This window comes from Lycorma delicatula, chromosome 7, assembly GCF_047948215.1.
Source record: "Lycorma delicatula isolate Av1 chromosome 7, ASM4794821v1, whole genome shotgun sequence".
NCBI lineage: Eukaryota > Metazoa > Arthropoda > Insecta > Hemiptera > Fulgoridae > Lycorma > Lycorma delicatula.
The window spans coordinates 96,621,562-96,675,065 of NC_134461.1; the positions used below are offsets into that span (position 1 = coordinate 96,621,562).

Genomic DNA, 53,504 nt, shown 5'->3' on the forward strand with positions numbered 1-53,504 from the left:
TGGGAGATGCGTAAATGGCATTTCTCAGACTCATCTATAACAAAAAAAAAGTATTTTACGAAATGTAATCATAATATAATGATTTTTTAAATCAAAATTATAACAACTCATTACGTCAAACTCACTGTAGCAGACATGTTACTGCGTACATAATGAAAAAAAAAGGTAAAACGAGCTCATTAACAACATAAAAAAAATTAATATAGGATTCTGTGATTTAGATTCTGTATTTCATAAATTAGTTATATAATTTATATAACTAATTTATAGTTATATAAATTACCCTTGAATGGTAATTTATATAACTGCGTAACTGCAACTCAGTGGAAAATAAGTATGGGAAAATATTGGTAAGTTAATTTGTGCGGCTTACAAAAAGAAAATCACTTTATAATTGTATGGGATTCATTTAAGAGTATATAAAAGAAAATTAATAACCTTTGGCTGTATTTGTGTTTGCATACCATTAGTATAAAACCGTGTATTATTTCTACCGGTAAGTTAATTAATACGCTTATTTTCCTTAAATAATTATTTACTTTATAATTTTTAAAAGTATTAAAAATATATTTATTTCATTATAAATATGATAGTTATTGAAAAATGAAATCATATTTCCCCTTCACGACGGATTTAAAAAAAATTATTTGTAACATGTTTTAAAAAAAACAAGTTACAAATATTAAAAAACTCGTATATACACCTCATGACTTCTTTTACGCTTAATAATTACATAAACACATATTTTTAAAACGAAAATTACGTAAAATTTTATTTCATTAACTTCTGATATTTTTTCTTTTTTTTTGTTATTGAAATATTATTTATTTTAAAACGTTTTTTACAATCATAGATTAATAGTTATAAATAAATCAATAAATTAAAAAAAAGTTAAAAAAAGAAGATGAAACAGAATTCGAACCGATGAACCTTCCCCATGTAAGATCCAAAAATGTCATTAATTAAAATTTTATTTGGCTATAACTAAAACGAATAAGAATAAGTACCACTTATGATACATCGTTGAAAAGTTCTCAATGAGGGCTTATTACTGCAGTTAAGAAAAAAATCAAAAGTTTTTTTGTATTTTGGGTTTTTTGGACACTGTTGCTCCGGTTGATTACAGTCAAAATAGGAGGTGCACAAATAGATGTTACAACAGTCCTAAATCCAAAATTTGAACATTCTACGGCTAATCGTTTTTGAGTTATACGAGATACATACATACGTACAGACACCACCCCGAAACTAGTCAAAATGGTTTCAGGAATGGTCAAAATGCATATTTCCGTTGAAATCTGAAAACTGAAATTATTCGCGATCACAATACTTCCTTTACTTAGTACAAGGAAGTAATAACTCAGGCAAAGGTTCGATCTTCAAATAGTAAAACATTTCCGTGTTGACCCTTATGTTGAATAAAATTTTTAAATGGAAAGAATACAAGAAAATTAAGTTAACCTAAGTAAAATTTATTTAATTTAAATAATGTTAAATATTTTTGTTATTCGACTTTTACGAATACAAAATTCAAATAATATTTAATGCCATGAAGTTAATAATTTTGAATAAAATTGCGAATGTTATACAATAATGAAAACAATATTTGTAATTTTTTGGCTGACCAAATTCAGGAAACAGATTTGACCCACAATTTCAAAAATATCAAAATGTACATTTAAATTTTTGGGTGGATTTATCAAATGACGGTTTCACCTTAAAAATTATGCAGTATCATAAGTATTATTGAGAAAAGAGTATAAATTCATGGTTATAAAATTTGTATCCTAGATGACATCCTGACCAAATGATGTTTTTATTATTAAAATATTACAAAAATTTTTCAAAATTTAAAAAAAAATGCTTTATACTTTTTAATCATACTTTAATCAAATTATCATACGTTGCATGAGTTTAATTAGTAGGTTAATTTGGATTTCAACTTTATTGGTAATTTTCTTATAGAAAGAAGAGATAGGTAACTAAACCATGTACCAATCTCTTACTTTGAAAAAATATGATTAAATTGCTTTTGTTTCATCCTTCCAGGTCCAATAGTTTTTTAGTTATGATTTTTCCGTAAACCCTTATAATCATAAAAATCGCTATGCGCACCATAACAAAAATGACCGCGACAGATAAACTGCTTAAATAAAAAACTTAAAATATAATTTTAAGGCCTTGAAACATGTAGGAAACAAGTGGGTAAGTTTCAATTTTTTTGAATTGGTCAAGCATTCAGCTTGTTTTTTGGTACACTTCAAATGGATGGATGATCAGTTTTTACTTTTTTTTATTTTTGAAATTTTGCTTAGTGGTCATAGAAAAACTATGATTTAGGATGATGAAAGACTTATTAAGTTATATAAAAATTCCAAAGTTTTAAGTCAATCGGATTTAAAAGTGGATTAATTCTAACGTTTTTGCCTTATCTCGAAAACCCGTTGACAAAAATGTTGAAATTCTGCACAAATGTTTGGATCTACACGTTCCAGTTTTAGCTTATTTGAAGCAAAGGGAATTCATAACCTTTTACCAATATTTTTTTCAGAATATTACATTTTTAGCCTTGTTTAATAACATTGGAGCAACTACTAAAGTAAATAATAACGCCAGTAAATAAACTTTAAACGACAAATAACAAATGGGCTGAATCGTACCTGTACTTGAAATATCAATCTCTTTCTTTTAGACTTTAATTTTCAGAATTGAATATAAAACTGTATCTAGTATGAAGCAGCTAAAGGTAATCGAATAGCAGGCAAATTTTTAATAAAACTGATGATATTTTACCTTTTATTTTAATAATTTTCCTTTAAATACTATATAATTACTTGCTTTTCTTTAACTCCCAAGGTTTTTTTTATGTTTGCCCTCATTTCTTACATCCCTAATTTAACAAACTTCCTGACATTTGCAATTGATGAAATTTTGCATGGTTACTGTGGTCGGGTGACAATACAATATTCTGCAATTACTTTTACAAACATCCTTCCGTACGGGCGTAAATTAAGGGTGGATATTACGGAGGCAGGAGTAAAGAATTGCAAAGTATAAAGCAAGTTTTTAAAAAATTTGAAAAATTTTTATAATATTATTTTAATGTTAAAAACATCATTTAGTCAGGATGTCATCTGGGATACAAATTTTATAACTATGAATTTTTACCCTTTTCTTAATTATACTCGTGAAGGTGGAAACATCTGATTATTTAATATTAATCGAAAATTACAATTTAAATTGTATATTTTTTAGATTTTCTAGTTTAATTTTATTTAATTGTTCTGGAATCTCAGTTTAATCTTATCAACATTAAAGTTAATTTCAGAGTGATTAAAAAGTAGAGCCTGTAAAGAAAAACATATACACTGAGGCATACATACCCGATCTTTAATAAATTGCAAAAAAATCGTATCTTTTAGATCATTACTCCTCTAATATTGTCGGACAATATTCTTCCTTAGTCGGAGTTAATCATCATTTCGTTTATTTATATTTTGCTGCCAATAATTTAATTGTTTTTTGTTTGATATGATTCTTCTGATCTTAATTTGTGTACACGTTCTCTAGTTTTCAAATTTTCTCTCACTTTATATTCATCATCCTCTATTAATCTTTTTATTCTTTCCTTGTTCTTAAGGTTTCTTCCTGTTTATATTTATCATCTTCTCTTAATGTTTTTATTCTTTTATTTTTTGCAACATTTTCTTCCTGCTTATTTTTTTTCTGGTATACCCCACATTATTTAGCTGTTTGATGTTTCCATTTAATTTTTTAAGATGTTCATTGATACTTACTTACAAATTAAATGAAATCTGTTCAAAAATATAACTTGTAACACCTTAGTCTACAATATGGGTACCTCATTATGTGCCCCCAATGTCTATTCTGAATTTTTTTAATATCACTAATCCATAAACAATTTTAAGAATATTTTTTACGATTTCTTACTTAATTAAAACTTTAATTATACTATAAAAACAGTAATAATTTAATTTACTCTAACAATTTTAACAATTAATTAAGCTTTCTATGAAAAATAATAATACACATCCTTCAAACTTGGTATTGACCCCATGCAATAGTAGTTACTATTTCTTTTCCAGTGTCTTCTATGGTTTTTGTCTTCTACACATCCCTCCTTTACGAAATTAACTTACTCTGGATGATCTAATATTTGACACAAAACCTATCTCTTTACAAGATTCTGCCAAAAATATCTTTCCTTTCCTACTTGTGAGATATTTCATTTCAAATTTTATCAACCAACTAATTTACAGATCCTTCTGTAACACCTCCAAAAGCTTCTATTATTTTTCCTTATTTTTTTATTATTATCTGCACATCATCGCTATAATTTGCTACTCTCCACATAAATATTTTTCAGCTTAGAATCCACAAAGAAAAGACTATAACTTTTAAAAAACAAACCTTTAACATTAGAAAAACTATTTTTCAAACAACAAGTTCTACAGTTGCATGAAATTTTGTTGGTTCTTATTAAGTTAAGAAGCAATGTCTGATCTTTCCAATAAATTACACAGACTCGCCTTAACACAGATGTGTTTTGCCTTTTTAATCAGTACATACTTTGTGAGAGTTACACCATTTTGTACTCATTTCATTAAAGTAGAAATCATTAGTGTGGAATCGGTCTCCAGTGATATTATGTTCTATCAAATGATGACGAAGCAAAAAGTCTCCCTCAGTTTCATAATCTTTCATCTTATTTCCAATAATGAGCAAGACTTGCAATTACATTATCTAGAAAAGAAAAGAGCTTACAGTTTTTTATTCTATCTATATTTTATTCTTTTATTGGTTTAACTTCATCAGATTTATTATGAATTATAAAAAAAATGGTACTGTTTGGAAAAGGAATTAGGTTCATTTTTTAAGATCACTACTGTCTGAGAAGCATGTTTAATTTAAGGATAAATTAAAATCTTCTGAAACAGTGAGGTTTTTTACGATCTTATGAACTACATTTTCAATATCTTTCTATACAGGAAAAGTTACAATTTATTATTTTGATATTTGGTATACTCCGGAAAAAAAGAGAATTTCTTTCTTCATTTTTACATGTAGTGATTAGCAAGTAAAGATTGTTTCATTCTACTATTTGATACCATTTTCCCATACACACTACATAGGAGCTGTAGGATAGAGGTCATCATACACAAAAAACCCATTTCATTCACTCATCTCAATATTTCTTTTTATTATTTATTTTTAATATTTGATGACTTTCAGCATATATATAAAAGCTTTTTCAATCATAACAGTGGGTGTGAAGAATTCAGGGTCAGGTCAGAGTATCCTAAGTAGAACTGGATATTCTGGAAGATGAGGGGTGAGTAAAATTAAGAAAGGAAAGTCGAAAGAAGAGCATTAAATGTAATCTAATATAGAAGATTTGATGTAAGTCATAGATAGGATTAATGAATTACATTAACTCTCTTAAACCTACTTTCTTTAACTCAGGCCTAAACTTTTTTATCCACCATTAATAATATTTTCTAGTGTATCCCTAGGTTATGTATATAAAAATTACTATTAATATTTTTTTTTTCTGCTAAGATCGGCATAATTTTTTGTATAGAGTATAATTATTAATTATGTATAGAGTACTATATAATTTTTTATAGAGTACAATTTATTAGAGTATAATTATTATATATTGATTCCATTTTCAAAACTTACTGGACTTTCTGTACTGCAGTCCAGTGAGTTTTGAAAATGGAGTATCCCAGAAACACGTCAACATATGATTTAATTATGATGAAGCTAAGAAAGGTAGATAATTGTACTCTATACAAAACATTATGTACACCAAACATTGGAAACTGCTGATCTAAAGGAATCTGGTTATTAAGTACTGTTATGAAACATTAATATTCATTTCCCAATATGCTATTCTCTGATTTAATCTAAGGGTTGTGGAACCTTCAGGTTGTAAAAAATGTTGCTTTCCATTCCAACAAAAATTTCTGCAACTGTTAATAAATTAAGTTTTTAATGATATATATATATAAAATATATATATATATATATATTTATATATATATATATATATAAATTATATATACATATAAAATAATTTTTTGTGTAGAAACATGAATTTTATTTTATTTTTTACAGACAATAGTGTGTAATAATTTATTAATAAAATGATGTTATTTACAATCGTAATGATATTTATATCATTTTGTTTACTGTTATACAATTATCTAATGAGATCTTCAAGAATGGAACAATTAACTACAAATATACCATCACTTAAAAGGTGGCCTATTATAGGAAGTGTTTTGGAGTTTATGGCTATCAGTGATTGTAAGTGAATGCCTTTATTTTTTAATCATTTTATTTCCTTCCTGCTCTTTATGATTCTTTTCGTATATGATATAAGAATGTGGCAGTGTACCATATTTTCACTGCATCAGTTTGAAGGTGCCATTTGTATATTATTGTTCTTCACATGACAAGTTATAATTTTTAAGGTTCCCCATCCCATTTTACAAAAATGGGTGTGAGTTACCTTCAATTATTTCTAAGGTTAACACAAATAACTTTGTGTATGATTTTGTTTTGTAAAGCACATTTCACTAAATTGTTTAGTAATAGAAAAGAGTAATGAAAAGAAGCAAAACAAATTTTGTGCATACAAATCGTTTATACACAATAATTCACACTACTAGTGTACTAGTATACAATAGTGCATACTACTTTATACACAATAATTCTGAAAAATAAAAAATATCTTGTGGCAGTTATATTGGCAAAAGTAAAAAGTTTCTTACGTATTATCGGAACTATATAGAAAACATCAATGCTTTTGCAGAAAACAAACTCTGATGGTGAACTAAAAAATATCAATTCATTGAGCTGCAGCTTCAGGAAAAGCTTCTCTTAAGAAAACTATTCTTACCTATAAGAAAACTGAGGAACGTCAACATGACATGTAGGAGAACAGAACACTATTACAGGAATCGACTGAGACCATGTGTCTGAGACAAAATGTGGAGTAAATGATCTGGAGACAAAATCTGCAGTAAAAAATCCTAAATATATTACTTAGTAACAATAAAGAAAAGATAAATGTAGTAATAAGTATTCATATTAGAAGTGAAATGAGAAAGCACAATTTTTATACATTTTTTTAGTATATCCAAAATTCTAACCTCTATACTTTGAAAAGACATGTTAATAAAATATTTACTCATTATATCTAAAAATATGAACTTTTATCTTTACTATAATGAAATATTAACATTTAACCAATTCTGAAAGAATAAAAATAAAATTTTAAAAAGAATACCAGTCACTAGTTGTCGTATTGAAATGATTTTTAATGATGTTAAATTATTTTTTTAGTGTAAATTAAAGGATTTCATAATTTATAAATCTGAACGTACATTGAAATAAGAATGGCTTTAATGAAAATAGAATTACAGTTCTCACTTCACAATACACAATGTATATTTCTTATGCTGAAGGTAGTCCCTGAGGTGTGATGGAAATAATATAAGGATCTGCTTTTAAGATGAGAAATATCATACTCTTCATGTATTAATGTCATTATCTTTATAGAATGTTAGAGAGATGTAGTCTTATGAAGTATTACAATTGGTTTTACTAGGTGTAGACAATTAAATTATCTATTAATCATTTTTATTCATCATATACTACCAAAAACTCAATTAAAAAACATTATTTATCTTAATAAAATTTTGATTATTGTTAAATATTCAAATAAATAACATTTATGTTTATTTATTATAATAAATAAATTTTGTACTAAACAAAATCATTGTTTATAATGACAAGTCGATGAATGTGCTAGGCTGTTATATTATTTTAAACTCAAGCTCACTAATACTTAGTAATAATACTAGTTCTTATGTAAATTAGAATGATTTAAACAATGCAGTAAAAATCTGTTAAAACAGATTAATGTAATCTGTTTTAACATAACTCATCTGTTTAAGGTAAGAGATATGTTAATCTATTTTAGTGATCTTAACATTACTAAACTTATTTCACTAAATTATCATCAATAGAATATATAAATATATTTTTTTGAAAATTCAAATAATTCGTTAACATATTGTCCACTGTGCTAATAAAATTTATTACTAAATGAAATTTAAAGCACTAAAACCTGAATGTGTATGTACATGAAATAAGAATGACTATAATGAAAATAGAAATACAGTTCTCACTTAACAACAGAAGTTAAACTTACCATATTAATTCCAAGCATTGATTTTTACAAAATCACGCATCTTCTGTTGGCATCTAATTCTATAATTACATTAAAATAAATTGTTTTTATAGTTTTTGAATTTGTCAAATTTGTTATTGATTAATAAATTTTGAAATTATTGTGGAGAAATATGCAAATTCTGCTGTCAATACTGGAATGATGTGAACATTATACAAACACACCAATAAAAGAAGTAAATCAGTATGGAATTTTTTCACTTTATGATAACTCAAGAACTAATAATGTTAGAAGTAATTGTTTTTCACTTAAATTTAGGTGTATCATTGTGAACACATCTACACCTTGATTTTCAGATTATAACTACAGCAGCTAAATAACAATGGGAGATATTAGTATGAGTGTATGCTCAATATTACAAACCAATTCTTACCAGTTTTTTTATTTCCATAATTAAATGATAATATTATTCAAAGACACTCAAGAAGTTGATGCTACTCAAATACCATTAAATCATTTTTCACTTGCCTAAAAATCTCATCACAATATAAATTATTTAATTATTACTATTGAAAAGAACTTTATTAGATGTTTTCTGAATAACCAACCTTAGAGTTAGAGGTTAAATAAGGTTGTAGGTTAATTTAAACCTAAATGTTAAATCAAATACTACTTTAGCATTATGTATTTTTATATTTTTTTCTAACAAGCTTTCATTTTTCAGACATATATTTCTTTTTTTCTTCCATTTTGGTGTACTTTTTTACTTTTATTTCTCCTAGAATCTTTATTTTTCATTTTTCCCATAATTTCTTTTCATTAGTTTGTTTTTATGTTTAAATAACAAGTTGGTTGATATTGCTTTTGTTATGCTTAGTTCTGCTAAATCTTCTTAAACCAGTCTGAAACATTTGCGATCTGTTTTTCTAGAATTGAGAAATCCAAAGATCAATTTGTGTAGTGAATCTACAAGTATTACTATTCACTCTGGAGACAACTGTAGAAATTCTTATTTTTCTCATTGTGTCAGAAAGTAATTCTATTTTATTATACATATCTTCAATGGAAGTTAGTTTAAGTTAATTTTTTTTTTTTAACTTCAAATTTAATAATTTTCTAAAGATTTTTCTTTCCTTCTTTGTTAGATAATACATTATTGCTTTGTTATTCATGATAAAGTTTTCTCTGTCTAGGATTCTGTTTTTACTACTATGTTGAAAAGTTTAATTTAGTGTTGAAAAAGAGAAATGTTTTATTGTATGTATCTTAAAAATCGGGAATGAAAATTTACATCTGTGTTCTCGATTTTATTGTGCTCTTTTCCATTGCATTCCAACAGATTCTGCTAGATTCTTAAAATGTTCTATTTTCTCAATATCATAATTATTGATTTTTAGATTTTCCAGTGCACTGTTAATATTGTTGATAATTGTACATCAATTACAAATCAAGACAATTATACATCAGTCATTTATTCCTATTTTAAATCTGGAGTATTTTGTTTAAGTTCTTGCTCCATTTCCTGACAATGTTCTCAAATGTATGGTTGAACAATAGAGGTGAAAGTCCATCACCATTCCTGATTTCAGTATTAATAAGAAAAGGATCTGTTAATTTTCCCATGAATTTTACCTTTGAGTAAGTGTCAGTTAGAGTGGCTTTTATGATGTTTGTCTGTCACCTACAACAAGTTTATCAAAGATATGATTAAAGAAAATCTGATTATGGAGTTATATGTTTTTGGGGAACAGATAAAAGTTATTACATGTGTTTTGTTCGAAAGTTTGAGATAATTCATAATTTTTTCTGCACATGATCTCCTTTTTCTAAAACCATCTTGATTTTCTTCTAATTGTGGTTGAGGTTGGTTTAAGATAGCTTTTATATTTTTTTGTAAGTTACTTTCAAGAAAGAAATGCCTCTATAGTAGTTTGGCTCTGTCTTTGATCTCTTATTGTAAAGATGTTGAATAATCTCTGATTTCCATTTATCAGTAACTTTTCTTTATCCTAAATATCCTTAAGATATAAACAATGTATTAATTAAAGAAGATATAGCATTAATGTTTTCTTTTTCTTTCTAGAGTTCTGCCATAATTAAATTTTCACCCAACGCTTTGTTAGTTTTAAGGTCTGAGGTTAGTTCTTGCACTTTTCTTTTGTTGTCTTCATTTATTGGGACATGAACGTTCACAAGAAAGTAAGTTTTACTTGTACTATTGAAAGTTAAAGTTGACAGTCTTTCAGTTGGGTTGTTAAAATCACTTATTTGAATCATGGATATTTTTATTTATTATGAAATGTGTGCTGAGGGATGGGAATGATTTCATTACCCTTTTACCAACTTTACTTTTGTAGATTCTAAAAGCTTCAGAATCAAAGATATTTTCATCTGTGAATCTGGTCCCTTGAAGTGCAAGACCATAAAGTTATGTTTTAACGGTGACGATAAGGTGATTTAGTTTGCCAGTTTTCTAAGAATGGAATTTTCCTTCAAAGTTGCTCAAGATATTGGTTTTCTGTATTTAATTTTTCTAAGAAATTCCAGATCCAACCTTGAGTAATGTCACATGCTCCACAGAATCCGATAGTCTGTATATGGACATTTGTGTGGTGGATTGTCCACCTGGTCTAATTTTCATTTTAACATCAAGCTCAATCGTAGTTGATGAAGTTTTGAGTATATCCAAAAAGATCTTCAAAATATACAAGGAAACATGTGAGGCCTGGGGGTTTTATCCTTTTTAGTTCAGAAAAACAATTGAATTTCTGATTGAGCGACACCTTGTAAGGGCCTGAACCTCCAGACAAAGTCCTCATGAAAATGAAAAGAATTTCCACTCCACCATTTCAGAGAGTAGTCGCTCATTAACTGGTTACATAAAACTAAAAGTATTAAATGTTAAAGATTTAAAATATTAATTTGTATAAACTTCTGAAACAGTATAAACTAAATGATTATTGAAAAACAAATATTATTTAGTTAAAAATACATAATAACTATTAAATGGAGATATTTTAAACTTTACCTTTCTTATTTAAACAAATGAATCATTACATTAATGGAGGCATAGAATAATTAATGGAGACTTCAATTGCCCCCACTTACATCAATAAAGAATTCAGCTCGTCTGACCATTGATACCCGAACACATTCAATTATTCTACTTATTATTCTAATTTATTGACAACAATAACAAGTGGGACATGAACATTTAACATAAAATAATACCAAGAATTCCTTGAAGACCTTTAATTACATAGTTCTCAATTCAAGTGAAGTGTTTATTGATGTGACTTGCATCAAGCTCTCATGGTCTTCAAATGCCATTTTAAGTATCAATAGTAATAATAATAATAGTTGTATGTTTAAAAAAATAGTTTGTTATTAAAAATGACTTAAGATTATTATCAAACTCGTTTAAATAAAAACGAATTCTTATTAGTCTTTATGTAAATCGTTAATACTAAATTAATTCACATAATTTTATTTATTTTTCATAACAGGTCTGCAAACATTATGTAGATTTACAGACGAACATGGGCCGATATTTTCTTTTTGGGCTGGTAACAAACTGCTGATTGTATTATCTGGTTTGAATGAAATTCAAGTATGACTTTTTTTCTTATGCAAGTGTAATTAGTATTAAGGAAATAATGAAATGGGAGCATATTAATCTGAAAATGTCAAAAAGTTTGTTTTTTGACAAGTGATGCAGCTAATTACAATCAAAATTAATAAATCTGTATTAGTTATACACGTGTACCGCTGTCAGGATTATCACATGAATGACTTATTTACCTACAGCGTTCTGAAATTCATGTAGAAACTATATTTATTTATTTGTATATTTTTTTTTGTTATATTTTTATTTATTTTGTATAGTTTTCATAAAATATTAAAATTCCATTATTAGACATTTACTCAATAATTACAACTGGCTGATACCTAATTACATTAATTTCTTTTTTTTTACGAAAATCGAGTTTAATGTCACGCCTAACCAAAATTACTCCCGGTTGAAATAAAATGTTACGGAATTTTGTTGAAGTAGTGCATAAAATATACACCACTGTGGACGTAATTAATAATAAGAAAACGAAATTGTAGAAGATAATAAATCTATCAAATTGTTGCATAACTTTTCCCCGAATCTCACTAGTTTATTTGTTCGAGTAATTACTTACTTCAATAAGTTGCCCGATTTGGTGTAATATTATACAACAAGGCTAAAAAAAGTATTTTGTATCCCCCTTATCGGTTAGGTTAGGTAAGATAAAGTCGAAAATTAGGCAAAACCAGAGTTGTATATATATTTAGCAATTTATATAATTTTACAAATATTTGTGCCAAATTTTACCTTTTTAATCAACGAGTTTTCAAGATAGGAGGCAAAAACTGTAGAAATAATTATTGAATACGGAAGGATATTCAACATTGAAGTTGTCTAAATTAAAACTTGGAATTGTAAATAACGTAATAAGCACATTCTTCATACTGAAACAACTTTCTACGACTACTACTTAAAAAAAAAAAAAAAAAAAAAATTAAAAATGACTAGAAAATACCTCCCTATTTTTATTTTATCCAAAATTTAATGCCGTTAGTGTTTCGTACATTTTTTGCCCCAGTAATTGTTTCAGCCATTTTCTTAAAATTTATGTTGAGCAACAGATTGTGAAGGGGTGGATAGGACTCGCCTCTGTTTTAATTAAGGGAAACAGTGGCATTAGATCGCGCAGTGTCCGAATACCACGGCGTGTGCGATTTGTGAAGCGGAGGGCCACTGGACGTTGCGGTGTACAACCTAAAAATGAAGGTCCTACAATTAAGCACTACTAACCGTAGCCGTTGGTCTCGCGACGGCTACGATGACAATATCAACAGAAGTTGATGTTGTAGTCATTTCGGAACCGAATATAGCGGTAGTAAGTAATCCGGGATGAATAGTGGATAACAATAGAGCCGCGGCTATAGGTTTTCCGAAGATAGGAATCTCGGTTGGGAAGTTTGGAACCGGTAATGGTTTCATGCGGACCGGCCTTGGAGAGATAGTGGTTTTTTCTGCGTACCATTCTCGAACGTGGGTATTGATGACCTTAATGAATTCCTTGAAGACCTGAGTGAAATAATTTTGAGTTTTAGGGGTAAAAATATACTCCTCTCGGGGATTTTAATGCGAAATCACCGGGACTTACGGGAACAGCCCGAAACAGAAGAGGCCAGTATTTGGCGGAGAATATTAATGCATTGGGGCTGACATGAGTAAATACTGATGAGCCCACGTTTTGGAGAGGGCAGTCGAGTTCCGTGTTAGACTTAACTTTTACCTCCGAGGAACATTTTGCGGAGTTATAAAAATCTTTGTAAATGTTACATTTAATTAGATATTAAGGTAACTGTAATCTTGAAAATGATGTTCTTTAAAAGAAAAAGAAATACTGCTATTTACTGGCTCTAAATCAACAAAGCATTAGAAATCTGAAAAAATGAAGATCATAAGAATCTATAACTGTTGCACTGTAAATACGTTTTAATGGATGAATTTTAGTTTTTGTTGTATTTTTCAATGGTGTCATTTACAACACTTAAATATTATTAATAATTATTATTCATTATTCAGTATGTATTAGAAGTAAATTATGAAAAACATTATTAATAGACCTGAAGGACTTATTCAATACAATTACCTGAATTTGATGATGTTAATTATATTAATACCATACAATTCATTTTTCAGACAATACTGACGAACAATACACTGTTAACAAAATCAGAGTTTTATGATTTTATGAAACCGTGGATTGGAACTGGACTAATTACTTCGAGTGGTAAGTTAGCTTAATAAAACCTGTGAATGATTACATATACTACATAATGTATGATTTACCTTTACTTAATCGTAATTCTATCATTTGAGCTCACTTGACTGAATTCAGTGGTCCAACAGCTTTACTGTATCACCGGTTAGATCTGTTTGGCCAAAACAATACAGATTATATAAACCTATTTACCACTACCGACCTGAGAATTATATCAGAATATTCACTTTCCCCCCTTCTTTTTTTGTTTAATGTGAGAGGTTTTATTAGATTGTAAGTGAATCCCAGTCAAATTTAGCAATGTTGAAGTCACCTTTCCTTAACATGACACCACCACCATGTGTTCCAATTACCAGGGAAATATTCAGATGTAATTGAGTAGCCGTTCAATGCGGTTTCGGTTAAGATTATGCACGATATGAAGATCCAGGTATGACGTGAATTAGAGTCACAAGGACACATCCCTGGGCCGTGTATACTTGAGTGGATGTCCGGCCCAGGGATGTAGTGAGAAAAAAAAAAGGTACGACGTGAATAACTCGTCGTGCTTTATTCGCATATTATGTTAGAACATTTTTAATTCCTTACGTACATTATTTTTACTAGCTCTATTGCCCTTCTCTGGGATTCCGTTATCCTTAATTTTTTCGCCGTTATTATCTTCCTTATAAATGCAGGGTGAGATACACTGGTTTGTCTGGAATTTTTTCCACCATCACCCCATTCGGTTGCCCTAAAGCATAAGACAGAATGTCCGTGCCACAAACGGCTAATGTGTATCAAAACGGTTTAGCTACCAATATCCTAATTAGCTCCTAAAGCTTACGTAACTGCGTGAGCGGAATAAGCGTGATGCTCTACACCACTTGCTTGCGTGTCCCACCGCTCACTTGTCTTATATTACTAAAATGGGTAGGCGCACCCCGTCTACATACTAAAATATATGACTGTCAATAAATTAAAATTTATTCCGTCAAGGATAATAATTTGCTGCCAACCCTAGGTCGCTGAATGCCAGAAATTACCTGTACACCATTGTACAGCGGTTGGAGCTACATTTGACCGATAGCCAGCCATTTCTCGAGGGTAGCTTCCTACAGCAAGCGGTAGGATTCTTATAACCCTTCAACTGTTGTTGCCGGTTAAACAAAGCAACAGCATCAAGGAACTCCCATACGGTCCGACAATGAGGCTCACGCCAAATTGACTCGCCGCTTATGAGCGGCCAATTTTCCCCTTGACCTCTAAGTTCCAGGGTGTCCTGTGTTCTGGATCCCCCAAGAGATGGGCAGTCGAAAATCACGTGTTCGTTCGACTGGACCTCCCCGCAAACGCACAGCTCATTAGCTGCCAGGTGAACCGAAACAAATATTGGTTCAAATTCGCGTGGTTGGAGAGCACTTGGACTCCCGTTGCCCTTAAAAACGAACTAAAGGGGTACCATCCCCCCAAGTCCTGTATAAATTTATACAAGGACCTACCCTTAATCGTGGGGTGCCATTCTTCCTCCCATGCTTATATCGGGAAGCTGTAAAACCTCTTCCGCAAACGGGAGATGGGCAACTGTTCGAAATTTAGAACCGGTGCATTGCGATCACCGTTCCGCTCCGGTACAGGTCCGGCTCGAAACTGCGTCTCAAATACCACGGCGTCTCTACCTCTACTATTGTAGCCATAACAAACCACATTAGGACATATGCCCTGATGTGTTCTTGCATATTTCATTATTTTATCAAAAAAAACTTGTGAAGTAAAACGATATATTAAAAAAATACAGAAGTAACAATAAGAAATCTAAATGCTAGCACGACGAATTTTAATTAGTCTGCGGCTGCTATTTTGTTTTTTTCTTGTGTATAATTGGTGATAAAAATTAAATGAATTGTAATTATCATTTTCCAGTTTAGATATCACTAGAATACAGAAAGAGTTTTTTAATTGAGAATTTTTTTTAAGAATTACAACACTTTGAAACTAAGGTCTATATTTTTATAGGTGAGGGGAATTTAACCTTTTAAAGTTTGTTAACAAAGCGATTCAACAGTGAAGTATTATTAAAAATGAATGACATTTAAACATCCTTTTTATAATTGGTAACTGAAAAGTAATTGCCTATTTTAAAATACATATAAATTATTCATTTATGATACGTAATTTTTATCTCAAACTTATTGTGTTTGATTTTTAAAGTATGAGAATATAATTTGAGAATTTAATATGTTTATATTTGCCTTACCATTCAATTATAAAATTCGATATGGAGTTATGGGAGAACACGCTGACTTGGTATGAATATTAGTCAGATCTTTTTAAAAGCATATTCTTTATTAGAGCCTCCGGAATTCTGGATCTCTGTTAGCCTCCGGAACCACCGTAAGATAGTACTTCAGAGGCCGAACTGAGGATGATATGTATGAAAGTTAATGAAATGCCGTCTTGTACAACCTCAGGTCGACCATTCCTGAGACGTGCTCTTAATTGAAACCCAACCACCAAAAAAACCGGTATCCACGATCTATCCACGGATTCATATCCGTATAAAAGGAATCGCCTTTACCAGAATTTGAACCTTAGAACTATCGACTTCGAAATCAGCTGATTGACGATTACGAGTTAACCAATAGACTAGCCCGTGAGTTAAAAATATCCTCTGGAATGATGAACTGGTATTTCTCATAGGAGGATCAACTTCCAATCTTGGGCAGGTAAAGATCCTCTTGTTATTTTTGAAAAAATGCAGAATCGTCTCAAAGTAACGGTGTAGTGTGGGATGACTTCGGACATGATTGTGGGTCCACTCGTTCTTTTTGATACCATTTATGCTGAAAGGTACCTTACCGTGTTGCAATATGAAATCTGGTCACTTATCAGTTTTTGGGAGAATGTTGAAAATTTGATTTGCGTGTAAGATTTAGTCGTTCATTAATGGCTCAGCGCCCACTTTCCCGAAAGATGGAAGGGAAGGGTCGTCGTGGTCTGTGTGAGTGGCCAGCCATGCATCCTGACTTAACACCCTGTGAAATTTTACTTTGGGTCTGGTTAAACAGCAATTTTACAGTACCAAACCAAAGATCTTGGAAAAACTTAAAGGGCGAATACAAGAAGTTACGACTTCCATTCCTGCTGAAAGAGAATGGAAAATGATGAAACCATTCCATTTCTGGTCAAGATTTCCTGGTAAATTAGGAGATGCTATTCCTGAGCGGTTCGAGTAGCTGGTAGTGAAATCTGGTCCACTTATCAAATTTTCAATAGAACTTCATGGTAAATGCTTTCCTCTCGTATGCATTTTTTGTAAAAATTATAATTAATGAATAAAGTATAAGTATTTTGAAATGAGGAGTTACTTTTCAATCACTCATAATATATATATATTATTTATTTTAAGGAACATTTTTTGTATACTATATGTTCATAAATTAAAATTTATTTAATATTATTTAAAAATTATTTTATTTTGAGTAAATGAATATAATAAATAATTAAATTGTTATAATAAATTAATGTTTTATTTATTTACTAACCAACTAAGTTTTAATTAAATTCATATTATTTTAGGTGAGGAATGGCATAGGCAAAGAAAAATCTTAGCCCCTGCATTTCAGTTTAAGATACTGCAAAGGTTTATTGTTAATTTCTCATCAAATACTAATACCCTAGTTCATACATTAAAAAATGAAGTTGGTAAACCTGGATTTGACATCACAGAATACATTTCATGTTGTTCGTTAAATATTATATTTGGTAGGTAATATATAAGAAATGTTTTTTAATTATATGTTTAAAAATGCAATCAAGCACAAAACATCTAGTTGAATGAAGTGCAATGTACTTAGTTATTTCTTCTACCTCTACAAATGTGTTCAACTGCCTTTTAAAGAGGTGCTATGCTAAAGAGAAGCATTGGCACTTCTCACGTGGATCTTATACGACTTGATTTCAGCATTTTTAATTCATTACTGAAGAGCAAATTGCATTCAGAAATTGAATCACAATAAGGTATCACTATGATTATTTTGTTTAAAAATAATAATGAATGTAGATTAAATCCACAAAATATTAACTTTATACAAAAAATGGATATATAATATATTATGTATTATAAAACAGAATAAAAGTAATTAAATGTTTTATGTGCAACATTTTAAAATTAACGCTTAAACATTTTTAGTTGTTAGTTGTGTAGAAGGTGAATTGCATCATTGTGAAAGTTACATTGGTGATTCCACTGCTTGGTTGAAAGTTTTTTCTTTCATATATAATGCAAGGAAATTATGCCTAGGAATTATGCATTAGATTATGCAATACTTGCATAATTTAAGGCATAATCTTATTACACTATCTTTTCATAAAAACTGATTCTTCCATGTCTTCCTAAATCATCTCAAATGTCTACTTTCTCGGAAGCATTCATTAATCTGACAGGCTATGCTTTATAGATTCCTATATTATATCACTACCATTTTCCCCCATATACCTCAATCCTACTCTTTATTGGTTGGAGATTCAGTTCATTTCTGTTTCAGTTCACATTTAATTTTACTGTCTAATTTGGTAAAACCAGCCACTGACCTAAGGAGCCCCATCTTGATGATCTGTATTCTTTGTTTATGGAAGCTTGTCAACCCTAAGCCACACTGTCATAGATAGGAACTGACAAATTCATAATATTTCATTACTCTGATCTAATTTTATTTTTCAATGAACTATTGTATTGCCATTCAACCTATTAAAACATTCAACCTTTTTAAATATGTAAAATTAATCAAGGTAAGTTAAGTTACATCATAGAAATTGAAGGATGAAACTTGCTCTATTATTATATTTTCTATAATTATATTTGAATGTACAGAGCATTGATCATCTAATGCCATTACTTCAGATTTTTCTCTGGAAATTGTTGTCATTACTATGTGTGTTCTTATGAAATATATATATTGCAAGCTGTAGTTTCTTATATGACAATCTGGTTGTCAGAAAACAGTAAAATTTAGATGCTTCCTGTAACTCCAAAATTTTATGTATAAAACAATATCTGTGTAATCTACCCACATTGGGTGTTGCCTAATATATATTTAATAATATCAGAAATAGACTGCATCCATGTCTTAAACCATGATTTACATCTTTCAATTTCTTATTATTCCCTGTTTTTGAAATCCTTGGATCTTTATACATACATAAAGACCACTCAACTGGATAGTTTCAAATTCCTCTTCTCAACAAAGTATCAAATAGTATCTTCCTAAACAACTTATTGAAAGACTTAGCACTGTCCACAAACAGAAAGTGAATCTATTAAATTCTCTTTTTTTTAATGATTCATATTAGGATGAAAAAATTATCTCAACAGGACCTCCCCGTTCTAAAATCCAACTGTTCTTAATTATGATTGCTTCAATTAATGGTCTCAATCCCTTCTTTACAATCTTGGAAAATATTTTAAAACTACATTTAGCAAGCTTGTTCCTCTGTAGTTTGAACATGTATTTCAAACATGTATTGTAGTTTGAAGATGTATTTCCTTATTTGAAAGTAGCGCTTCATTGGTGGCTGTAATCGACCAGTCATAAGCAACTATACATAATCACTACCCACCTCTTTCCTTTTTCTTATTCTTGATATCTTCTTCCAAATTTCATATTCTATGGAAGTAGGTTAGACTCTGGAAGGTCTGTATTGAGAACAATGGGTTGAACCAGAATATTATTGAGGTGTTGTAATAAGAAGGTTATGAACTGATCTGAAGTCTCCTATGGTGATTACAAATAAGACTAATATTTGAGGAATCTCATAATCTCTTCTCATAAAAAAATATAACATAATCTTTTAATCCACTAATACATAAATCTCTAGGTAATTCATTCCTGATTACGATAAGACTTCTTTTTAAAAATCTTGCTTATGTTATGAAGAAGTGCATTAAATTTGTTATTTATGTAAGTGATACATTCTTTTACTTACAAAATAACAATAAATACATAATAATAGTGATAAATCATTTTTTTAAATATATATATATATTTCGTATTTCAGGCATAGTATCGACTCCATATTGTTTGTTATAAATATTGTCGCGTATTCGCGGCTCAACTATATTATTGAGAGAACTAACAAACTAAAAATTTTATAAATACAATTATTTATTTAAAAACGTAGAAGATAATATAATACTAACAATAACATCAATAATAATAATAATAATAATAATTACGCTCACAAATATGAGGGGTAGGTGGGAAATAAAATACCATTCCCGAACCAAAACAGAAACCAAATCCGGACGCGTCTGTTCTCGTAGTGGGCGGCGTTTCGGTTAGCGTTTGTTCTCGTAGCGGGTGGTTGTACTTGGGGTATCGGAGACGCGATCGCAGGAGCTTATCCTTTATACTCATTTATTTTATAATGGAGAAAAGTCGATTAAATGAAAATGACTGGGGCGGTAGGCTGTTACAGGCTGTCATCTTTCGGAACCGTCGTGACACTCAGCCTGAGTTAGAGAATGCTGAAGCGAGGGGCGGTGCTTCACCTGACAACACCACAAGAACGAACATGACAGGACAAGTTTTGACTCAGACCGAGCACGGGGTAGCTGGACGAAGAGGCAGCCCCTGATACTCAAATATGAAATCAGAATAAAATCTCACCTGGTGAAAGTGTTGCTGGAATTTTTTTCCGGCCTTCTGAAACTGGAAAACCCTGACAATACATGCCATGGACAAGAGAAATGAAAATCACTGTAATGCACTGTTACGACTGCTGTTACTGCTACTGGAATGCCATTACTGCTAGGACGAGATCCTGTTTCCCATAACATGCAAAATGCCGTACTAAAAATTCTTGCATTTGGAATCATGCCATAAGGATAACGTTGTCGATAATCTTCAACAGCGGTCCTAGCACTGCCTTCACACACACCATAAATAAACATCATATCGACATATTCTTCATTCGGAAATAAGTATGGAATTATTACTTCAATAACCAGCCAAATTCAAAATGGTTATGCAGTAGAGTGTCTACTTGTACTAACAAGAAATTGCACTAATGAAGTGAAACTCGAATGTAAGATTATAAAACACAATTACAATTCAAAAAAACATAATTGTCGGGGGGCAGTTGTTGTGCATTGCCAACGTATGAAATAAAAATTACTCCCACAAAAATTATTATATTATTTTGATTTAAACAAAAATCATACAGTAGATTTTAATAGAACTTAAAACACTGTTACGATCGTTGATTTAGTACTATCCTATAAAAAATAATTTATTTTGAAATTTCTTTTATTAATTTTGAATACCAGGAATTTCTGTGTTTTTATAACTTTTCCCCAGTTTTAAAAAATAAATCGTTTATTGACAAAATTCATTTTCCAGTTAAAATGTAGCTATGTATTGCTCTAAATAAAAGTCCCACTTTATTTAACTGTTATACTTTCTGTTTACTTTATTTATACTATTCTGTTTAGAATTAAAATTCTTACAAGTTTTATTAGTTTCTTCTGTTCATTGACAATTTAACATACGAAAAAAGTGCGTTTTCGCCGGTTTTCTAAAAAAAATTCCGAAGTTACTATTCTCGAAATCATTTTTTTTAGTTTGTCAGATTGAATTTCATATGAAAACCATGGAATTAGTTTACACTTTTGCGTCCTAAGAATTTCTGTGTGGCTTCATTTCACTGGAGAAGATTAAATCTGGGCGAAATTTTTTGCCAGCCGTAACTCGTTAACGAAGCATTTCCTTACCCATGTATATATTTTTTTTTCTTTATTTTTACATCTAGAATGAGTTGCTAAAGTATCTCCATATCGTGGTAAACCACTCTATATATTTAGATATATACTTTCTAGTAGATACCACGTATTGAAGCAAATGTATATACATACCAAGCCAATTATTATTTGTGATCTGAATGAGTTAAAAAACAATTTGTATGCAAAAATGTAACCAAAAATTCTTAAGAATTTTTATCAAAAGTCCATGAATATCGTCAGAACGATGAATTTTAAATTCACTAAAAATATTAAATTCAGGATTTTTTATTTATTTAAAAGGATTAAAAAGTAGGAGAATCTGTTGTACCTTGGATCACTTTTTCATATTTATTTTTTACGCTCCACTGTAGTGCGAAATGTGTCATTTTAGAGGTTTCTAGTGGTTTTTCATCCCTTTTTTATATCATGGAATGTAGTTTTTTCACAAATAACTTGCTATAAATACTTTTTTTAACTATTTTAATATTTGAAACATAATTGAGCATGGTACATTATGCTCGTGTACCTTTTTTTTGATGGTCAGAAAAATGCCATTTACGCACGCCCCATAAATGGGGCATTGTCGGACTGGCGCAGGTTCCGCTAGATGTTGTTAAGAGCGTCTGGTTTGCTTGGCATTTCTCCCGCCACCACCCCATTCGGTCGCCCTAAAGCATAAAACCGAATGTATCTGCCAGAAACGGCTAATGAGCTTCGAAACAGTTTAGCCACCTAAATAGCTCCTTTCCCTTTCTTATTTCCTGTTTAGCCTCCGGTAACTACCGTTTAGATAATTCTTCAGAGGATAAATGAGGATGATATGTATGAGTGTAAATGAAGTGTAGTCTTGTACATTCTCAGTTCGACCATTCCTGAGATGTGTGGTTAATTGAAACCCATCCACCAAAGAACACCGGTATCCACGATCTAGTATTCAAATCCGTGTAAAAATAACTGGCTTTACTAGGACTTGAACGCTGGAATAGCTCCTAGAGCTTACCTAACAGCACGGGTAGACTCGTAAGCCGGTGGTAACATACATCACCGGCTTACGTTTCCCAACCGCTTACTTGTCATGTATTGTCATTACTTGTCATGGGTAGGCGCACCCCATCAACTATTAAAAATATATATGACATCCATAATATAATATATTTCGTCTAGGAAGCAATTCGCTGCCACGCCTATGTCGCTGAATACCAGCAAGTACTTGTCACCATTTTATAGCGCTTTGAGCCACAATAATTGGTTGGTGGTCAGCCATACTCAAAGTTAGCTTCCCAAGGCAATGCGGTAAGAGTATTTCCTTAAGTAAACTACAACTACGGATTCCAGTTGAACAAAGCAACCGCATCTAGAAAATCACATACGGTCCGACAATGAGGCTCTCGCCACATTGACTTGCAGCTTGTGAGTGGCCAATTTTCCCCTTGACCTCTAAGTTCCAGGGTCGCCCGGTCTCTGGCCCCCTCCAAGATCAGGGCAGTCAAACAACAGGTGTTCATTTGACTGCTGGACCTCCCCGCAGACGCACAGCTCATGAGCTATCAGCTGCCACGTGGATCCGAAACAGATATTGGTTCAAGTTAGAGTAGTTCGTGAGCACCCGGGCACCCGTTGCCCTTAAAAACGAGCTCGAGGCATACCATCCCCCCAAATCCAGTGTAAACTTAAACAAGGATCTTCCCTTAGTCGTGATGTCTCATTCAAGCTGCCATGCTTCCATTGTGAGGCTCTGCAGCCTCTTTCGCAGGCGAGAGATGGGCAAAAGAACGAAATTTAGATCAGGTAAATTGCGATCACCCTTCCGCTCCTGTACTGGCCCGGTCGAAACCGCAACGCAAATGCTTCGGCCTCCCTACCACTTCGCAACTTCCACATGGCCGCCCGAACTTTCACCAAATCGATTGTGAGATCCTTTCCTAATAGAGTGGTAGCCTCGTAGGAGATTGTTTCAAAAACACCAGTGCATACAATTAAGGCTCTGCGTTGGGTACTCCTTAAATTTTGAATATGAGCTCGATTTCTGTCCAACTTATACGGCTCACAGGAGACTGTCCATCCCCCCTCGCTCTCCGGTCCAATTCTTCACCTTCTGGAATACTTAGGAATTTCTCAGGCTATTCTGTCCTCACCTGACTCCTTACTCATAATCATACGGGTGACTAAACGGGAAATGGAATCCCATGATTCCTCATTGTAAAGCATCTTCTCTATTATATACTCCAGTGTGAGAAGACTCAGATGTCTGTAATTATAACGCTAGGGTTCCCAATGTAAAACGTGGAACACAACGTGTTCCACCGCATCCAGGTCTCCACAATATGGAAACGCGTTATCATCCACACTCTTAAAATTGTGGAGATATTGGCGGAAACTGCTGTGGCCCGTCAGGAACTGTGTGAGCTCGTAGCCGAGTTCACCAAATTCCCTCAGTCCCAGGTCTTAACCTCATTAATCAAGCGTCTAGTCCACGCATCGGTGGACGCTTCACTCCAACGGAACTGCCATCGCTCTAACAAAAGGTCGTACCCCTCGCTCAATTAATTTAATTTATAAAAATAAAATATCTCAAGTTATTTTAAAGCTGTACATACTGAAACAATTATCCTAATAAAGTATAGTTGGTCTAGTAATAACTGAAACATGTATAGACTCTGTTATGCATGAACCATCACTCAACACATGACAAAATTGAAATTCAAGTTTTTTTTATATGATTCCTACCTTATATATTTCCTCTGAAAATAGTCCACTTCAAAATTAGAAACATTACTGTGTTACATACGAAATACATAATTATTAATTTTATTGGCTTACGCTTATTTTTTCAGAAACTGCAATGGGAGTGAAAATTAATGTTCAACTAGAAGAGAAGAAAACAAATGAAATTCTTCACGCAGTTACTAAGTATTAAAATTTTATTTAGTTTAGAAAATATTTTTTAAATATCTGATCCAACACCAAACATTTAAAAAAATTAAATATATATATATTAAAATAAAAACAATTACAAGGTTTAAATAATTTATGTATTTCAATATTTCAACATAAATTACTACTACTAGTCAAGTTTTTCTTATTCCACTAGTTCATTAATTACATATTTACGTTGCTGTGTTTTACTGTATTTATTTTTTTTAGTGTAAGGGATTTACATTTTTTATTGATTTCTAATAATCAATTTTTTCTACAGTTGAAAGTGACAGTTTATTTTCTTCAATGTGACCAGTGTTATTAATTTTTTGTTATAGTATGAATGCAGTTGCAAATATTCCTAAAAGTGGTTCTTAAATTTTCAACTTAAAATTCGTAACTGTATTTTTACATTATAGTAAAATGTGTATTTTACTACTCAAAATTTTATAAACTCCTTTTTTACAGATAATCGAGTAAAACATGTTATTAATTATTTTATTTTATCTTATTTCACCTTTTTACTTCCTTGTACGAAGTAAAGGAAGTGTTGCGATCGCGAACATTTCGGTTTACATATTTCACCGGAAATATCCTTTTTGGCCATCCCTGAATCCATTTTGACTTGTTTCAGCGTGACGTCTGTACGTATGTATGTGTGTATGTACTTGCATAACTCAAAAACAATCAGCCGTAGAATGTTGAAATTTTTTATTTAGCACTGTTGTAATATCTAGCTGTGCACCTCTCTTTTGGATTGCAATCGAAATTAAAATTAAAATTTTAATTAATGAAAAATTTTGATTTTAAAAGAAAGGCATATCGTTCGAATAACACTTCATCTCCTTTTTTGTTTTTTTAACTTGTTTTTGTTTGTATATTTTAACTTTCATTTTTTTTAATTTAAATATATTGATTTAATTATCAGTAACCCGTGATTGTGAAAAATGTTTTACAATAAATAATAATTCAATGATTATAAAAAAAGATGAAAAAATTATTATTGAAATAAAATTTTATGTACTTTTAAAAATGTGTAAATGTAATTTATTTGGAGAAACATTTGATTATTTAATACTAATTGAAAATTATAATTTAGAATCTTATTTTTTGGATTTTCTTAGTAAATTCGTATAAAAATTGAATATTTATTTTTTTTAAAATCATTTTATTTAATTATTTGTCAGAAAAATAAAATACATTTTTGAATTATATTCAATTTAAAGTGATTTTGAAAATATTTTTCATTGTGCGTAATATGCACAAGATTTCTGGTGTACATTTCAAATTTCTAGTGTACACTGTATAAATAAAGATTAATAATAATTAAAGTACTCCGTTTAGTGAAATCCTTAATGCTGGTTACAAATATTAATTTCGACCTTAAGCTGTAAAATAATCAATTTTTATTATTGGTTTATTTGGTAAACAATTTATTTAAAGGGTAATCGAGAGACTTTTACTCTAACTTAATGTTCCAGGTAAGATTATTGAATTAATAATTCTATAAATATTTGATGTTAATAAAAACTAATATTTTAGCAATTGTGTAATCTCACTTTCAAATGAAGTGCGAAAAAATGTGTATATGTAATTAAATAGATGTACAAGAAAGTCTTGTGGTGTCCACATCAGAATTATTTATATTTTAGTTCATATGTTAGAATTGAAATTTTTTTAATAATCATTCTTTTGGTTACCTCATATAGAATCCAATCAAACTTTGCTTTATAATAAACTAGTTCAAAATGTTTTCAATTTTCTATAACCATCCTCAGTAAATAAGGTTGCTGTTTTCACGTTGGCATAAACTGATATTATTATTTGTGGTTTGTTTTTTTTTTAAATAAAAGAAGCCAGTGTGTATGATTTGAATTATATCTATCCATTTCATATATCGTTTTTGTGTTTCTATAAGTTTATATATTTCAAAATATTCACGTTTGTTAAGATGTGGTACTTCTTTTTGTACTTTCTGATATCAAGGTTCTCATCAATGGTGGTGTATTATTTTTTTTCTTTATAAGGTGGTTAGCAAATGTGACTATGTTGTGATGTGGGGCTTTATATTTTTCACTATATTTTTGTGTAAAACTGTATCCTGCTTGATCTAAGTAGACAGTACTGTGCAATCGGAAACATAAGAATTTTTAAATTTGGGGTTTGTATGGTGATTATTCTCTTTCCGCATAATTATCCACCAAGATTGACAAAGATCTTAATATTCAACATGAACACACAAAAGAAGTATATTTTAATACACTTGAACATTATGAAATACATTTTTTTTGTCTTCAGTCATTTGACTGGTTTGATGCAGCTCTCCAAAACTCCCTATCTAGTGCTAGTCGTTTCGTTTCAGTATACCTGCTACACCCTACATCCCTAACGATTTGTTTTACGTATTCCAAACGTAGCCTGCCTACACAATTTTTTCCTTCTACTGCCCTTCCAATACTAAAACGACTATTCCAGGATGCCTTAGTATGTGGCCTATAAGTCTGTCTCTTCTTTTAACTATATCTTTCCAAATGCTTCTTTCTTCATCTATTTACCGCAATACCTCTTCATTTGTCACTTTATCCACCCATCTGATTTTTAACATTCTCCTATAGCACCACATTTCAAAAGCTTCTAATCTTTTCTTCTCAGATACTCCAATTGTCCAAGCTTCACTTTCATATAAAGTGACACTCCAAACATATACTTTCAAAAATTTTTTCCTGACATTTAAATTAATTTTTGATGTAAACAAATGAAATACATAAACGTACAAAAATATACAACAGTAATATAAATTAACAGACATTATTCAAATCACACACTCACTTTTTGAACACATTATTAATACATAACTAATTCGAAAAAACCTGCCAGCAGTAACGTCAACTAATGTCAGTATGAGAACAACAAAACCAGTCACTGAGGAATATTACATAGACAACTGAAAACACTTTGAAATAAGTCTTTTAAAAATATTTTCTTATACAAATTAGTTTGATTAGTCGTTAAAGAAGTTCAAACTGCAATTAATATAATTACTTATCGTTATAGATAAAATATAGTAAATATTCTATTAACATCAGGAATTCATTAATTTTATTTTCATGTTTAAAATGACTTGTTTTTAACAATACCGTAATTTTTTTCTCTTTGTAAATTTTATGTATTTTCTAAATATATCTACGTCTTCAACCAAATATTTAGAGATGTTCAGTGTTTTTAATCTTTTTCTATTTCTTTGAACTGTGTGATTTTTGTGGTTATGTTTTTATAAAAAATAGTTATTTGTTATATCAATCTGCGGTTGTACATTCTGTATAAATGTCCATAAAATCTTAATCTTCTTTTTTAGATTAAATCTCTAGTTTTTTCTGTATCTTTGTAAATTAAATATATATTAGGATTTAAATAGTGATTCACTGTGGTGGAGTCATTTTTATTAAAATCTACAAAGATTGTTACTAATTTTGGGGTATTATAACATTTTTTCAGTGCACTTTCTTTCAAGACTTGACCCACTTTGTTATTCTCCAATTCATTTTTCTACTGTTGGGTTTTTTTTAATAATGTTTTGGACAAAATTTTGTAGGAGAGGATGTATTAAAATAATACCAAAAATTGTTGCAATCTTCAAAAAATTTTTGCTGTTTTCTAAATTTGTTTAAAGATTGTTTCAAGTTTTCACACATCATTGCTTATATATTTCAGCATTCCGCAACTATAATATCTTTTCCACATGATTTATTATTTTCAAGTGATTTTAGTATTCCTTTTGCTTTTACTAGATGGGAGTTCTGATTATTTTTCTGGAAGCTAAAATTTTCTCTAAGGTCAGGGTAATTTAGTTTTTCAAAATAATTTAAATAATTCTTTTAGATTTTCTTCATTGTCCAATATTAGATATTCTTTTTCATTTTTTTTTAAGTTAGAACATATTGTGTTAAAACCTGAAAATTAAAAATTTCGTAAAATATCATTATTTTTAGTGAAATTTTCTTTTAAAAGTTTACATTGTTGTTTTTCGTACTTTCTTTTTTAATTTTTATTGATTTTAGGGATTTTTGTTCTTGGTTTTATCCAGATTGCTGTGTTTTCTTTTGTAGAGTTAGAATAACAAAATTATTTAAAACAAAAAAGCCATTTTTGCTGCATGTTTTTACCATACAAAATTATTTCTCTTTATAAAAAATGAAACATAGCCCTATTTTAAACTATCACTTTGTCATGATTAATATACTGATGTTTACACCAAAAATCATTTTATTTTTTTCATTTAAGAAATTGTCCATTACAAAAATAAAACTTTTATTTTAAAATCCAACTTTAGATAACTATATAGAATCAAAGTAATTTTGCATGTGAAAGATATTATGCCTGAATACAATTTTAAGCTGTGATCTTCCAGAGAGAAGGCTGATAGATACTACTAATCCACCATTGTGTTTAACACTCATCTCTTAGGACTGCACTTAATTAGTCTTGTTCAAGAGGCATAGCAGTTGAAAGCCTACTTATACTCATATGTTCTATCACTCTCTTATCTTTCAAAACATCTTTTACAATTAAGTTTTACTTTTATGTCAGAATAATTAATGCACCACAAAATATGACATTTTCCTTATCCCTATGAGATAAAACTTTTTCCTCATGTCTGTATGTATGCGTGAATGAATGTATATTAATTCTGGTTTGTACACACTTGTCTTAATGTGCATTGTAAATCTATGATCTCAATTAACTTATGATTCTTTTGTTTACAGTGCTATTGAATTTTTGTTTAAACGGGTTTTAAGACCTTGGTTACATCCAAATTTATTTTTCAAATTTTCTTCAATAGGGAAAAATTTTTATCAATCAATAGACAAAATACACAATTTTGTTGAAGAGGTAATAAACTTTACATTTATTATATAATTATTTTTCAAAATGGAATGTACCAATGCAGTTTTTGTTTGTGTTGTGAAAAATCTCTCCAATAAAAAAGCACGGTCATTTGGTTTTTTTGATGTGCTCACATAAAGGTGTGTTTTTTTGTTTCTTGTATGTGCTCATATTTTTATTTTGAATGGAGTTTTACCATCTAGCGGAAAAAATTGAACTAACAACTGTATAATAAATATTTATAATTTATTATTAAATTTACATCAAAGATTAAAAAAAAATTCTTATTAATATTTAAACTAATTATTTATATAATTATTATTCAAACTTACTAATAAAAGAAGGCATTAGTTAATACTTAGCAGTAAAAATAAAAACTCTTTATTTAACAAATTATTTAAAAGTATGTTACAATGAACTGTGGGAAAGAAAGACTTCTTTCTTTCTTTTTCTGTTACCGTAAATTATTTCTTCAGAGGATGAATGAGGATGAAATGTATGAATATACAAAAAAATACCCAGTCTTGTACAGTCTCAAGTCAACCATTCTTGAGATGTGTGTTTAATTGAAACCCAACCACCAAACAACACCAGTAATCTAGTATTCAAATCCATATAAAAAAGTAACTGCCTTTACTTGGATCTGAACCTTAGAACTCTTGACTTCAAAATCAGCTGATTTGTGATGACTAGTTCACCACTAGGTCAACCCGGCAGTTTGGGAAAGAAAAACTAAGAAAGTACAGGGAGCAGGAGAGTCGGCTGCGCATAGCTACCTGGCACACCACATGGTTCATTCTCCACTAATAGCAGCAAAGTAAGGTACAGCAGCTGGCCCAGCAACTAACACAACCTCACATCAACACATACAAGACTAAACAAAGAATGTGGTACTCCCAAGCCAAATCCCTTTTATCAATATGGCTAGCATTAAATATTATACTTCTATTAAAGCCTATTAAATTGTATATCTACTCACTCCTTAAGCCTACTTTAAATATAAAAAACCAAATTTTTTAGAAAGATATTCTCTACACGCTAATATTTATTTTCTTTAATGAATATTTGTAAAATACTTAATATTCTCACAAACATGAGGACACAAATGCTTCGAGAATACTGGATAGATGGTTGGGCAAGCAAAGTGAGCCCTGATGGCCTAGTTCATTTAACAAAGCATTTTTATTAGCTGTTGGTACATGTTCTTCATTTTTTTTTGTTTTTGTGATATCACCACATAAGCTTGATGTATGTAAGTGGGATACAAAAATGAAATTTTGTACCATTTGAAAACGCAATGCTGAGCAGGATTCAAATCAGGCATCTCCAGATGAAAGGCCTAGATACATCTACTCCACCATAGTGATTGGTTCTTCACTTCATATCCATTGATTTAAAATACAATTTGGGCATTCAGGTGATTGTGAAACCCTTTGTTTGTAAGAGATTTTGTTTACTCCTTTGTTCATAATTATCATATTAAGATTATCTTTCTTCTACTTTCTACACAGAATGTATAAATTTAAAGTCTTCCTCAATTTAAATCAACACAGAATTTATAAATTTTTTGTATAGATAAAAAATGAATGAGATATGCACCAATGGTAAACTGACATATACTAAATTAATGCTAGAAAAAAAAAATTGATATATATTCCTTTATGGCTGCTGTAAACAATATAACTTGTAGTGAATAATGTAAGTTATTTGGTATATACCAAATTTATCTTGTGAAATATTAGAGCACTAAAAGGAAAATATTCATAACACACCTATAATATTAGGCTAATTAATGGTTACAGGTTTTAAGACAACCTCGTACCTTGATCCTGAGTATGTGAATAATTATTCCTTATCATAAGGAACAATCAATTTTACAACCTTGTAAACATGTAACATAAAACTACTATGGTAGAAACATTACATATATAATAAATATGCTGTATCAACATAATCAAATGAACAAATTCTGCATCCTTAGGAACAGCACAATTAAGAAGTTAATAAAACTGAAATTACCCTTCACTTAAATTTATTCAACATTATTTTGAACTATGATAAAACAGCATGTTTATTACAGTTCATCTAACATAATCAATTCCTGCTGGTATATAGGAATTCTCTTTGTGGTAACGATGTTCACTACTAATCGTTAAAGTTTTTGTAAAACAAGATATCATTGTTTCTCAATTAATGTTTATTTCATTAATACATCCATTAACATTCTTATTCCTTAATTATTAATAAATATATTATGTTTTCAGGTTATACACACTCGAAGAAAATTTAAAGTAAAAAATAAAACTGAAGATGAAAACAATGAATCAGTTTTGGGTCTGCTTACCACTTTATAATTAATTATATTTATCTTAGCGAGTATGCCATATGCATGAGTAAATGGTTAGAATAATAAGATTAATAAATTTATAAGAAAATCTTTTTTTATCATAAAGATAAGATAAATTTTAGGATAAGTAGTAGGAAATGACAAAAACCCAGGAATTGTTAAAATAATCAAATGAAAGATGTCAAAAGAGTTAAAGGAGCTCCACTGTTAATTCCTAACATTGCAACGAGTAAACTAAAAACAGTGTTTAACCAGTATTATTTTTATTCCCACAACTTTGCTGCTAGACACAATAATTGTTCTTAACTATGAGTACTTCTGCTTTACATCTTTTTTTATGCTATTCGTACTTTAATATTACACATGCCAATAATTTAACGTATCTTTGATAACGTATCCATGGAATCCAGATTTAAAGTTTAAAGCCACCAAAATTTATCAGTTTCATTAAATTTAGTTTATTAAAATTTTAGATTATAAAATTTTACATTATTTCAGTTTCATTAAAATTTCATCACCTAAGGGTGATGTAGGAACTAAAAAAAAAGCTAGATAATATGTTTATAATCCTTTTTTTACATTAATTTATTTTTAAAAACTTGTATATACTGGGAGTCCAAAAAAGAACCAGTCAAGAATTAATATAGTTTTTATTTTGTAACATGTAATAGTGTTTTATGCGTAATCTTAAAGCAACAAAAATAAAGTCACATTCAGTGAAAAATAGTAGTGCGTTAGACTGTTGCACTGGAAAAGCTGTTATAAACCCAGTCTTTGGTACCATGGCATTGCCAAAATAGAAACTGTCTGAGTGATAAAAGCATACATAAGTAGTGTGAATAGTTTTTGAAACCAGAATAATTTTGAAAGGACATTCAACAGTTAACCTTAAATTAAGTACCAAAAACACCGAAAGAATTCAACTGTCTTTCCAACCAAGTTAAAAACATTCAGTTCATAGTGTTAGGCGGCAACTAAACTTTTGTAAAAACACTGTCCATAATGTTATTCATGGTCAATTGAAACATGATACTTATAAAGTATCCATTAACACTAATGCTTCATTAACACTAATAAACCTCTTCAAGGTCAATTATAAGTAACAACAAAGTTAGATTTCATTTGTGCTAATGAAAACTACCTGTAGCACATTTTATTTTCTGATGAAGCAATATTTCACTGTTCATGTAGTCTTAAATCACCATTGTTGTTAGGTTTGGGGCTCAGAAAATCCACACAAATTGGTGGAATTTGTTCAAAAGTGAATGCCTAGTGTGGTACCACGCATAATCAAATTTTTGGATCCTTTTTTTCCTTGAGCAGACTATTACGGGCACAGTGTAATCAGATATGACAGATAACTGAAAATAAGTAGGGTTATAATCTTTCAACAGGAGGCCTTCCACATCATGCAAACAAATGAACTGCGTTCAGTGACAGGTTCCTTAAAGGTTGGATAGATAGAAAAGATTCATTTCTATATTGATTTCACTGAGTGTAAAACACTAATTCTTCGACACATCTTAGTTGACTTTATATATATGCAGACATAAAATTTTATGTGGGACATTTTAAATAGTATTGTTTTTGAGTTAGTAACTTTTTATAAACAGTGGATTTTTTCCACACTTTACATAAAATAATTTAATGCACTCAATTTTTTCAAAATATTTTTTAGTTTGCCAAGAGTTTTTCCTTTCTTATATTTCTCATCTCATGAAGCTGTGAAAACTATTGGTGCCTTATCAGCTGGTGTACCTTAATCAGGAAATATTCACTAATAATGGTATTAAAAGATACAACTGACAATAATTCATTTATACACATAATGCTCACAGAATACTTCTTTCTATCACACAGTCTTCATTTCTGGACGATTCAACAACTACAGATTACAATATTATATTTGATTTGAATCTCAAGATAGTGATGCATTCTTTCTGTATATGAGAAGAAACCTACCAATATTACATTAGAGCCCAGCATTTAAACTGATTTTTAATATTCTCTATATCTGGAGTAGTGAGTTATTAAATTTCCAAGCAGTATTTATCAATGGCCTACTACAAATCAATTCTCCAGGACAAATCATCATATTTAATTCCTTTATTCTTTTTTTAAGCTTTAATAGATTAAACTTCATTATCATATTCTGTAATATTGTTATTTTAATATGTCTATGTAAGCTTCTTCTTATGTTCTGCAAAAATGTATTGTATGAATGTATACAGTATGTATGCTTTAGTAATATACCAAAATAATATCTGTACTGCTATATTACATACATTCATACAAACAGAATAATACACACATTCACGTGCTATGCAACCATACACATACATACACACACACATTCCCTTAAGATATGTGATTCTGTACAATATAGAATACACATATGGATTATGTTTTATGAACTTGTAGTTGTATTTTGAAATTATTTTTTCAAACCGGATTGAATTCAAAGTAACATAGGCTGCAGAATCTTCTAACTTGTAGAGGTTGTTTATGAATACCCAATAACTTCATAAGTGTTATATACAAAATACGTACAACTAATCATCTGGCTGTTTGACCTTCAACGACCCATGAAATGCTTATCTGATTATAATGAAATTTTGAACATGATTTGTTCTAATTTCTCCATCAAATTTAGTAAAATCTAGAATTTACAATGCAAAAAAAGTACAACAATCTTTATAAATCAGTTTTTCACCGTATAATGAAACTAAAACCATTTTATTCTAGTTTATGAAAGATTTCATGGGATACAAAATTTTAGAGAACAATTAATGGTACACCAAAAAATATTTCTTTAAACAGTTTTTAGGTTCTGTAAAAACTCACTTAATTTAATATTGTATCATACGTACTGTACTTTTCACATAATTTCTGTTCATAAAATAACAACTATCTTAAAAACAATTTGTTTAACAACTGAAGATTCATCTTAAATTGACGTACTTAAATTCATATTCTAAATTTAATGTTTGAGTTTGTCAGTCTACTGTTTAGAATTTAAGAAAACATGCTGCAGAAATTTAATCATTTTTAAACTTTAATACTAAGAGTACAAAAGTAAAAAAATTAGGCAATAGTTAAAAATTTGTTATTCATAATTTTAATATAGAAGTACTTATTTAATCACATTATTTTGTACAAAATGTAGAAGTACTGATTTAATTGTATTTATTATTTTCTTTAACATAAATAATCACGATTAATATCAAAAAATGTTAATTTCATTTTATTATTTAAGGACTTAAGAAACCATCTCCACTGCTAGATTTACTCATTGATTATAATATGACTGATGAAGAAATAAAAAGTCAAGTAAACACATTCATGGCTGCAGTAAGTTTTTTATTTATTTATTTTATTTTTAATAAAGAAATGCTTTATTACAAATGTAAAAACAGTAACTTACTCATTTTAATTTTCTGGTGAAAAGTTTTCATGCTGATTATAGAACAATGACCAAGTAATTTGACAGCAAATATGCTAAGTGTAACCTTTAACATCAGAAAAAAACATAATATCTGTTATTTATGTAAGTTTAAAGGATTTAACCATTATAAATTTAATGGATTAAAAACACAATTAGAAAGGTTTTGACTAAATTAGTTCTATTATATACTGAATGAAAACACATATTTCTGGTTTTTCTATATTAACTGTGAGAGATTACAAAAATGATGAGATTATTTTATGATTTATGTTACTCAAGTGATATTATAGTATACAACTAAGTTTTGGAATATTGAAGTTCATTATGAAAAAAAGCAACTAGTGCTGAAATTGCGCTTGGAAGAGAAGTTGATATGGAACAGATAATAAATTCTTATTGTAGATATATTTGTTCCCAGTTCATTCTTGTTGTTTCAGTAAGAATCAAATTTTAATCATTTGTTTGCTTAATAATTAAGATAAAGAACATTAAAAACGTTACTGTATATTACAGTGATGATCAGTTTTTAATGTAGTTTTGTTTATAAAATAATTAACAGAAATCATAATAAACTTCTTTGTAAACAGAATTCATGATATACTTCTTTTCATTTGTTTTTTACAGGGCTATGATACTGTAGCTACAACTATCAATTTTACAATTTACTGTCTTATGAAATATCCAGAAACACAGGTAAGGAAGGTTATCACTGCTTACATAGTATTTTATTGTTAGAAGTATAGTTTTCAGTGGCACATAAATATTAAATTTATGTTATATGATTACCAAAACTACAATAAATTATAATAAAATAAATATATAATTTTAATTTTAATTAAGATAAGTAACACTGGTACAGTCAAAGATTCATCTCTATGTAAATTTAAATGAAATGAAAAACATTTATGAGAAATATTAAATGGCTGATATGAATGTTACACCGTAGAAACATAGACAGACTTATTGTTAAATAACTAACATAAAAGTCTGTTAAAAAGCTTATTAAACTTATTTTTATGTTATATTTAAAACTTAATTCATAACAGCCATAAAAGTATTTTTGCTTATTTTGTTTTTTTTTATGAGTATTTTTGTCACAGGCACAACTACATGTTTTTATATCCCTTCTCTTAAAATATATTGATGTAGAACCTTAATGTTATGCTAGTTGTTATTGAACAGTTTTCTTAACTATATTAATTTTATTTCTACCACAATTGTTTTGGAAATCAGTTGATGCTAATGCCCATTACTGTTTTTTATGAGTTTACCATTTAACTTTGACATATTTTCTCTACTGTACATCCACAATTATCAGCTTTACATATTTGAATTAATATTTGTTCTACCATGTCCTATATAGTTTTTCATCATCTACATAACCTTCTGTTATAAATTAATTAATTCTGGATGTTTGATATATCATCCAGCAACCTATTTTGAATCTTTACAAATTTTTTCCACAGATTTGTTTTTAGTTTTATTTTCGTTTTGAGTTGCATTTACGTAACAATTTTCAAAATCCTCCTCTCGCAATTCCATTTCAAAGTCCAGTATATTGTTTTTTCCATAAATAATGTTTCACACTTCCAACCCTACGTTTTATACAAATAATAAATAAAAATTAAACGAGTGCGTAAGTGCGTGAACACACGACGGAAACGAAGCTTCTTGCGCAATATTATATAAATTATAATCCATTAATAATTAATAAAATGATTATTAGTGGTGCAAAATAATACGCAATATACTCAAATGATACATTTTTTTTACTAATAAGAAATATGAACAACGAAATTGTTAGAAAGACAGAGAGAAAGTGAGAGAGAGAGCGATTACGTAACACGCCTGTTAGTATCTACATACAGCGGTAGGCATATTGGAGGAACCACCGGGTTGATCTAGTGGTGAACCCGTCTTCCCAAATCTGCTGAATTGGAAGTCGAGAGTTAGTAGAAGCCAGCGTTCAAGTCCTAATAGAGGCAGTCACTTTTATTCGGATTTGAATAATAGATCGTGGAAATACGGGGTTCTTTGATGGCTGAGTTTCAATTAACCACACATCTCACGAGTGGTCGAACAGAGACTGTACAAGATTACACTTCACTTACACTCATACATATCATCCTCATTCATCCTCTTTAGTAATATCTGAACGGTAATTCCCGGAGACTAAACAGGAAAAAAAAGGCATATTGGGGAATCAGCTGGCGCGTGATGCTTTTTTGTGAAGCTAGATTTTTCTTAGTTGACTTCCCATCCCAAAGACTGCGTTAAGAAGCTTTTTTTTAAAAACCACCTACAAAAATTAAATTATTATACAATTAAATTATAAATAATAGGAAAATAATAGTATATTTAATTTAAACTATTAGGTAATTTTATCAAATATCGTCGCTACTAATTGTTTCCTTTAAATCGGTGTTCTTTCCGTCGAAATTCTTTATTCATTACTAATTTACGAGTTACTGCATTATTTAAATTTAAATATCGTTTTTAGTGTAAGTACGACTGTGAGATCGCTGAAATGGTGCCGATAATTCTCAATATATTGGCGGAACATTTCCATTCATCGCTTTCGTTCGCACGCCAGGAATCCAAATTCAACATGTCCCGTCATTAACACTGTCTTTGATAGCATTCATCAGAATTTAAATCGATCTGTCAGCAACTTTCACATGAAAACCTTGCCGTTTTCACGAAAAATACCGTCGAAAACCGTCTCATCGATTTCGACGACAAAGTCGTTTTCCCAGTTTTGCCATGCCTGTGCTGTTCAACAAAAGCAACACACACTTCTCTAATTAAAATATTCCAGTCGACTACTGTATTCAGTCCCATACCTAAATGATAACTTATTACTCACGTAGAAAACGTATGACGTTCACGAAGCTGAAGTTAAAATTTTTCACCCACATAGCGACAGGCATATTGATCTTCGACCGCAAGTGCGTTTAGTTGCAACGGTCAGTTTTGTAGAGCTGCACTGCTTTGTCAGCTGCTACATGTCCTAGTTCCCGAGAGAATACCATGCAGTTTCAGGATTTCAATGTCATCGTTTTCGTTAGTAGGCAAATTCCAAATACTCATGTGAAACGATGGTAGCAAAATTAAACTCCTTTCACAATAAACACACAACACCAACTCTAGGTAACCGACTGCATACACTTATGCAGATACCTAGCTGAATTTCGTTATTTTCATAAGGAAACTTACGTTTATCTTATCTTTCTGTTCTAAACATTTAATCACTTAGTATTCTTATACTGTTAAAAATAAATAAATTGGGTACTTAAATAATTAGTAGCGCCGATATTCGATTAAAGTACCAACTATTCAAATTTAGATTTTAAAAAAATTCTAAAATATATTACATTATATTTATAAAAAATAACAGTTCCACTACCTGCCAAACTCTAAGAACAGAACTGTTCATTTGATATCAGTGACTGTGATGGTACACGAACCTCACTATTTTTACACTTATTGTTATTCTTTGTCTAGATATATGATCTGACAAAGTAAAGATCTCTGCGACAGTGCTAAACATAGAGGAAAAGAAAAAATAATAAGGCAGAATGTAAGTGGACAAATTAATTTTTATTGTATTGTATTCTTTAAACTAGAAGTTTTACAGCATTTATTATTTTTTTATTTTCCTAATGTGCACATTGCAATCTGTTTAATTAGTGAAGATGTGGATGATACGTGTGACATATAAATGTGGTGTAAATGTACAAACTCAGACCAACCATTCCTGAGGCGTGTGGTTAATTCTACCCCAACTACCAAAGTATGCAGTGTCCACTGTATAGTATTCAAATCCATACAAAAGCAATAAATTTTACTACAATTTGAACCTCAAAACTTGCAACTTTAAAAATAATTTGTTAAACAACTGATCTGCCATAATGAATTAACCACTAGAGCTGCCCATGGGCTATAATATTTATTAGTATTAAAAAAAATTAAAAAATTATTGGATATTAAAGAATATCTCATTATATGCAGATGGACATATAGTGAATAACCTAGAAATATATAATTATATTAATAATAAATAATATATACAATATATTATTAATAAATTTGCATATTTAGAAACATGTTAAATTTATAACTACACAATTATGATGAATTTGTAAATCTTGCATATGATGAGCTACTTATACCGATGAATTAATTTTAATACTCAGTTGAATATGACCAATATTTAATTCAGTTGGTTATAAAAATTATGAAATTATACATGTAACAATGATTCTTCAATACGTGATATTGTAGTATTTTATAACAAATAAATCCATGGATTTGTAAAGCTTATGCTTTAAATTAAGTTTACATTAACCTTGCTTATATTCTTGTCTCAGGGGTGGCTTAAATAGGTATGAACTACAGAACAATAAACAATATGTCTAACAAGTATTTATTTATAATTGAACAACAGTGATATGTAAGTAATATAGTATCAAGTAAATATCTACTGCCAGTGTATTGTTGAATATATGCATTTATGAATATATTTTCCTATATTCTATTTCAGGACAAAGTGATTGAAGAACTTAATGAAATATTTGGAGATTCAGATAGACCTGCTACTAATGATGATTTAAAAAATATGAAATATTTGGAATGTGTGATAAAAGAGAGTATGAGATTATATCCTCCTGTTACAGTAATTGGCCGAAAAATGACAGATGATTTTCAACTTTCTTGTAAGAATCACCAAATTAATTTATTGAGTAGAACACACCATCATCAGCAAACTTAATTAAATTTCAATAAAATATTGTCATTGTATGAGTTCATAAAAAAAATTTGTAACAGAATCAGAAGCACTTATTTCAGGTTGAAAACTGTCATCAGAAGTTGAACAATTTCATTTCATTTGAATCTGAAAATGTTTTTTTTCCATCATTCCACTAAAATATTTAAAAGGTCAGCATTAAAATAACAATTTTTGGTTGTATTTTGGGCAATAATCACATCTAACTACTCCATTATAAGATTTTTTTAATTAGTGTTAAATGTAATGTTTATGTTATTCTTATTTAAAACAATTGATATAAGTTAAATTGTAAAAAATTTAGTTAGGTTTGGCCACCGTTTCATCATAAAATAGGTTAAATTCTATTGAAAGAATTGCCCAAACAGACCTATTCATGCAGTAATATATCAGTCAATATTTTTATCATGCGTAGAAAAACAAATTTGATGATTGACTATTCATGTTTGCTGTTTTATACATTAGCAAACTGAGCTCCCAGTGTTCCACTTGTTGTTTATCAAATATTGTTTAAGATCTAGAAGAAAATTATCAGAGTAACCATTTAAAACTATATATGCTTTTTAAATGTTTTGCCATGTTTGGAAATATGGCCTTTAAAGAGAAAAATCTAAACCATAAAATTCCTGTAGAAATAATAACTGATATTTCAAACATGTGTCTCTATCTAATCGACTTATTGTGAAATATTTTTATGACCACCAGCTCAGGATGCATTTTAGTAAAAAATTCAACAAAAAAATTATAAGATGCAATTTAAACTATCTTCTAATAGAAAAAAAGCATTGATGTATAAATTCTTCACACAACAAAATTATCTGACGTATTTTTAATCCATTATTTTAAAAAATTCTTGGTTTACTGTGTGTCAGCGAGCAGTATAACAAAAGACAATTGTAAAATGGACCTAATCTTTACAAAAAGGGTTCTCCTTTTTGTCCCTGTTCTGGATTCCTCCAATTATTATATTTGCTACTGCCTTCATAATAATTGGTAGGAATCCGTTACTCAGGGCCGCTAAACCGGTCCTGTTACAATATATTATCCTATTAACGTAGAAATTGTGCTTTAAAAAAATTTAGTATGATTACATATAATAGAAACTGTAACATATTTTCCCTTTTTATATTATTTTCAGCTGATTATGTATTACCAAAAGGAAGCACAGCACTACTTTTTATTTACAAATTACATCGTGATCCAAAAGTATATCCTGATCCTGAAATATTTAATCCAGATCGATTTTTACCAGAAGTCGCTAAATTAAGGAATCCTTATGCGTTTTGTCCCTTCAGTGCTGGACCAAGAGATTGTATAGGTATGTTGAATTTTATAAAGAATTAGTTGATACTTCTAACATAATTTAATAATAAGTTAACATAAGTTTAGATTAATATAATCTTAATTATGTTTAATCTAGGTAAAAGTGATTTTCATTTTAAATGACATCTTTTCTGATTAACGATTATAGACTTTGTTGAAAGTTAAACTTAGTAATACAAAATCTACAGGTATGCATATACTTGTTTCTTAGCAAGTAAAGTTTTTTCAATAAAATAAAATAAAAATGTTAGCCTTTTATAAATATATTAATATCATTTGGTAATTGAAAGTATTTCGACTTACATAAGATGCTGATGTTCAGACAATAATCTTCTATAAATCTCCTCAAAGCTATTTGTTTCTATTGTGAGATAATTATAAATTCCTTCATTTCTTAATAATTTCCTTGCATACAAATAATTATTGCGTCATTAATAATTAATCACAGAACAGTTGTACATCATAAATAAAAGCTGAAAGATTAATATTTTCTTTTTTCTTTCCATATCTAAGTTCATTCTTCTGCAACCTCAGCATTTTTTCTTATATTTGTTTTTAGATTATGTTCTTCCAAAACACTATATAAGATTATCTCTCCGATAGACTATGAATTCATGATGTATTGCAGTCAATTAATTTAAAACTACCACACGTAGATTTATTTTAAGCAAAGAAATTTGAGTATTTTCTTGTAGATGTAATTTACTCTACAAGCAAGAGATGTTAATTGATTGATTAATATTGATATGGTTTTCCAAAAGTCAACAGATATGTTGAATAAATTTTAGCAAGTTTTAAATCTTGCTGGAAACCATATTCTGTTCATGTTGAGTTTTCTTAGTCGCCTATTAAAGGTAAACAACACTGGATACAGTTAATTAAATAATTGTTTTTAATTTAGGTTTTGTAATCACAAGAAACAGATAAGGGTATGAAAACTGGTTATCCACAAGTGAGAAGAATTATATAGAAAAGAAGACATTTACTATAAAATACAGATTGAGGATGTAATGCTCAAGATATATATGTATAAAGTGGATTATACATATATATCTTTTATAGATAGTATGTAAATATTATGTCTAATGAATTGATCAAACCAATTTTTTTTTTTTAAAGCTATCTTAGAATAATGTATGTATAAAATTTTACTATTCTTGAATTAATTATAAATGTCTGGCACTAGAAAGCTCACTATAGAATATAAGTAAGGGCACTATTGAATCTTCTTTTTCTTTCTTATTATGTTATTTATCGGAAATCTATTAAAATATTTTATTAAAAAGTAAAAAAACATACAGTAAAAAATGTTAATGCTTCTTATGACAATTCATTAATTGCTGAAAGAGTAAGTAACTCTTTTATCTTAGGATCTATAGTACATATTTTTTAATACCAATATATGACTACCATCAAACCTACCTTAATTGGGATCAGATAAATCATAAATTAAATCATATATAAAGTTTTTAGGTTGAGTTAATGTCTGACGTGGCTCAATAAATAAATTTTTCTACCTTTACTTATAGTTAAAACTAAATTGAAATTCAAATATAAAAAATAATTATCTCTAAAAAATAAACATCTTGAAATTTCAAACTCAGAATGTCATTTTTTTAAATTAGTTTCTTATATTTTATTTCACACATACAAATGAGAAATTGTTAAAAGTACTATGGAAACAGTATTATGCGCATAAAGTTATCTAGATTAATTATACACATAATGAATGTGAAAAAAATGTTGTAAAAATGTTGTTTTCTGTAATAAACCCTATTTGCTAGGGACAATCAGAGAATAATTTACACCCTCACTGTGAAACAAACACATATTTATAACACAATTTTTTTATTGAACAAAAAACTACATATCTTTATCTCCTTTTCGACATAATCACCAAGTTTTTCTAAACACTTTTTATACTTTATGGCGAGTTTTTCAGTTCTTCTAATAAAAATTGGGTTCAATTTCCAAGGTGAGTGGAACGCTCCCCTCCCAGGTCTCGCTTGAGAGGACCAAACAGGTGGTAGTCGCAGGCTGCTAGGTCAGGGCTTCCCACTATAATTTTTGCGGTAACTTCTTTGTCACAAGAGCTGAATGAGCAGTAGAATTTTTGCGAAGAAAAATGACCCAATCGCCCAATCTTCCAAAAAAGTGTCACAGTAAGAATCGGCATTGATTTTTGTTCCTCGGGGCATAAATTTAGTGTAAACAACTCCCTCAGAATTGAAAAAGGCTGTCAGCATAACCTTTTGAACATGTGAAAATGTTTTCACTTTTTTTGGCTGCGGTAAAATTTTGTCTCCGTTCATGTGATGCTCGTTTAGTTTCAGGAGTGTAATGAAGCACCTGCCTTTTATCCCCTGTGATGATGTGTTTCAAAAACTGTGGACCAGTCCTGGAATAACGTGGAAGAAAAAAAAGAGCAGACGCAAAACGTTGATGTTTGTGGTTGTCGGTCAACAGATGTGGCATCTATCGTGCACACATCTTATGGTAACCAAGCTAATCGTGAATAATCGCATACAAACTACCATAACTGATGCTAAGTTCACTTGGAATCTTTCTAATTTTTATGTTCCGGTCACTCAAGATCATTTCATTCACGCGTTCCATGTTAGCCATTGTGTTTACAATTGAAGGACGCCCAGTACACAATTTGACACTCGCATATTTTTTCGTTTGTGATGATTTTTCACCATTTTGTGATCATGGGGCGTAACATTGCATTCTCACCATCTACCTCAACAACTTGGCGATGAATTTCAGAACTTTAATTTTTTGCCCACAAAAATCGGACTGCTGAATGCACTTCTAATTTGGGCGAACCCGCTAGATGACATGCCATGTTAACAACGACACTACCCGCGTACTAAATATCGTGCAGAACTGCTGGGGGAGCATGAAGGTAACAACACAATCAGTGCTGCCACTACAAGACATTAATATATCCTTTTCAGTTTAAGAACACGGCAAGGGTGTAACTTATTTTTTCATCCACCTCTCGTATTATTATGTAGGTAGCATAAGAGGTATTATATTTCATAACTTGTCAATTAATTACGATTTTGTTTCAGGTCAAAAATTTGCCATGCTTGAAATGAAGGCAGTAATTAGTGCTATTTTACGAAATTTTAAAATTCTTCCACCAGATGACTGTCCAGACATTGTTCTTGTTATGGAAGTTATGTTAAAGTCACTTTCAGGTGTTTATGTAAGATTAGAAAATAGATAAAAAATATTCCAAAAATTTACATAGTACATTTTTTTACAGTTTTAGATTTTTTACCTCATAATTAATATCATATTTACATGTCCTGTACACAGTGTTAATAAAATGACTCTCATTGTTTGTTAAAAATAGAATTCTTTTATACAAATCAATTGTCTTTTCCCTGAATTCGTATGAATGGGAGTTTCCATTTATGCTGGCTGCTTCATTAAAGTTGTTCCACAGTTTGGTAGGTATGGTTTTCTAAATGATTCTGAAACTCATCTTGCCACATCTGGACATTAATTGTAGCCTGTACCTAGCCGTGTAGTCTTATTAAGCGATGTATAACCTGTTGTTTAGCCCTGATTAAGCTGATTATTGTGGAATCGTCACAATAACCTGCTCGTTGTATCATAATCCTTATGTAACATTTTACAAATAATTTTAAGGCCCAAAAATTAAGATGATAGAAATTTTATAATCTTTAATTTGAAAAATTTTTAATTTTAATAATTTTAACAAATACTCTTCTATTGCATTAGCAAAACTGTAATTTTAAATCAGGCAGGATTAACAACATATTTCAAGAGACAATATTATTATTCGACAAAATAAGAAGAACAAAATGTTGAAATGGATGAATAAAAAATGTTAAAAAAACTGGTTACTGTAAAAACACTTTTCTGTTACTTTATAATACTTTTATTAAAGAGTTGACTCGTTGTCAAGAGAATGGAATAGAGGGATTGACATAAATCCAGAAAATAGAGTCACCTTGGAGATATATAAAGAGAAAATATGTTAATAATGTGGTAGATTTTAATAAAAGTTATGAGGATTATTATTACTATTGTAATGTAACGTTTTAAAAATACGTACAAGGTGCGATAAAAAATAACAAAAATTTAGTTTTTATCAAAAAGACTTAATTTTTCACTCGTTGATCTATGCATCCGTATTTTCCCGTTGAAAGTAGTAATTCACAAATTCGACACACATATGCCAGTGTTTATTCCAATTTCAAAACACTTGTTGAAATTATTCTTGGGCATAGCACTTAGCAAGTTTCTCTTATCACTGAGAATGAGGAAAAGGTGTACGGTACTATGTTTCTAGAATACGCAGGTTACTACATCAGTATGATGTTACTTTTGGCTATATAATCATAAATTAGTAGTGAAGCATGCGCTGGAGTGTTACCATGTTGGAAATCCAAAACGTTTTTGTCCACATTTGTTGTCATTTTCTTTAGATTATCATACATTTACACTGTTTATTTCAAATACTGGTGAACGATGAAAAACTGCTAAATAATGCTGTTTGTTGTTCGTACAACCTTTGATTAAGAGTTCATAGTAGACAACACCATTGTAATTGAAAAAGCAGTAAAGAAAACCTTAAGATTCGGATCGTACTCTGATTGTCATTTCCGGCTTGGTTCTTGTAATAGCTTCCATTGTAATTATTAAATACCTCACAACAGAGACAACGTAAAATATGTGACAATTTTAGTACCTCTTTTCTAATATAATTAAATAGTGAACAGAGTTATACGTCTTTTATTATTGCTTTTCTTTTCAAAAGAAAATATGTATACTAATAAATCAGAACATAATTTGAACCATAATTTTAATATTTTGTTAACCTTATCAAAGGAGGAGATTAAATTCAATGCTGGTAACACGATTCATATTTACGAGTGGATAATAGATTCCACAACTCACAGGTAGTTTTGCTGTATGTTTTCCTATGAACCAAATAATGAAAATTTGGTTTTTAAATGTGTCACTTTTTTGTTTTGTTTTATCAAGATAAGAAATATATATAATTCTTTTTCTTGTTTTTCTTATTAATTATTACAGTGTTGTTCTGACTTCATAACCTTTATTTCCCTCCATCAGTTCAGCATTCTATACAAGTACAAGCCACTCTATGTGATCCACTCCTGTTTTGAGTCAAGCCCCGTACGAATATTTAGGAGTATACGAACCAGAGTAAAAATATATGTTTAAAAGAACTGAGCAGAGATTATTTCAATCTTGTGGCAATACGTCGGATGTCAGATTTCAGAAGAATAAAAAGAATCGTTGAGTTTATTGAAGCATTAAAATGATTTTTAAAAAAATATAAATATTTATATTATATTATAAACATATTATATATTTATTAATTATATATTTATTTTTAAATTGTAATCATAGATTCGTTACATTTTATGAATTTTAATCGATGTATAATTAATTTTAAATAAAAATTAGACAACAGTTCAATAAGTTCAATAAGTCCATTAAATTCATTCATGGAATTCACAGAACGGTAAAAAATGTCATCATGCATTACAGCAAACATGTTACTTATTACATAATGCATTAAAAAGTCATAAAAAAAATAATAAAATAGAAAACCTTATTAACAAAATTACAAAAAAAAAACGATAGGATTCTGTCATTTAGTATATTTCAAGGTTAACCCACTGGGTTGGTCTAGTGGTTAACGCGTCTTCCCAAATCAGCTGATTTGGAAGTCGAGAGTTACAGCGATCAAGTCCTAGTAAAGCCAGATGTTTTTACATGGATTTGAATACTAGATCGTGGATACCGGTGTTCTTTGGTGGTTGGGTTTCAATTAACCACACATCTCAGGTACGGTCGAACTGAGAATGTACAAGACTACACTTCATTTACACTCATACATATCATCCTCTGAAGAATTATCTAAACGGTAGTTACCGGAGGCTAAACAGGAAAAAGAAAGAAAGTATATTTCAAGGTTAAACCACCGGGTTGGTCTATTAGTGAACGCGTCTTCCCAAATCAGCTTATTTGGATGTCGAGAGTTTCAGCGTTCAAGTCCTAGTAAAATCAGTTATTTTTACACGGATTTGAATACTAGAACTTGGATACCGGTGGTATTTGGTGGTTAGGTTTCAATTAACCACACACCTCAGTAATGGTCGAACTGAGACGACACTTCATTTATACTCGTACATATAACCCTCATTCATCCTCTGAAGTATTATCTGAACGGTAACTACCGGATGCTAAACAGGAAAAACAAAGAAACGTTTATTTCAAGGTGTTTGAGTATAACGTTAAATTAATTTGTCAAATTACCATTACAGTGGAAAACCATTACGTGGAAATATACGATCATATCATTTAATTTGTACGTAAAAAAGAGAATCAGGTCTCACTGTAAAAGAATAAAAAAGATGACTACGTCTTCGTTTTATGCCACCCAAAAAGTTTTGCCCAAATCAACTTAAAATCACTCAAAATTTTATGAGCATTATTGCTTATAATTATATTCATAAATTTACAAATATTAACCTACGCTTGCTAACCTCAACTAATTAACACTTTTTTTTTTTTTTTTTTTTTTTAATATAAATTGTTGGTTTTGAAGTCCCGAGCTGCCTTGACATGTTTTTGTCGACTCCAGTCGATAGTTTTGTTTTTTACGTTATCTGTTCGTATTTTGTTCTGTTTTTTGCCGTTTGCGTTGTTTTAGTTTTTTTTTTCATGTTTTTGTTGTATTTATTTTTTTTTTCCTGTTAAGCCTTCGGGAATCACCGTCAGGTATTACTTCGGAGGATAAATGAGCATGATATGTATGAATCCAAGTGAAGTGTAGTCTTGTACAGTCTAAGGTCAACCATTTCTGAGATGAGTGGTTAATTGAAACCCACCCAACCCACCAAAGAGCACTGATATCCATGATCTAATATTCAAATTCATATAAAAGTTGACTACCTTTACTAGGATTTGAACGTTGGAACTCCCAACTTCGAAATCAGATGACATGCGAATACGCGTTCACCACTAGACTAACCCGGTGGGTTGTGATTTTTCGTTTAAATTTTCCGATTTTATACGCCACCGTTGTTTTTCGCTTGGTTGGACGATTTTCCGTTTCGCAGTACGCGGTGTGTTTAAATTATTCTAATTTTGTGTTTTACTTTCGTATTTAATAATTATCTCACGTTTCTTTACCGTTTTAATAATTAGAGTTTAATATTTATTGAAATATTAGTTTTAACCTATCGTTACCAGCCACTTGTTTGTTTTCGTTACCGGCTGTTTAATTATATTGGTTTGTCGTGTTTACAAGTCGAACATATAAGAACACTGACTTAGAGAAATTATTCAATATTTTTTGGAACAGCTGTTTGCGTCGGAGGGAAATTTTGAATAAAAAATTCCTTCCTGCAGGGTAGCACTCTTATATTTCTTTTTATGGTGTTTTTATTCAAATTTTTTGTCAAGTGCGTTTGCATAATTATTTTAATTATATTTACCTTATATTTAATTGACGATGTCGGGTTCCAGTAATAAATCGGAGGCATTACCGGTATCGTGATGGATCTGTGTTGACTATGGAGAAAGTTGTGCGGCAGGTTTCTCCCAATTCCTTACGGAGTACTAGGCAAGGAGTGGTGGTTACGGAGTGCTCTTCACCGGGGTTGTCCGGAAAAAGAGGAGAGGAGGACGTATATAAGCGAAATTATCCGCTCTTACCCCAGAAGAAGTCTGTGAAACGGGGAAATGTTTCGCCCCCGACGGCGGACAGAGTTGTGTCTGTTTCTTCGGCTGAGAGAACTACGCCTAGTAGAGGGCGGCGGCCGGAGCGAGGTGACGGAACAGGGGACCGAATACGTGTCGGAGAGGCTGCCTGGTCGTGTGTTCCTTCGGAATCAGATTGCTTCTTGGATGGCGAATTGTCTGGCTAGGCTTTAGGCCCTCAGGTGGAGGACATGGAGTAGAGCTCGGTGGAGGAGCCGAAGGCGAGTAACAAGCTCGAACTCACAGTCCCCGCCGTTATCCGGCTGAAGAGGAAGCTTCGGGTGTAAGATTGTGTTACTGACGGCACATACAGGGGATCTAATGTCCCGTTGGCCGGGACGGACTGTATGGTTCATCAGCCCTTGTGTAAGGAGCGGTCTCAGCCCCTGGTAGGTTCTACGGCTGTGTCGGCTTTACGGGAGCTATTTGAGGTGGTTGAACGGCTTTATGGCCTTGTGCAAGAATGCCTTAATACCAAGTGGGAATTCAAAGGTGCCGTGGATTGAATGTTGGTAGTGCAGAGGAGGTTATCTATTGTCGCCTTGATGTCCCTGTCGAAGGCATCTGCAGGAAGAGGCTCCTGCTTCGCCGCAAACTGAGGCTGCGACTCAGACCCCCCCCCCCCCCCGCAAGGGACCACAATTTGAAAGACGTGTTATCTCGGTCCCTATCTGACGAGGAGTTGATTAAAGCAGTGGACAGCTCCTAGCCGCACAGCTAATATCTCGGGTGACCCGGGTGCAGTCGCTATCCACGATGGATACCTGCCGGTTTCTGTATCTCTCGGCGTTCATATCTGATGAGGATCCCGGGATGTGCCCTCGAGCGTCGGCGGGGGACATGAAGGAGGACTGCTCCCGGCTTCTTGGCCGAGGCGAGGTTGCGTCATCTCCACGACGTTTCATCGCTTTCTAGGATGCTGCAGTTGGAGAGGAACTGAGAGGCTGTTTCTGATAGCGGCAAGAAGCCATTACCACCGAGTCCCGGTTCCTAGGCTGGGGGAACAGGAACAGCATAGTCGGGCCTGGTAACCCTATCCCTAGCGTTAGAGGCAGGCGATAATATAAAATACGACCGGCAAGCCGACCTGTCCTGCCGGACGTACTGCGGTAGACGAGGAGGCTCGTCTACCGCTTAACATAACACTTTTCTGTTACTTTATAATACTTTTATTAAAGAGTTGACTCATTGTCAAGAGAATGGAATAGAGAGATTGCCATAAAACCAGAAAATGGAGCATAATTCACCTTGGATTTATTTAAAGAGAAAATATGTTAAAATAATAATGTAGTATATTTTAATAAAAAATAATGAGAATTATTATTACTTTTGTAATATAACTTTTTAAAAATACATACAAGGTTTGATCAAAATTGACAAAAATTTAGTTTCTATAACAACTTTTATTTTTCAATCATTAATCTACACATCCGTATTTTCCCTTGAAAGTAGTAATTCACAAATGCAACACACTTATGCCAGTGTTTATTCCAAGCTCAAAACCCTTGTGAAAATTATTCTTCGGCATAGCACTTAGTGAGTTTCCCTTAATCACCGAGAATGAGAAAATGTTATATGACAAATAAGCAATTTTTTATGTCTCTAGAATACACAGTCTACTACATCAGTATGATGTTATTTTTGGCTAAATAATCACAAAAGTGAAGTTTAAGCTGGAGTTTAAGCTTATCATGATGGAAAATCAAAAACATTGTTTGCCCACATTCTTTAGATTATCTCACATGTTTTACACTGTTTATCTCATATAAATGGTGTAAAACTGCTAAATAATGCTGTTTGCTGTCCATACAACCTTGGGGTAAGAATTCATAGTGGACAACACCATTGTAATTGAAAAAACTGTAACGAGAACCTTAACATTCAGATCGAACATGGCATGATATTTTCCAGCTTGGTTCTTTTACAAGCTTCCATTGTGATTATTAAATACCTCAGAACAAAGAATACTAGTGCAATGCTAAATATGTAACAATTTTTGTAACTCTTTTCCAATATAATTAAACAGTGAAGAACGTTTTACTTTTATTATTGTTTTCCTTTCCAAATGAAAATAAGTACACTAATAAATCAAAAAATATTTAGAACCATAGTTTTAATGTTTTATTAACTTTATCAAAGTAGGAGATATTAAATTGAATGCTAATAACATAACTAATGCTTGCAAGTAAGTGGATAATAAATTCCACAACTCAGAGACAGTTATTGATGTATGGTTTTCTATGAAACAAATAATGAAAATTTGGTTTTTAAATTTATATTTCAATTCATCATTTTTTTAATATTTTAATCAAGATAAGAAATGTGTATAATTTTTTTTCTTGTTTTTGCTTATTAATTATTACAGTGTTATTCTGATTTCTAAACCTCCTCCAGTTTTTTCAGATGGACCACCAACCAACCATCATATGAATTTTTTGTGGACTAGTAATTTTGGTTCCACAAGTACTGGCAATGTACTGGACCTAGAGCTAAATACAAATAGGGTAACCCAGTGCCCAGAGGATATCATTCGATACTCACTACATAGAGCCATTCACTCATCGGCACGATAGTCTCCACCATGGGTTATAGTTTTGTAAAGTGTTGCAACATCACCGAATGTATGTGTAACAAGAAATAGTGTAGTATGTTGTAGTGAAATTGTGTAAGGGTATATGTTGTAAATTATGTAGTGTTCTTGGTATAGTGTACGCAAATAGTGTAAAGTGTTCTGCAGTTCAATGTGTAGTGGAAAAAAAAGCTGCAGAGGCTAGGTCCATGGGGACGCCAACCCTCAGAGTCTTGAAGAGTAAGACTGCCCATCAGGGGCAAACTGATAACAATCATTTATATTAAATCTGTAAAGTTCACATACTTTATCCATATTTCAGAGAGTATTATAGAATCAGGTAATTTATTTAACGAATTAATATAAATCAAAAATCTGATGTGGATATCACATGACTTCCTTATACGACTATTAAATTACATATACACTTTTTTAAAAATGAAAAGTACATAAAATTTTATTTCATTAATAAACTTATTTAATTCTATTTACCATAAACATTTTTTTTTACAATCAGAGATTAATAATTATTAATAAATCAAAATGAACTTTATTTATACAATTAACATTATTGGTAACATTATTAACAAATGGTATACATTAACTGTAAATAATTAACTTTTAACATCGTTTTGCATATATGAAGAATTAAATAGGATAATGAAGTGCATCGAACGAGAACTGCAATAGAACTTTACTCAACGGGTGTCTATTTAGAACTGAATAATTATTCTGTACACTTGATACAGGATGCAGCTGTATTGCATTTCATCATATGTTAGATTTCTAAATATTAAGTGATATGAAGCACATGTGGCTTATGGAATGCAATGCGTCAGGATTTTACTGTAACGTAACTCCCCCATCCCCAAATAAAACACTGTGGGGTTAATAATCAGGCACAGGTGTGTTTTCCTATAAATATTTCAATATACAATACAATAATAACAATTACAATTAACACACAATATAATAGTATTACCCAAATCAATATATCACCTGTGACCATATTATTTTTCCTGACCAATAACAAATGTTTAAATAATTTTTTTTAATTCTAACGTCTTAAGGTCTATTGATAATTCAGAGTGTTGCATTTCGTCCATATTCAATACATTTACATGAATAAATTTAGGAAACCCATAGCTTTTAGTCATATATTGAAGTGGACTATCCTTATATAATATTTGACTATTATTTGAATTTATTAAATATATCCCTTGTACCACTTTAATTACACTTTCTTTTTCATTTAAAATCATTAACCTTTCTTTCCAAAAATAATACAATATATTTTTCAATTAATATGAAATAGTCAAATGTTTCTCCAACTCTATTACATATATATGTAATAGATATCTATGTATGTACATATATATGTATGTAATAACACCTATTAAATTTTCTTATTTCACTGATAACTTCTGATTTTTTCATTTTTTTTATTTTTTATTGGTATTATTCAATAATTATTTATTGTAAAAATTGTTTTACAATCACGGGTTAATAATTATTAATAAATCAATATTTTTTTTTTTTAAATGTTTAAAAAATTATTAAAAGTTAAAAAAATAAAAAGGAATGAAGTCTGATTCGAACCGATGTACTTTTCCCTTATAGATCCAAATATTTCATTAATTAAAATTTCATTTT

At 30.3% G+C, this 53,504-nt stretch overlaps 1 protein-coding gene across 2 annotated transcripts; it reads left to right on the plus strand.

Annotated features, from left to right (window-relative positions):
• Positions 1-464: 464 nt before the first annotated feature.
• Positions 465-44,854, plus strand: LOC142327386 (cytochrome P450 4C1-like). 2 transcript variants are annotated; one of them, XM_075370394.1, is made up of 13 exons: positions 465-496; positions 6,142-6,333; positions 11,731-11,834; positions 13,965-14,055; positions 17,605-17,790; positions 24,640-24,715; positions 29,485-29,611; positions 31,870-31,939; positions 35,209-35,303; positions 36,022-36,090; positions 39,941-40,112; positions 41,322-41,501; positions 44,584-44,854. In XM_075370394.1, exons 2-13 carry the CDS (start codon positions 6,171-6,173, stop codon positions 44,739-44,741), a joined length of 1,491 nt encoding a protein of 496 aa, XP_075226509.1. In that variant the 5' UTR covers positions 465-496; positions 6,142-6,170; the 3' UTR covers positions 44,742-44,854. The 2 variants fall into 2 exon arrangements, with proteins under 2 accessions (XP_075226509.1, XP_075226510.1); XM_075370395.1 differs by lacking the exon at positions 17,605-17,790.
• The last annotated feature ends 8,650 nt before the right edge of the window (positions 44,855-53,504 follow it).

Excerpts from the sequence above, each read along its gene's own strand:
- LOC142327386 (XM_075370394.1), top strand. The coding sequence starts at position 6,171 with ATGATGTTATTTACAATCGTAATGATATTTATATCATTTTGTTTACTG. Across the intron at positions 14,056-17,604 it reads TGGACTAATTACTTCGAGTG|GTGAGGAATGGCATAGGCAA; the intron begins GTAAGTTAGCTT and ends ATATTATTTTAG. Across the intron at positions 17,791-24,639 it reads TTCGTTAAATATTATATTTG|AAACTGCAATGGGAGTGAAA; the intron begins GTAGGTAATATA and ends TTATTTTTTCAG.